We start from the raw sequence: 70401 nt of genomic DNA, 5'->3' as shown, positions 1-70401 counted from the left end.
TAACAAATCCACCCTAAAAAACTTTTTTGGTCTAAAAAAAATCCCAAACTTAGGTTGAGTCCAAATTTGTCTCGGACTTTTCTTTGTCTAAAAAAAGCCCCATTACTTTGCTGAGTGTGGATTTGTTATCAACATGGAAATGCCACGTCAAGTTGGGACTGGATCACGAGGGTGGATTTTTTTAAAATAGATTGAAATTTGGTGATTTTTTTACACAAAATAAAATTTGGGGCAGATTTGGGATTGGACTTAAAGTTAAAATTGGGATAGATTTTGGACTGGCCCTAAAGTTTGAGATTTTTTCTAAGACAAAAAAAAGTTTGAAGGAGATTTGGGACTTGACCTAAAGTTGGGAATTTTTTAGGGAATTAACTCTCCAAGGAAACTTTACGTGGTATATCATCGGAGATCCTGAGTTCAAATATTTTTAAGCCCCTCTTAAGGGTATGTTTGTTTGGAGGAAAACTTCATTTTCAAGAAAAAATATTCTCTCCTTTTTCAAATTAGGGAATTCATTATCCTTATTTTAAGCATGGATTTTTCCTTTGATCGCAAATGATTTTGCATTGACTAATCATTTTCAACAAATCAGACACGTGAAAAATCGGGAAAACTAATTCACGAAAAATTCTTTCACTGAAGCAAACATGCCCTTGGTTGCCTCCCCAATTATAAGTTCGGTTATCGTTTTTCCCAAAAGTTTAAATAGGTAAGAATTGTGTCAACAATACAATCATGACATTTTTGTTAACACTCTCGTCGCATGTAACTTGATTTTTTTACACGAGCAAGACTCGACTCTGTATGTTAACGGGCACTACTCTCGTATCGTGTGAGCAAGTTGTGAATCCAATGTCACGAGCAATGCATTTGAGAGGGCGTGATCGGATTTAAATCCTTGACCTTTGCTTGATACCGAGTTAAAAAATAAATATGAAAAGTAATGGTTAATCATATTGAGTTGCTTGACTTCAGTTGTTACAAAGGATGGTCTATTTATAGGTCCAAACTATATTAAGACAAGATCCTATAAAAATATAGAATGTCATGACTCTAGAAAATAGCCAGACTTTGTACAAGGTGAATGTAACATCCTAAATATTTGAATGATATTGTAGAATATAGGATGTAACGATGAAATCTCTATAATTTGAGTTTGGAAATATGACTAGGAATCACTCCAAATGTATAGGAATTTTTGGTAGACAGTGCCGCGAGCCCGTTTGAAAGTTAGTGCGGTCAAAATTAGCTTTTTCAATAAACAATGTCAATTTGACTAAAAAAAAATAAATGATGTCAAGATGTAATAACAAAATGGTGAACACAAGCACGGTTCGATCAACCTTTGCCACACAATTGTGGAGAAAAGTGTAAGACAAATCTTAAACGTATTACATTTGTGCCAATTTAGTTTTACATATTTTTTTGTATCAATTTAGTCCAAAATATTTTGATATATTGCCAATTTACTTTCAGCTAATTTTGACCCGATATTGCTGACATGAACGCTGGCTGGCCTATGTGGCTCAGTTAGCGCTGATATGGACAACTTTAAATAATATTTTAATATTTTTCAAATTTATTTTAATATTTTCCTTTTTTATATTTTTTCTTTTCTTTCTTTTTCTTTTTTTTTTCTCCCCTCCCTTCTTCCTCCAGCCGGTGGTCAGACCTCGGTAACTGGCCAGAGGCCAGGGATGATGAGGGACCTCACCGGATGGCTGCAATGGCAACCTTGCGATGGGCTGGGCAAGGCTCGCCCTCGCTAGCCACGGGCGAGGTCGAGCCTCACCTAGCCGTTGGCAAGTGCTCGAGCCTCGCGGCCTAGGCCTTTGGCCAATCGCCGAGGTTCGGCTACCTCGACGACCGGCTGGAGGAAGAAGGGAGGGGAGGAAAAGAAAAGAAAATAAATAAATAAAAATTCAAAAAATATTAAAATATTATTAAAAATACGTTAGACAAAACGTTGGCGACATCCACGCGCATCCGTTCAAAATTAATCGGAATGACTGAATTGGCACTATATCAAAATGTTTATGATTAAATTGGCACAAAAAAAATTATAATTAACCCACCTGCGCATGGCCGAGTTCATCCATCCAAAATTAATCGGAATGACTGAATTGGCAATATATCAAAATATTTATGATTAAATTGGCACAAAAAAAATTATAACTAAATTGATATCAATGCAATAGATTTAGGACTCTCCTAACACTGTTCCTCAAAATTGTGAAAAGAACGTTGAGAAGCATGCAATAAATTGCGCCTTTGTGGCCAAACTTGCATGATACAGATTCATGATTAGTTGTATTATGGTTAACATCAAGCTAGACAAAACTGTTTTTCTCAAAAGGTTAAACTCTTAAGAAAAATGTCAACAATGTGTTTATAGAATATTCATTAACAGCGGGAATAGTTTTGGGATATGAAATTACCATGTACAACTAACAACTCGAATATTTAATTAGCATGACCTCCGCTAGTAAAATATTCGTACTTTTATATAAAAACACGTACATACGTAATTTTCTCTAAAACTTTCGTTTCCCAAACGTTAGCTGAACTTACGGAAACGTACTCTTTATTTTGAAGTAAACCGAATAATGCACGTATAAAAAAACACGTCGCATTGTACCAAGTAAAAGTACTTCAATGCTAAACTTATTTCATGTCTTTTCTTTAGTCATTTAATTATATAACATATCAATATTCATTTGTATAATCAAAACACGATTATTTTGTTTCTTGTTCACAAAATATAAAAGAAATTACATTCTTGTAATTTCTCATGAGATAGCACGAATCATAACAAGATTTAATTATTAGATACGATATTTTTAAGGAGAAGAATTGGAATGGTCATGACACGACAACATCTATATTGAAATTTGATTTGCCTTTTTGTACTATTATTTGACTATTATCTTGACTATTTGAACTTGAAGTATGATAAGTTCCATTTACTATAACTTATCTCAATAGTAGGATGCACATCCGTATCCACTTTTTGGATGAAGTTTGAAATCGAAGAGCGTCGAGTCTGCTTTTTGAGTTTACTTTTTGATGCTGGCAAAAAATCTCGTGCACATGCATGTGAAAAGGACATCAACAAAATTCTAAAGGTTGTAAAAGGAGAAAAATTCGAATTCAATGCTGATATGTTTCGCGGAAAATAAATTAATTAAAAAATATTATGATCACTTCTATGATTTGAAATGGATAATTAATAGAAAATATTTTTATAATCGATAATAATTTATTTTTAAATATTTTAGTGGACGAAGAAAATATTTCTCATTAATTCATTTTTATAAGTTATACAAGTGATCATTTTTTGGAAAATATCATTCACTTCATTCATTTTTCGCGAAACAAACAGAGTCCAAATTCGAGATGAGAGATATTTAGGAGATTATATGACGATTATTTTCATAATTTTCAAATTTAAATTTTGTCCATTAAATTATAATATAGTGTTGTCTTTAGAATCTCCTATCATGCTTCGGGTTTCATGGAATTTTCAGGTCAGAATTTGACTTTATGAATTTAGAGACATAAGTGGTCTCTCAATTTTTGCCCAATGTGCAATGTGGTCCCTTAACTTTTTATTTATTCAATGTAGTACATAAACTTTGCTTTAATGTGCAATGTCGTCCCTGAACTTTTAATTTGTTCAATGTGGTCCCTAAACTTTTGATACATGTTCAATTTAGTCTGTGAACTATATGAAAATATTCAATATTGTCCCTAAGCTTGAACTAATGGAACAACAATATTGAACATTTTTATTCAATATTGTCCCTAAGCTTGAACTAATGGAACAACAATATTGAACATTTTTATATAGTTGAGAACTAAATTGAACATATACAAAAAGTTCAAGAACCACATTGAACAATTTAAAAGTTTAGAGAAAACATTTCATATTTGGCTAAAATTCAGGTACCATATCGATCAAGTTTAGGGATCACATTGCACATTGGGACAAATTCAAGGACCATTTATGCATTTTCTCTTCTTTTATTGCATAGAGAGAAGATACGAAAGGGAGAAATGAGTTCAAATATTCTTTGAAAAAAAATTATTATTTGACGAACTTGTCACCAATTCATTTAGGGAATAATGACACAAAAAGTTCATGAACTTTGACTCAATGTGTAATGCGGTCCATGAACTTTTAATTTGTTCAATGTAGCCCCTGAACTTTAATTTAATGTTTGAACTTTTAATTTGTTAAATATGGTCCATGGACTTTTGGTACATGCTCAGTGTAATCCCTGAACTATATGAAAATATTCAATATTTAAGGACTGAATTGAACATGTACTAAAAGTCCAAAGACCACATTGAACAAATTAAAAGTTTAATGACCACATAGAATATTAGGTTAAAGTTCATATATCACATTGAACAAATTAAAAGTTTAGGAATCACGTTATATATTAGATCAAAGTTCGCACTGTTTATGTCATTTTCCCATTTATTTACGTACGTAGGCAAAACTTTTTTTTTTGTCTGTCCTACTCTAACTCTTAATTTACTCTCAGACTTTTATCATGCCTCTTACAGAACGTGAAAATCGAAATTCATATCTGAAACTACACGTCCCTGTTCCAAACCCCTCTGAGAGATGAAAATTCGAACTCCTCACGTCTCTCTTCCCACGTAGAAAGGGTGGTCAGTGGCTTTGTCCCGGTGGCTGTAGGCAAAACTAAAGAGATAAGGAAAAAGAAAGGCGAGAGGTCCCAGAAATGGCGTCGCGAGCTTCAACGCCGCCGTACGCAAGCGCCGCGAGGATCGCCGATTCCCCTTGCTACCCTCAGTACGCCGCCTCCCTCAAGTGTAAGCTTCCTCCGCCGCCGTGAAACTCCACCCTACCCCTTCTCGTCCACCTTCCTGAACCATCGGGTCGTGCATTCTCAAGCCCGATCTCCCAATTCAAATCTGCCCGCGAGCTCCTTTTTCGTCCGCCGTCTAGAGTTCGGTTGGCGTTTCGGCGTTAGGGTTTGTCTGTATGGCTGGTTGCTCGGCGAAGCCGAAGAGGGTGGCGGCTCACCGTGTGTGTGGGTCGATTCGGGGTATTGCGAAGAAGGGCTCGGGATTTAGTTCTGGGATGGCAATGGCATGATGTTTAGGATCAATCCCGAGGGATGATGGTGGGGCGACTATTGAGTTATCGATTAGTTTTCTCTGATTGTTCCGGATTGTGGGTAGGGAGTCAATAAGAGGGTGTTGTGTGTTAGGAAATTTCCATAATGACCAGAGATTTGGGGAAAGGAATTGCTTGTTTAGATTCAGATTACTACGATGATGATCGGTGTAAATTGCTTAAGCCCTCACAATTGCTGCCCCTCCTAGGTATTTGCGGCCTTATTCGAGCAGGCTGCTGGGTAGTGACCCTTCAATGATACGGAGAGAAGAACTGATGATATATAGGAACTGCTTTTTTTTTACCCTTTTTGAGGAAGTATTGGGAGAGCTTTCGATGCTGGATGTCCTGGAATTGGTCAGGAATAGATCGTTCATGTCAGTGGAGAATGTTGATCAGAGGAGGTTTAAGTGTTTTGGTGGACTTTGATTAGGGTTTAAGCAGCTGCCCAAGTTTAGTAATAGCAGGATCGTTTTTGCGTTTCTTAGACACAAGAGACCTTTGGATAAACTGCAATCCGTTGACTAGAGGAGGGGGGAAGAAAAGCATTGGTTCCTGGTGCATTACCCAGAATGCTTTCGTGCATATCATAACGTGTACTGCCTGCAACAAATATGCTAAAAAGTTGAGGTTTATGAGGCTTGCGTGGAGTTGAGGCGAATTAATGACTGAATAGATGTACAGATGTGTGTGATCCATTACTTATGCTTGTAGATCGAAAGGGCTGACGTGATGTTTGAACTTGATTGCTTTGATTTACAAAAGTAATGTGCACCGACCATCGATCCCTAACAAAGTGTCAGGGCTCTTGTTTTGTAATTTACAGTATTTATATGACGGACTTTCATGTTATACACAAAATGACTGGCTTTTAGTTGGTTCTTTCATTGCCTTCTCCCAACCTGGAAATGTCCATATGCACATTCCTTTGACTGTCCCTTCTCAGTTGAGACCTATAACATTGCAATATAAACTGTATATGTTGATAATGCAGGTTTAGAAGAGTTCAGTCGTGACAAGAGTAAATGCCAGGAACATTTCGATGTTTACAAAGAATGCAAGAAAAAAGAGGTATTGAACCTAAGCGTTTCAGTCATATGGACTTCATGCCTATCGATTTTTTTTGTCCCTTTACCTGGATATCGATATTCTATCTGGATGTAACTAAAGAAGTTATCTGGACCAGTAGAAGTATATAAATGTAGTGTTGTTGTTCTGCTTGTGTATATATTAGTAGTCTTTGGTAACATTGTGTTGTGCCTTTGTTTGCTTCGATAGAGGGAAGCTCGACTTGAACGTAACAAGAACCGGTCCCTCTTCTCTTGAAGACTGTTTTCAAGGATTTCGGTTTTGATAGATGGAGACAAGATGGCTGTTTCAAGGTCGGAAGATTGAGTGTTGTAAATTTGGGCACAATGTTTTAATAAAATCAAGATCTTGAGTTTCTGACAGCTTGATTTGTGTGAATCAAGGTTTGCAACCTAAGGAGCAACCTTGTTGGAGAAAACTAATGGAACACAGTTTCTGATGTTGTCTCGTACATATCTTTAGCATGGCCAGTGAAGAGGTGATACATTGCGCCTAACTTTTTTGCTAAAGAATTTGGAGAATGTTGAATGCATAGACGTCTATGAACCCACCCACCGATGGGGCGACAAGAAAAGAAAAAAGGAAGAAAACAAGCGAAGCTTAGAACTTCTTGGTGGAACTGGAAATTTTGGTGCCAATTTCTTTTAATAAGTCAGTAGACTTTGAACAGAACACTGCCTTTACTGGGTGCATCTATATCATCAACCTGTTTCAAAAATTTTGCATGGAATGCTCATTTATGCAGTCACAAAGAGGGTTCACAGAATTCGTTCATAATTCGAGAATACCATCTATAGGCAGAGTCTGAGTTTTTCCAAGGAATTTGTTGGTGAATCAATGTCTTCTTTGCAGCTTTTGCCAACTGGAAAAATATATTTCATAACATTAAATTTCCAAGAGAGACCAATTCCAGGATATGTTTGCAAGTGATAAGGATACTGTTTTCGACACAAAAACCAAGCTTTGAAATCTCTCAAACTTTCCTCATATGGAGGATGACCCCATCTCCAGGTTCAACAACCAGCCTAAATGCCGGAGAATGGTGATAACTAGGTGAAAGCGAAAACGAGAACTCGGCGAGAATGAGCGACAGGATCACCTTCAATTCAGCCAGGGCGAAGTGTTGTCCTGCACAGGTCCGAGGTCCCATACCAAAGGGCATGTATGCCTGAACAGATTTACAGGCTCCAGAGATTCCTTGTGCAAATCTCTCTGGCTTAAACTCTGAAGCATCGGTCCCCCATATTTCGGGTAGCTGGTGCATAATGTGGATTGGAATTTGGATGTTCGAGCCTTGTGGAATCAGAAGTCCCTTAAACTTGATGTCCTCTAGGGCTTCTCTTATGCTGAACACCGCTGGTGGATAGAGTCGCAAAGTCTCATGAACTACCATGGTTAGCTGCCAATAGTTGATAAAGATTGTTAGGAAATTGCAAATGAATTTGAAACGCACATCAGAGGGAAAAAAGAGAAGCTTCAAATGCTTACAGGAATGCCCCCCATTCAGAAACCCATCAGGACTATGATTTCATGAAAACCTACTATCCAAATTTCAGGCTTAGATGTTTTCTGAATAATAATCAATTCAGAATAAACCCCTAGCTTAAAAGGTAATTTTGGTAGATGTTTGCATGGTGTTGTGTGTAAACGATCTCCAAAAGCACGAGCAAGTGAAATAACCAAAGACCCAGAGAATCTCCCAACACCCTGTAGTTTCGGGCAGCAAGTGTAAGATAAACAAATGTGACTCACCGTTTTCATGCCTCGGAGCTTATCAGAATCCAGAATGCCACCGCCAAAAATCTCGAGCACTTCGGCACGAACCCTTGCTTGCCAGTGAGGATGAGCAGCCAATAGCATCAGGCACCAAGATGCCGTGATAGCAGTGGTCTCGTGGCCAGCAAAGTATATGTTCTTGCAATTATCCACGATGAATTTATCGGCGGAGATATTTGATGGTAGGCCCTCATTGTTGGCACCCTTGAGTATCACTTGTAAGAGGTCCTTCTCATGTGAAGCCTGCGTTCGTGCTTTCACGACCTCTAGTATCGTCGACCGAATCTGTTTGTCCAACTGCCAAATTTGTCTGTTGATTTTGGTTGGCAGGTATCTGAGATGTTTAAAGACATAGGGGCTTAGACTGGGTTATGCTATCATATACAGAAGTTGGATGAATACAAACAGAGCCATGTAGATACAAGGTTCCAAAGATAAAACTTGAGCATATTTGAGCAAATATGCTTGTGAAGCTGATCAAGAAAGTTCCCAAACAAATAAACAAGTAGCAAAAATCATCCAATACTTTTTCTTTGAACTGTAGTTAAATCACAGATACTTCAGAATATGAAATTACACGGACCTTTTTAGATATATAAAATTCTAACTTTGATTTCTCACTGATCGAATTCATCATCACCCTTTATATGATATTTCAGTCTCTATTAGATTAGCTCTGATAGATCTCTACCTCATTCCAGCTACTCCAACGCTTCCATGTGACATGACCTGTTGAAGTTCTCTGAGCTTCAAGAAGATTTCCTTCCCTTGGGAGTAACTGCTTCCGAAGCAAGCTCTGGAGATAATGTCTGCAGACAAGCTTCTTAAGTCATCATCGATTCTTATTTCCGCCGTGCCTCCACTGCTTTCTATTCGGCTCTCCCAAGACCCTATCAGCGAGTTTGCGGAGTCGACCATGAGGCTCACCATGCCCTTGAAAAGCAATTAGAAAAAAGATTTCAAGGCAAATGAGCGACTACTGATTGATGATTCATTAATCTACAAAGTTCTGTACATTTTAGCTAGGATTTCCATAAAATTCAAAAAGCAACATTTTTGTATCAGCTTCATATATTTCTTAAGAAGTTTTTTCCTAACTATTAACTACATCCGTCTGCCATATTGCGGCACATAACTTCTCCTTCATTACCTTGAATATATTGTCACAGCGAAGCAACAACACATCTAAATAACAATCATGAGCTTTAGTAGTATAGTTAAAGATCCCACAGATCACCATTAGATGTATGCTATTCCTGTTACTGCTACTTTGAATTGCATTTGCAGAAATAATAGGCAAGTGTATGTACATCTACCAATTCACTCGATCCAAGGTTCATCTGTAAGGATCCAAAAAAAGAGAAATGTGCAGGAAGAATCACCTTAACCTTATCGAGATACAGCTCAGGGGCAATTATCTTCCTCTGGTAGGCCCAAGTAGAGCCACTCGACGAGAGAATGCCCTGTCCAAGCAAAGCTCCCCTGTCCTTCGAGAGATAGGAAGGCTTTCCAAGGCCCAGCGATGTGTACGTGGTCAGTTCCTTCACCATCTCCACATCACTTATCGACAAGAACTGTATGTGCCCGGCTGAATACATGAAGATGGGTCCTGCCAACAACACGCCAACATAAACTCTCTCGTAATGGGGAACACAGTTCAAGATTGAGTGGTGCGAGAAGGATCTATCATCGCCAATTTACAAGAAATATCTTTTCTGTATCTCATTTGCACATATCTCTATTAAGTATGCATTATGGACAACGGGAATTTTTCAATCACATGAGCAACAATGTCGTCACGTGACACTTTTCGAGATTCGGTCACTATAGCTAACTTATGCAGCAAGCATCTGGCAATCGACCACGCTTGCAGAAGAATTTCTCTAATGAGGACAGTCAGTTGGCTAAACTATAAAACCCAACTTTGCAACTGACACTGAGAAAGGGTTCTCCTTCATTTTTCACCATATTAGCTGAGGCAATGCAAGCATATTAGGATGTTCAAGTTCCCTGAATTCCTAAAGGGCCCAAAGAAACATGCATCAACTGTTGGCATTCGAGATTCATTATTTTGTTCATCCAAAATAAAAAGAAAGAAAAAGAAGAGAAAATTGTCCCACACAAATATAATCACAAAACATGTCCAGTGCTTGAACATTAATGTCTGAAAGTGTCATTGCCTCCTTACGGATCCAAGTCAACGAAATAGCAGATTGAGAAGTGTCGAGACTGTCAAACTGTCAAATGTCACGATCCTGACCGTTCGTGCTCCACAACGAACCCAAAATCCCAGAGTTCAGCTAGAAGTCCAAACGTTTTCACCAATCGAAAACAGACCCCAAGCAACAATCCTGGAGACAAGTTGATGAATAAAAGACAAACAAGACCCAGAAAAAACAAATTCCAGCAACTTGGGCTCAGGCAAATCACAGAGACGAAGCTAATTGGCCAATGAAGCATGTGAAAAATAATCACTCCCAAACTCTTTTTCTTGGAAAGATCAAGAAAGAAAACAGAGGAAAAGCAGAGTACCGTATTGGGTTCGCCATTTTTGCAAGTGTGGGAACAGAAGCGAAGGCCAGGCGTGAGAGAGGACGCCATCTTTGCGGCACTCTCGAGCTCTCTGCGCTTCTTCAGCTCGGATCTTCTTGATGTCCGGGATGTTTCCGAGAAGAAGATGACAAGGAGGTGGTCCCCCCACTCCTTGCCCCCGAAGCCTTGATCTGAGCCTCCTCGGTCCCCATACGAACACTCTGCACGCACGCATCAGGACAAGCCCGAGCATGCCCAGGATCAATGTCGAGGCCATCTTCACCATCGCCATGGAAGCAGACGATGCAGGCTCATCGACTGCCATCGTTCCTTCTCTTCTCTCGTTTCGGTTTGGCGATTCTTCTTCCTCTCGTCGCTTCACAGGGAGGACTATTGTCAGCTGATGAGTTAGTAAGTTTGTACAAGTGGGAGATTAAAATAAGTTGATTTCCAGAAGTAGTTTGTCTTTTCCACTTTTAAGAAAAGATATCTACAGAATACTGACGTCCAAAAGTAGAATTAATATTTTAATTTTAGGATTATGTTATTTAGGAGAAAATATTAGTTAGTCCAGCCCCTCCGTGTTGGGTGAATTTCCTAAAATACCTCAAACTTTAGCTCAAGTCCGAAATCTACCCCGAATTTTTTTTGTCTTAGAAAAAACCCCAAACTTTAGGTCCAGTCTCAAATTTGCCCCAAACGTTTTTTTGTCTCAGAAAAAGTCCCAAACTTTAAATCCAGTCCAAAATCTGCTCCGGATTTTGTTTTGTGTAAAAAAAAAAAATCAACAAATTTCAATTTATTTTAAAAAATATACCCCCGTGATCTAGTCCCAACTTGACGTAGCACTTCCATGTCGATAAAAAATCAGCATCAGCAAAGTAATGGGGCAATAGGTACATACCGACGTTACATTTCCACTTCGATAACAAATCAAACACATTAAAATTGTTGAAATTCTCCAAAATAAAACCATTCTATGATACGAAAGTCAGGGACGATAACAAATTCACTCCAAAAAAAATTTAATTTATAAAAACCCTAATTTTTAGGTCTAGTCTAAATTTGCTCCGAACTTTCTTTATCTAAAAAAAAACCCAATTACTTTGTTGATGTTGATTTGTTATCGACGTGGAAGTGCCACGTCAAGTTGGGACTGAATCACGTGTTATATGTTTGAAAATGAATTGAATTTTGGTGATTTTTTTACAAAATAAAATGGTGATTTTTTTGGGTTAGGCCTAGTGCGTAATCCCGCCCTACCCAATGATCAATACTTGGCCCCACGTATGCAGATGGCCCAATCGGATTTAAAGTTTGGGGGTTTTTTGAAGCCCGGTGACCGGCTATGTGTGCGCGAAATTAAACGGGACCTAGTCGGGTGCCATAACCCGTTTAGGAAAACTTGATTTAAAAGCCTATTATTATTGTTGGACGTCTCAAATTTTGGCCCCGCCTTAAAAAAAAAATCATTAAGTTTGACCTCCGGTTGAGCAAAAGCTTAACCAAAATAGAGATATAAGGACTGAATCACATTTTGCACCCAAAAAATGGGGTTCTACTCGTCAAATTGCCAGTCTTTTAGACATCCATATTGCCACTCGAATCCGACGCTCTCTTGGCCTCCTGAGTTCGGTCGCCCATTTTCCCGGTGTTAGGGAATTCGTGATCTTGCAATTTCAACCCCACGTCCCCGAAATTAAGTATCTCAAATAATCCGACGAAACAAAAATCGAGTTGAATGGATGTCGGACGAGGAAGTCAAGGGCGTTCAAACTTCGATAAAACCTTCGATTACCCGGAAAAAAAGGTCCAAGAGCCCAAGAATATGCCTAAAGATCTCAAAATCAAACGAAACTTTTCCAAAACTCCTAAGTTACGATAAAAACTGTGTCTTTTTCTATTTATTTTTCCTTTTCCCTAAAAGTTTCGTTCGAAACACTAAAGTCTCCCAAAACATCTCCCTGCAGTGCAGTCCAAAGTCTACTTTGCACTCGCTCTAGGACTGAAATGGCTCAGGATGGCGACCCCTCCCTGCTGATTCTTTGCACAATGTCAATGGCATCTTAGCTTCGATCTCGGTCGCTGGGAAGATCACCGCTCCGACCGCTCCGCAAGGATCCTCCGACAAATCTCCAACTGGGGAGCAAGGTGAAGATGGCCAAATCCTGGTTCAGATGGAGATCATCGTCGCGATTGACACCACTCCCGGATTGTCTTCGGAAGAAGAAAAGGAGAGGGAGTCGGATTAGAAGCGATCGGGTAAGATGGAGGAGAAAGTGAAAGATGTTCAAGACGCTGATGAGCTTGCCAAGATGGGTTTGCTTGAGCTAAAAGTACCTGAGAAGTTCGAGCTCCCCAAGTTCACAAAGTACGAGGGGTCTGGATGCCCCTCTCATTCACCTCAAGTTCTACGGGGGCAAAGATGGCTTATTATCGCAAAAACGAGAAGTTAATGACTCGGACGTCGCGAGAAAGTTTGTGCTTTGATTTGGTTCATCCAACTAGATCCTCGTAGCCTCAAGACATGGACCGACCTCGCCAGTGCTTTCCTCAAGTAATACTGCTTCGACATGAAGATAGCTCCGACCCGTATGAACTTGCAAAGGATGGAAAAGAAAAACCGATGAGAATTTCGGAGAGTTTGCTCAACGTTGGAGGGAGAAGTTGGCTCAAATCCATCCTCCGTTGCCTGAGAAAGAAATGGTCACCATATCTATCAATACTCTGAAGCCTCCGTGCCATTTGCATTCGCACACAAAAGACGGGCATAGTTTGTGGAGTCTTGACGGTGAATTGATGCCAAAGCTTAGGTGGATGCTGTGAGATTTTGGTGGGACTATTGTCAACTGTCCTAAAAGTTTAAGCTATAACACTCCTCTTCACGTTTAGTTTGGACCTAGAAAGATTCGAACTCAGGATCTCTTACTCTGATATCATATGAGATTTTGATAGAATCATTGCCAAGTATTATAAAAACTTAAGATGTTAAATAAATACGTGGTTGAATATTTAATTATTCTGATAAATGTCCGGCATGAAGTGGCATGTGAATCTAGTCAGATTATGTTGAGTGGGCTTCCAATTGTTTGCTTTTAAAACTGAGCTTGAGAATTATGTGGGTTAAACTCATCACCAAAGCTCATTGAGTTTGTAAAGTTCTATTGGACTCGCGAGTTCAATCAATGAGTATGATTATACGGCTTATCGGATTCGCGCTAGCTGATCTTTCAAAAAGATTAACTGATGCGAAAATGGATGAGAAATGTTCAATTTTGATGGTCCGATTTGGGTTTATGATGGTAGGATTATCAATGGCTGATGTTTAGGATGCCTGCAGTTGATGTTTAGTTGGATATTTTGGTGAGAAAAGCATGCTGCCCAGAAATTATAAGGATTGAATTGGACTTGAAGGGAGACTTTCCTTGGAACTTCGATCCATACCACTATCAAATTGGGACTTTTGTCCATTACCGCTAGTGTGCAGAAGGCATGGCTAGGCTTCAGGGTAATTTTTTTGGGATCAAAACGAACCGATTTTCACCTAACTAGCAAAGATAGAACAGCAACAATTAACATCTAAACACAAGCAAATCCCAAAGGGGTGGGGGGTCTTGTAAAGTCAATTACGAGGGAGGGACCCTAATCTATGGGCTTTTGCAATTCAATCGGCACGGAGATTAGCCTTTCTTGGATAATGGACGACCGAAGCCCTTTTCAAATTGGCCGAAAGGCCCAAGCATTCCCCTATAATCAACCGAAGAGCCCATGGGCTTTGCCTTTGGCCTGATGCATTTTTTTAAATTGGTGAACGGTGGGACTTTGGTTCCCGTGTAGGTTCTGGTCTTGGAATCAGAAACCGACCGGCTTTAGGTTCTCGGAATTTGGGAACTAAACCAATTCTCTTTAGAACGGGACCGCACCAGCTGGTCCGGTCTTGTTCCCTCGTAGAATCGGACCCGATGCTCAAGTCTAATGGATACACCTCCGATCAATAACGACGTGATATGATCGATCGATCGCCATTATGCACATACTATGAAGACGCCTTGTAGGTATGCATCTCACTATTGATCGGTCGATCGCATCACATGTCACTATCACATGGTGTATCCGTCACTTGAAAATATCTGCTCACCAAATTGGGCCTAAACGGCATGTTCTCAATCTCGGCCACAAAATTACTGCGCGCTATGCAAGCAGCATGGTCCTCATAAATAATCACTTGAATTAAAGAGGAGCAGCCCCATTTGACTTTTTGATTATTTTTAGTCATGTACGGTGTCATTGAACCGACCTTAGGACTAGTGCAAAAATTAAATTCAGACAACCCTCCAGAAATCACTCTACTGTGAGAAAAAGATGTCTCTAATTTCATTGATTACTATTCTTTTCCAAGTGTGGTCCATCATCATGTGGTTGGAATGTTTCAATGGGTGCAAGCCACACCAACTTTTCCTCCCATGCCATAATATTCAATTCACAAGCTTATACTCTTCAAAAACTTGGCACTCAAGCTTTTGCTATGTATTTAACTTCTAAATAGCTGTCGGCTATTTCTTTAATCGGGAAAATTACCAACAAAATCATAAATCTTTTGTAATTGAGCCAATTCAGTCCTAAACATTTTTTTGCCAATTAAATCATAAACATTTTATATCTGTGTCAATTCATTCCATCAGACCAATTTCGGCCGGAAATCGTTGACATAGCGTCGTCGGTACTGACGCTAACAAATTTTATAAATTTTTTATATAATTTTAATGAATTTATTATTATTATTTTATTTTATTTTTTCATTTTACTTCGCTTACTATGAAAATTATACTATTTTGGTCCTCCATCCCGATAGTTAGATGTTACAAAAAGGTTTTACTTATTAATAAATGCCATCATAAACTATGAGGTATGCAAAAGTTCCCTTATACTACGCCTTCTTTTTCAATAGGAATTATTTGTCAATATGAGCTTACTAGGAAAAGTACATACGCATACGCTTGCGTGTATGCAAAGAAAATTGATATTTAATATTTTGTAAATATGCCTTATAACAAATTGTTTGAATTATTAATCAACGGAAATAAGATTTTGACAAATTGTGAAGAACTTTCCCTATGTGTTGAAAAAGAAAAACATATTCAAAGCATTTGAAAATTTGTTTGGTAAGGTTGTCACAAAATATGTAAGATAAATTATATAAAATTTGAGTACAAGAGAATTAAAGTAAAATAAATAATTTACGAATTTATCAGTTGGTAGAATATTTATGAAATAATTAATTGAGGATATTTTGTAGGGGGAAAAAAGGATTGTGATCCTCTCTAAAAAGCCCGAGTTCCTTTTCGCTTTATATAATAAAACATATAGGATGAATCTTTAATGTATATATAAATATTTCACATTTGATGTCCAACCTCAAATGACCAAAATAACCCTATTCTCAATTGATGGTGAATGTTCGAGCAAAGAGGACTTCCTACTCTTAACGGGTCGCGATCCGTTTGTTTTTCTTCCCAAAAAATCCTCAATTAGTTGTTATATAGATATTTTATCAAAGGTTAATACCAAAAAAAAACGCCAAACCGATATATCTGTGACAAATTTACTCTAAACTAATTTTTTTACCACAAAAAATCAAAAACTGGTACACTTATGACAAATTTACCAAAAACTAAGTTTTTAACCACAAAAAACCCCAAACTTGTACACTTGCGATAAATTTACCTTCCGTTAAGTTGTATTAATACAACGAAACATCATCAATTGGTAAATATGTGACAAATAGAGGGGTAAAACCCTAAACTGGTACCCCCGTAAACCTTCCACATGTCATCCAACTCAGAAATTTGACGGTAAAATTTAACAGAAACTGATGGAGGGTAAAATTGTCATAGATGTACCAGTTTTGGATTTTTTATGATAAAAAAATTAGTTTGGAGTAAATTTGGCACATATGTACCAATTTGGGGTTTTTTTGTGGTATTAACCCTATCAATGGACAAATGTGTGAATTAATATATCTGCTTTATACTTCAATTTTAAAATTTAAATGTATATCTTACAAACAACATTATCAAAAAAAAGTTCAAATCTTGAAATACCTTTTCTCTTTTCACACTCACATATGTATATACAATTTTTTTCACATTGCATCAATAGCTTCTTTTTATTAATTGACAATTCACATATTTTGTTAAAAATTATGATACCATTTGGCAAAATCTTTCAAATGTCAATTTTTTTTTGTTTATTTTTCTCTTTTCAAATATATTTATTCAATCTCTTTGTACTACATACTTTTATTAATAATTCCTTTCCGTTATTTTACTGACCCAAATGATTATGACAAAGTGATTTTGTTAAATTTTCAAAATATCAATTTTGCACGCAACGCATGTGCGCATTCGCTAGTTTGCTAATGCGTCCCTCTGAAAGTTACAACCATGTTTTTAATTCTCGACCTTTGGTATAGTGAAATTGGCGATCGTTGGTGATGAATTATTAGCAAAAGAAACATGTGATGTCGATGCTTGTATCTTTTGAAATGCAAGTTTTCGTTTCTACAACTTCATCGTCATCTTAGACCCCGTTTATTTCGCCGAAAAATGAATAATTTGGAAAAAATAATCGCTTGTATCTTTTGGAATAACTAATCAAATAAATATTATTTTCGTTATTGATAACAATTTATATATAAATATTTTCGTGAACGATAAAAATATTTTTCGTTCGTTCATCTTTGTAAGCGGTACAAATAATCATTTTCAAGAAATTTTTCGAAATTATTTATTTTCCACGAAACTAATGAAATCTTAGTTTCTATAAAATTGATTTTAGTTTTGGAATAGCAACAACTTCAAACAATTTGATAAAATTAATAAAAAAAACTGTCACATCATGAAAATGAAATAGCAGCTGGACATAATAGTCGCCTAGACTAACGACGATTATTCCAAGGTAGATTCGAATATGGGGACCGTCGTTCTCGATTCTTACGTCAATATTATTATATTTAACTTTCTTAGATTGAAACTCTTTAGTCAAGTTTTTGGTAAAAAATTGTAAAATGTAACAGCAATTGTTTGGAAGGACGATACAAAACCCACTTATAATCTCTATTTTGTAATTTTTCCTCCAAAATTAAAAAAATTGAAAAAAAAAAGAGCATGTATTCCAAAAAGAAAAAAATTGTCGAGTTTGAGTCGGATTAAGACAATATCATTTATTATGGTTGTTGTGAATGTGATATAGCAAGCGAATGCTATTGCAAATGTTTGGACGGAGACAGGAGTCTGCCCCTCCTTAAAACTTTCCCTCGAAAATGTAAAACAAATGAAAGAAAAATATTTCGTTCTGCATTTATGAAAAGTTTATAACGATCAACTCTACGTGTTAGCGTTTGTATGTGTAAGAAAAGTAGACAATAGAAGTACTCACGCTAGTGCATGATCTCGATCAAAAGGCCATTTTCGCCTAGATCCAATCCTCTCCATGGATGGTAATTGCTTGTGATATTTTGAGTCAAATTTTTGCGCATCAGATTAACTTCATCTCCCCGATTTGATCAGAGACCGGCAAGCTATTCGCATTGAAAGTAGAGGGTTCATAAGAAATTATTTCCTTGCGACGCAGCCTCAGATGATCGAACTGGGTCGGAATAAACGATGAGATCTCGCATTTCGTTCTTAGGGCACGACATCGAGTTGTTTCAGCCACTCGACTAATTTAGGGCAGATGAGTTTGGTCCTTGACGATATTACTTGGTATACATGGGTCCCCTAATACAGCTATTGAGATCATCCCGTCCACGTAAGAATTTCGTGGAAAATGGGAACGATCCCATTTCTTTCTTTTTTTGGTCAGAAGGAAATAATCCATTTCAAGAAAGCACAAAAAAAAGAAGGGAAAATAGAAAGGATAATAACACAAACGGTCTTCAAACTTTGACCCAATGTGCAATTTGGACCCGAACTTTTAAATTATTCAATGCAATCCCTGAAATTTAACTTAATGTTCAATGTGGTCCCTGAACTTTTGATTTATTTAATGTGGTTCCCGGATTTTTGGTACATGTTTAATGAAGTCATTGAACTATATGAAAAAGTTCAATGTAGTCCCTGAACTTGAATTAATGGAAGGACTACATTAAATATTTTCATATAATTCAGAGACTGAATTGAATATGTATCAAAAGTTTAGGGACGACATCGAATAAATCAAAAGTTCATGGAGCACATTCCACATTGGGTCAAAATTCAGGGATCGCGTTGAAAATATTAAAAGTTCGGATACCGCATTATATAACGAACCAAAATTCGGAGAAAAGGGAGGGGCATTTTCGGGAATTCAGTGAGCCTCTCCCCATCAGCCGAGCCGCAGGCGCCGGCCAGTCATACGAAGCTCTTTTTTTCAAAAAATAAAAAACAATAAAAAAAAAGAAATGGTTTTTCACTCCTTCGCAAAAATAAACAAAAAAAAAAAAAAGGAGAGGGGCCATAATTAGATAAGAGATCGGGAGAGAGAAGCGGCTTGCTTCTGCACACGCCAAAACACTCCGTCCGTCCATGGCGATTTGAGTTCTAGAGAGAGATTGACGATCATCGACACGCAGAGCTAGAGAGAGAGAGAGAGAGAGAAGGAAGCATTCGTCGAAGACGACGGCGACGAGGAAGAAGACGAAGGAGGAAGGAGGAAGAAGGAAGAAGAAGGAAGGAGGAAGGAGGAATTTGGTTTCGAATGAATTGGAGTGTGTGATGCATCAATGGAGATAGAGAGAGATTGAAATCATCGACACGCAGAGAGAGAGAGAGAGAGAGAGAGAGAGAGTAGCATTCGACGAAGGAAGAAGAAGACGAAGGAGGAAGGAGGGAAGGAAGGAAGGAAGGAAAGGAGGAATTTGGTTTTTGAATGAATCCGAGTGTGTGATGTGATGCATCAGAAGAAATCAGAAGTCCAGATCGGAACAGAAAGCACCGGCGTCTCTTCCGATTTCAACCCCATCCCCTCCTCCTCCCTCCACCACTCCCACTCCCACTCCTCCGGCGGCCACCACCACCACCACCACTTCCCCCCCTTCCTCGCCTCCGCCGCCGCCGCCTTCGACCCCCTCCAGTTCGCCGCCCCGCCGCCGGGCCTCCTCCAGAATGACCCGATCGCCCCCTCCACCCCTTACAAGCGCCCGCTCCTGACTCAGCTCTCCCCTCCTCCCGCCGCTTCCCTCCCCAAGTCCCCCACCGTGTACCGCCTCTCTCCCCCGACCCCGACGGCGGCGCCGGCCGCCCAGCATTTCGCCGCCCCGCGGAGAGCCCTGGTCCCGATCGCGGTCGCCGCCAAGTCCACCGCCTCCCGCCTGCTCCGCCGGTTCAAGCACCTCCGGCGGCTCCGCGTTCACCTCCGCCTGATCCTCCTCCTGTCCCTCCCCTTCTTTTACTTCCTCGTGTCCCACCCGAGCAACTCGTTCCTGCTCGATTTCGTCTCGGCCTTCGCGTTCTCCGCCGCGCTCCTGTTTTCGCTCAATTTGGCGCTCCCCCGGCTCCCCTCGATACGGCTGTTCTTGGCCCGCTCGTTCCCGATTAAGCTGAAAGCGTCCCATTCCATATCCAGTCCTTTGCCGGTGTTCTGGTCCATCGGGTCCCGGACAAAAGCTGAGAAAAGAGTGAATTCGGGATGCTGGGTTCAGGTTTATAGCAATGGGGACGTGTATGAGGGTGAATTCCATAAGGGCAAGTGTTCGGGGAGCGGTGTGTATTATTACTACATGAGCGGGAGGTATGAGGGGGATTGGGTTGATGGGAAATATGATGGCCACGGAGTTGAGACTTGGGCAAGAGGTAGCCGATATAGAGGACAGTATAGACAGGGGCTTAGGCATGGTTTTGGGGTTTATAGATTTTATACTGGTGATGTATATGCTGGGGAGTGGTCTAGTGGGCAAAGCCATGGGTGCGGAGTACATACATGTGAGGATGCAAGCCGCTATGTTGGAGAATTCAAGTGGGGTGTTAAGCATGGGCTCGGTCACTACCATTTCAGGTAACTTACCATTGGTTGAATGCGTCGATTACTTGTGGCCTGAAAAAAAGAGCATCGATCAGTTAACTACTTAAAAACTGGACTCTGGTGATTGTATACTGTGTCAAGTTCCTGGCTTCCTGGCTTATCTGCACGTAGCTTGCAGGTGATGTTTGGGAAGTTCATCCGTGGAGCTTGTGCTATTATTGTGAGAGCTTATTGAGATACCTATTGTCTCTGCATTCTTTGGATTGTTTATCTGGAATGTTTTTCATCTGATTTGAAATCTGTGTTTATCTGTATTTTTTTCGCTTTATTATGATGAGTATATATATGTGCTTGACAGAGTCATTGAAATGCCAAGGAATTTATGTTTCCAATATTACATCATTTTACTGTGCATGGTTGAGATCTTTTTGATGTTATCATAATTTTATGACATAAGGTCCTTTTTTTGCCTGTCCTAGCATAAGAAAGACAAGCCAAAGCTTCTCTTCATGTGCTTTTTCAGGAGTTTCATAATGCATAGCATCCTTAAATGCTGTCATAATGCCTTTTCAGCCTTGTGGCAATTGTTAGGTTTCCGAGCAAAATAGTTTTCGTACTTTGTTTTGCAACAGTAGATGTTTTCTATCTCTACAGCATTCCGTGTTAAGCTTATTCGTCTTCCTTTTGTAGAAATGGTGACACGTATTCTGGAGAATACTTTGCAGACAAGATGCATGGTTTCGGCATCTATTCTTTTGCCAATGGTCATCGCTATGAGGGTGCTTGGCATGAGGGTAGGCGGCAAGGGCTTGGCATGTACACTTTTAGAAATGGGGAAACTCAATCTGGACATTGGCAGAATGGGATTCTTGATATACCGAGTACACAGAGCACCATGTACCCTGATTCTCCAGTCGCAGTCAATCACTCTAAAGTGCTCAACGCCGTGCAGGTAATTACTCATTAGAATCTGTTGTAAGCTTTTCTAGTCCATGGGATGTGAGACTGATGTCAATAATGGGTTTAGGAAAATATATTGCTTATGATCTTTGTCGTTAGCATAAGAATTGCCATTATGGTTGGAGTTTCAAATTGGCCTGGCGTGATGGAATTACTTACTAGGGCTGGCTCAGGCCAGGTGTTAGCATTATATTAGGGACTGTTCCTCTTGTTGATGCATGGCCCTGAAGCCTTGGTCTCTGTAACAGGCCTATTAGTACCAGGCTGCATTTATCCCAGGATCCAGATAAATTGTCTCTTCTGGGTTTGACTAAAGGTTTATTTCCCTTTTTAACTTTTTATTCAATGCCCGCATATTGTATTTCCGTTTACGGCGTGGTCACTGAGGGAATGGTCGTTGGCTCAGTCGTTCAGTTAGGTTATTAGCCTGTTGCCTTGATAGCAACACTGCGTGATTATAATGCATGGGCAACAAAATGTCAAAGAATTTTACATGACAAAGGAAATGACTTCTGTGAGATTTTTAGACACAGTAAGGCTGAAATATAAACTCCCCTGAAGAAAGAAGAAACGAAACTTGCCTGCAATAAAAAATATGATTTATTGAAACTGATCTTCCTTTTGAATAGGTTTAGCTCCACCTTTAAGCATTCAAGCTCTGACTTTAAATGTTGTGGTAATCAAGATAATTTGTTAAACTTCAATGACAGAATAGACTGTCCCTGAAAGTTTTGTGGACTGCTACATCTCCTCCGAGTTAGAATGGGTCTTAGTCAATTAGTCTTCAGTTCAAAGTTCATCTTACCAACTTTTTCAAAGCAAAACTGTTTTGAGTTTGATGCAAAATCCTCTAAAGGTTGGACTTAGAGTAGGAAGGGATCTGGTGGGGGTTGTTGAAAGCTAGGAGGAATTGCAATATGGATGATGTGTTTTTGCTGCTACACCTTGTTTTGACAATTTTTGTCAGAGAACATGATTGCCACAATATTTGCAGTACAAAGTTAACAGACATAGAAGGGAGAGGGGCTTTGAAGTTTTCCCAATTGTATTGACATTATTTTTGGGAATTACTAAATAGAAATAACAAATCATGTGATGAGAATATCTGAAACAGATTATTCTTAAATTCATAAGGAAATAGCCAATAATATCCACAAATATAACTTACCTCGATAAAGCAATTATAATTAATTTTCTAAGTATTGGAAAGGAAAGGCCATTTCATAGATTGGCTATGGAATTGGTCATTCCATTAGTAGAAGGAATGCCCATTCCATTTGAAATGGGCATTACTTTTTCTCTTCTTGCGCCAGACATAGGAACTGGAATCAGACTTGCAATGGGCATTCCATTCCATACTGATTCCATCATACTAAACATGCCATAACTGAGAACAGTTTAACTAGCAGGAAATACTTCTAAGAAAGCAGTTAAACTGCTACTGGTGAGGAAGGACTTTTGTTTCTATGAGAGTTTGGTTCAAAGTTCCTTAATCATTTTCTGCATTTTGTTTGTGTGTTGTCAAGGTCTGCGAATTTTGATAAGTTTTATTATTTCATCTGGTTCTCGAGAGTTTGATTTCTAGCATATCTCAGTTTTGGATCAATTGCACAGACACACTTCCATATCAAAATAATGCTTGTGGCAATGCTCGTAAAATTTTGAAAATCTATGACCTTTTGTTAGACGGTGTTGGGCACTGGCCACAAGGCTTTGATGCCAAATTCCTTTGCTTGATCTACTTTGATATTTTGGCATTTTATTACCAAAATAATCCAGTTCGTGTGCAATTTTTTGATCTGGTCTAGTTAGGAGTGTTGGACTGTTTGCAATCCATTTAGCAATGCTCCATCTATATAAGATAATGAGTGGCTTATCAGTTATGATGTAATCTGAACCTAAAAAACACCATTTAAGCATATATCAAGTGTTTGAAGTTCAATAGGATCTCTCAAGGGCATCAATTCTACATGATACCAGGGATTTTCGATTTTGTTAAATGTGTGGGGTGTCATTACGATTTAGGCATGCCTAAAGGGGTCTGAGAAAAATTGAACTAATTTACGAACTTTATTAGAGATGGTTATGCTGATAATAGAGCCCCTAATTCTTGAAAAAAAAATAAGAAGGAAAGGGGACAGTTAAAAGTTTGAGTTTCAGCAGCTAAGCAGCTGTTCCATGATGCATTGCCTGTTAGACATAAAGAGATTGCATTATGTCCCATTGAAAAAAGATTATATCAAGTGCAAACAATTAAGTTGTTGGGCTGATGCTTGAATTGTGTCATTTATTCTTTATCAGATGATAGATGACTGTTTGATGTTTAGGTGGAATCGTGCTTATAGTTTGAGCATATCATCAATGAGGAACTAACGGCTTTACTGCTTTCATGATCGCTCCAAATTTTGAATTCGTTACGGGAAGTAATAACGTATACTTACTACCTGGTGGGAAGTTTAATCCTTTGTGCTTTATGTTTACAATAATTTTGGGGAAATATAAATACTTCAAAAGGAAAGTGGATACTGAAAATTGGAAATATGAAATAATCCTGTGCAAGCCTATTTTTGGAGGTTGGTATCATTCTTCGGCAGGGATGTATGTTCAGGTGTTGAATGGAAAGCTCTGAACATTTTTTGAAAGTTCATTGTCATAACCTTGGGTCTTTGATGGCCATTCTGTTAATATAACTTACTTGCATTAGCTGGTCCTCTTGAATATAATTGTGATCACAGAGAAAAAAATTACAGAAGTAAAAAAGATATCCCGATTTACTTGCATGAGTCTTACATAGCTGACATAAGGAGATGAGTTGCGGATGTCCAGGAGATGACTCCACCTGATTTCTGTTTTCTAGCTGCAGAGCAGTTGTAAAGTAGTTTTATTATCGACAGTTTATTTCTCTCAAGTCTGCTAAACTGGCCAAAACGATGTAATTGTTGATTTATTTGTCGATTTCTCGTGATCAGGAAGCACGAAGAGCAGCGGAGAGAGCTTATGACGTGGCCAAGGTTGACGAAAGGGTTAATAGGGCTGTCGCAGCGGCTAATAGGGCAGCAAATGCAGCTCGAGTTGCAGCGGTGAAGGCTGTCCAGAAACAGATGTACCCCCGTAGTAGCAACGACAACATTCCACTGCCAATTGTGTGAAACTTCAATACGCAGCTATTTATAGTTGCAGAGGTCGTTTTTCATTCTCCAGGGCATGCAAGGTGATACTTGTTCCCCTGTTTCTCTAGAGTGTCTACTAGAGAAAAGCTGGGTGGGAGGTTTTTGACATGTTATGGGAGAAACAAAATGGCTGTCTTTTTTTTTTCAAATCCTGTATAGTTGGAGAGAGAGAGAGAGAGAGAGAGAGAGAGAGAGAGAGAGAGAGAGAGAGAGGGGCTGAAAGAGCTGGTATTTACGGCGAAACCTTAGTCCAGCTGCTGGTTGTACATGCAAGCAACACTAAGAAGATTCACATCTACCCGTTTAATTTTCCCATCTTTTGCCTAACTGGCCAAGCTTGACTAATTTGAAAATCAGGCAATTAGATCATACCTGTGTTTCTCCACCAACGTTTGGATGCTGCTGCTGCTTAGTTGTGGAAGGCTGGAGAGGACCAGTTGAGTTTCAAGATAATGTTCACGCTAATTGCGATTCTTAGATTCAAGGGCCTTCTCAAACTTCTTTACAAATAATTTTCGTGGCTGTCTGTCCATTCTCTGTACTGAAATTTGAAGGGCCATATCTTTTTCAGGAGCTTGTTGTTCTAGACGCGTCAGGGAGTGTTATTGAACCAAAATCAAACTAAACGCCCGCTGCCCAGCAAGCACAAATGTGCTACAGCGGGTGTTAACTGTTTGTTTTAGACTCGAAAATCGCTTTAAAATCACTCAAGGGCGTGCCGACACATACCTGAACCATGGCAACCTGTGAGGGCCGACTCGGAGTGTGTCAAAGTGGACAAAAATCAAGCTAAACGGCCACCATCCAGCCATGGATGGTGGCGGCCAGCCCAAACATGGAATGGGAACATCATCCATAACACGTCGAAAGGACGACAATCCTACGAGAAAACAACATTGGCTATTCATATCACAACAAAACGGATTGCATGAAAATTACAAGATATACAAAATGAACTAAATGCCCAGACAGAAGTAAACAAGCGGACACTCAACCGAGAGGACATCACCAACTACTAATCTTTGACATTAACTAGTATCAAAATAAACATGAACAACGGACAAGAAAATGAGCCTAGCCTAGAGTACTAAAGCCAACTTGAACCACCACTCGGATTTAGAGAGTTGTTGCGCCATTTTGACCCTAACATTTCCATGATGAACATAAACTTAAGCATCAAGAAAAATGACAAGAAAAACAACTAAGGCGACTGATGGCCAAACGAGGGAAACTCGGTTTCAAGGTATGAGTACCAGTCTTGAGAAACAAGACGCATAGCTTAAAGGTTAAACTCACACACATTCAAACACCATGACAGAGCTAGATGAACCGGTAGACTGCAGGAATGGGTTTGTGACGCCCTAGATGGCGACGCAAGCTAGCATACTTTCGCTTTAAACTCTGATCCCGTGTTCAGGAACACGGCGACTGAATCAGAACCAAAATAAAATAAGATCAAGACATACAAGAAAGACAAGCTCCAACCTTGAATGATGAAGAGAAACAAATGAACAAACTCCATCACTCAACCGACTTGCCACTTTGCTAATTTCCCGACCAAAGAAGATTTCTCAAGTAAGTATTTGATTGGGTTATTTTCGGTCACCAACAAGATTTGATGATGGAGGGTGTATTGCCTTAGTCTATGCAACACCCAGATTAATGCAACGCATGTCTTCTCAATGCATGTCGAATTTGGAAACTATTTGTAAATTAGGCAATGATCTCATCCAATATCAATTTGAATAGTTCTTTTTTTTTTTGCTATAATCAATTTGAATAGTTCATTACTTAATATGATCGATATTGTTATCTACTGTGGATTTTCGCTATCTTTGGGTGTATGTGTGATATCCACAAAATAAAAAGAAAATCACCCTAAGTTATGAAACTTTCCTAACTTAACAACGTGTTTTGATGACAATCCGATCTCTAACTATGGGATATGATATTCGGCATAACGAAAAATCTTCCATCCTATCCATAACCTCTTGGATATGATCATTGATTTATCATGTTTCAAAATTTAAGCGAGAAACCTTCTATTAATATCCATAACCAATTGGATATTGGATATGATGCTAGTTTATTTCATTTTCAAATTTAAACAGATAAGCCAAATCTTGTAGATTGCGTGAATGTGATTTGACGATAATGTTTATCTCTTATTTGATTTGTTTTTGCTAAAAGAAAGGCTAAAAAGATTATGTAGAATTTGAATTGATTTTTAGAGATAATTTGCATGCTTAGAGTTTATCTAGTTTGCTTTCTTTAGATTGAATATGATAGATTTCATCCACTCTTGAATTCATTCTAGGAGAATAGGATAATTTTCAACTTAAATTAGATTTTAGATTAATTTATTGCTTAATTTAACTTAGATATTATCCTAATCTCGATTGTTTATTTAGGGTAATTTTTAATTCCGAATTTCCATGAAAATTACCCAAAAAAAAAATCATTTTAGAACAAGTTAATTTTTTTTGTAGGATAGATTGCATGTTTAATTTAGGTTATTTATTTATTCCGAATTTTAATAAGAAAATACAAAAACAATGCTCTATAATAGGTTAATTTTCTTTCCTTAATTTAAAATTGCATGTTTAGATACTAGGCATTTTTAATTTCGAATTTTAATAAAAAATAGAAAAAATATATCATATGTATGTCATATAGTCTTAGGATCATGAAATTGCACGTCATTCAAAAATTGCATATTAGGGTATTTAATTAGGAATTGCACGTTTTTTTTTGTACGTCATTGCATATATGTTAGTTTTCATATAATCAAGAGAAAACCAAAGAATAAATTGACTAGAATTGCGTGTTAATTAGAAATCATATTAGGATTAATGATGTGATTTTTTAACTAACATTGCAAATGTTTACGTTGCTTCAAAGTAAGTATGTTCTCCCTATCTTGCAATTTATTTATCACTTTGATAATTGGATGTTAATTTGGTGCATGATCATCTCATATGTTAGTAAGCAATAAAATTAATCCAAACTGCCTACTCAAACATTTTCATGAAAAGAAATGGTATTGAAAGGGCATTAGAGTAATCTAGTGTAACCAAGTCAATATACTCATAATCTCCCGATACTTTACTTGGGTTTCTAATTGACCAACTGTAAATAGATTAGTGGTGATTTCTAATGGAAAATCATTTGCATATTAAAAACTTGAATCATAATTCACGATTTGGTATGAACTAAGGAGAGCCCGAGTTAAGTCTAAGCTTAATGATCCATTAGCCCAAGCTGCCGCGACCTTACCTTGAGGAGCACCACCTAAGGGTTTGGCTAATGGATCATTAAGCCTAGACTTAACTCAGCATCTCCCAAGCCTATGCCAATTCGCAACTTATGAATTAAGTTCTCAACATGAAAATGATTTTTAATTATGAGTCGTCACTAATCTATTTACAGTGAGTCGATTAGAAACCCAAGTAAAATTTGAACTAGAGATTATGAGTATAGGGACTTGATTACATTAGATTACTCTAACGCTCTTCGGTATATTTTTTTTTCATAAAGATATTTGAGAAGATAGCCTGGATTAATTTTATTACCACCTAACATGTGAAATGATCATGCGGTATCGTAAACCACCAAAGTAATACTCAATAATCAAAGTAATAAATAAATTTCAAGATAAGGAGAATGTACTTACTCAAAACAATGTGAATGTTAGTTTGAAAATTACATCATCAACCCTAATATAATTTCTAATTAATAAGCAATTCCACTCTATATATTTTTTGGTTTATTCTTGATTATATGAAAACCAACCTATATGCAATGATGTACAAAACGTGACATATAATTTCTAATTAAATGCCTTAACATGCAATTTTTAAATGACATGCAATTTATGTAAGACTATATGACCGGCAAACGATGTATTCTTTTATTTATCAAAATTCGTAATTAATAAAAACATATTATCTAAACATGCGATTTTAAACTAAGGAAATAAAATTAACTTATTAAAATTTGGGATAAATAAATAACCTAAATTAAACATGCAATCTTGTTCTAGAAATGTAATTAACTTATCTTACAATGATTTCTTTTTTAGGTATTTTTCATGGAAATTCATAATAAAAAATTACCCTAAAAAAACTACCAAGATTAATATAACATCTAAGTTAAACTAGGAAATTAATTATTCTAAATCCTAATTTAAATTGGAAGTTATCTTATCTTTTTTGAATATATTCAAAAGTGAACCTAATCTATCCTATTCTATCTAAAAAACCAATCTAAATAAACTCTAAGAATGCAAATTATCTATAACAATCAAATTAAATTCTACCTAATCTTTTTTATTTATTTATATTTTCTTTAGCAAAAAGAATTAAACATTGATAAACACCCATTAGATAACATCAACACAATTCAAAAAATTTATATTATCTATTTAAATTTGGAAATAGAATAATCCAATGATTATATCCAAGTGGTTATGGATATTGATGGAAGGTTTTCCATTTAAATTTGGAAACAAGATAAGTCAACGATCGTATCCAAGTGTTATGGATATGATGGAAAATTTTCCATGTTGAGTATCGCATCTAGTGTTTAGAGGTCAGCTTGTTAATTTACGAAATCTTAACTTGGGGTGATTCTTAAATTTTTATGGATATTACGTACTCACTCAAAGATAGCAGAAATCTACAAAATAGGCAACAAGTTTAAAAGATCAAACTAGAAGATAATCTTACCTAATTTGTGGATAACTTTCCAAATTCGAACGATAGGGATCAGGATTGCGGATCACGAGACTTGACGGGACGGTGGCTCGTGGTGATTCTCAGCCGGCAAGGCTCAGCTGACGCTGGAGCAGCGACTCGATGATGTCAGGCTAGGTGGCAGCAAAGACGACGGGACAGAAAAACAGAAGCTTGGCGAGTCCCGGCTCTTAATGGGACTCGGTGGCAGGTCGACACGGCGGTGCAGGGAGACGACGGCTCGACGGCTTGGCCACACGGGGAGGGGACAGCAGCTCATCTCGGCATCGGTTGTAACAGATCATGGCTCGTCGCGGGGCTCTAGCGTTGCGGCGAGTCTCGGCTGCAACGGGCGTGGCGGACTGGGCTCGTCGGGACGAAGGGCAGCAGCTCGGTAGCTTGTCGGTCGTTGGGGGTGTGTCACGGGTATCGACGGTGAGGAGGAGCTAAGCTAGTCGCGGCTCCTTTTCAAGATCCTCCTCATTGTCGTGTGTCACAAATGTTTTGCCTCCCTCTTTATTGTCTCTTTATGCTGCTTATATGGTGGCCTTATCGGGGAACTCTATATTAGCAGAAGATGTCCCTTTCTCTCTTGGAAATTCTTGTGCCCGGATCGCTGAAATTGTGGGGCCTTTTCAAGGAAAGAATATCACAGTTTCCCTCTTCTTTATTGACCAGAATCGCTTGTGTAATAAAAGAAAAGGAAAGATATTCATTCTTTTTCTAACATTGGCGAGTCGCTCCCTCTATATCTTCTCTTGATTTTCACGCCTCGTGCACATCAGAATTTCCCCAACGATGCCAATCTCTCCCCTTTTTCTTGTGACCGAAGATATAACCTTTTGATTTCCAAATTTGTTGAGAGGATTAAATCTTCCCAACATTTAATAATCCACATGCTAATTTCGTCCATCATAGGTCTTTAATGGGAGCTTTAGTCTAGATAATTCAATTGAGCATGGAACCATCTACCACTGGTCCGACAAATACGTAAATGCTTTTAATATCTATATGCTGTGCAATTTAACTCTAATATTTTTGTTTATCACTAGCAAGCATAGTTGGGATTCCAAGCTTGTATCCCAAAGTTGGCTACCAAAACTTTGTATATATAATTCAATTGAGCATGGAACCATCTACCGGGTCCGACAAATACGTAAATGCTTCTAATATCTATATGCTATGCAATTTAACTCTAATATTTTTGTTTATCACTAGCAAGCATAGCTGGGATTCCAAGCTTGTATCCCAAAGTTGGCTACCAAAACTTTGTATATGGAATGCGACCATCAAACTCAATTACTGTTCTTTTGCAGATAATCAATTGGTTTTTGCCAATATCGAGTTGTGAGAGGCTCGTTTTGCCTCCAAAATAGGCATAACATCCCTTTAATGTGATGAATTATTTAACCTTCTAGACTCTTTATTCCATCTTCAGCAACCCGTAAAAAATTTTGAATCCTAGCTAGATGCTTGTTGAAGTATTAACTATTTGGATCAACCACCCAACAAGCAATCATACATAATGGCCGTTAACTAGAGCATACATGTTTCCATTAAGTTGTGGTTATGATACGATCATCTAAAATCTATCTTCTCTTTATCTTTCCCAGACATCGGGTAAGTACAGAGCAAGTGCTATAACTTTTGTACGGAGGACACTTAAGTGCCATAACTTTTTTTTGGATCACTTGAGTGCCATAACTTTATGTGCTTTTTGTGGGGCTACTCCGGACTCAATCAATCACCTATTCTTTCAGTGCTCCTCTACAAGAAGTCTGGCGTTTTTTTGGGCAACTAAATGCTATATTCCATGGCGAAACCGTCCGTGGCATGAGCATATAACATGGGCAATGAAGGTTTTGTGGAGGATCATCTTTTGCTCATCGTCTCACCAGGTTCTCATTTGGTGCTCTTTGTCATATAATATGGATGAAAGAAACAACTCTATCTTCCGCAACAAGAGTATTTTCATTCCTGGAATGCGCAATCATATGATCAAAGTGGTGAAGGATAAAGCTTCAACCCTTGGAAGAGTTGCAGACACGCCAATGAATAGGAGATTACAAAGGAGTTGGGGGCTATCATCTTCCATTTTTACTTAGTTGGTCTGTCTTAGCCTTCCTTTGTATAGCTTTCCTGGCCTCCTTTGTTTTTGAGGTTTAGGTTGCCGTGTTCCACTGGGTTTGTATAGTCCCTTTGGAACTTGGTCTTTGTTTAGCCTTGTAAGTGACCCTTTTGTTCATTCGGGGCCCTGGGTTGTCTCTTGTGATTTGTATAGTCCTTGCTGGACCGCTCTTGAACCTATATGGACAGTTATGTCTTAATAGGGTCAGGTTTTGGTTTGAGCTTTAGCTTGTATTTGGTGTTTGAGATAGTTATATATACACTTACCTTTACCAAAAAAAAAAAAAAAAAATAACTTTCAAAAAAATGATCACTCAAGTGCCACTTACGAGCTGATCGTGAGGGCCCGAAACCACGGCTTTTCCGGTCGAACGGTGACCTTCCTGGCGAGGCGAGCACCACCAGCTTGAAGAGGGGTGTCGGTGAATCATTCCATGGCCTCCGTTCGTCTCGAAATTTCCGTTTTAGCCTCCGTTGAAAGGTAAAAATGCTTCGTAGTCAAACAATTTATCGAGCCGATTTGTGTGACTACGAAGCATTTTACCTTCGTCAACGGAGGTTAAAACGGAAATTTCGAGATGAACGGAGGCCATGGAATGATTCACCAACATCCCCTCTTCAAGCTGGTGGTGCTCGCCTCGCGGGAAGTCACCGTTCGATCGGAAACCGCGTTTCGGCCCTCACGACCAGCTTGTCGAGGGTTGGTCGTGAGGGCCTGAAACGCGGCTTTTCCAGCCAAACGGTGAGCTTCCCGGCAAGGCGAGCACCACCAGATTAAAGAGGGTGTCGGTGAATCATTCTATGGCCTCCGTTCATCTCGAAATTTCCGTTTTAGCCTCCGTTGACGAAGGTAAAAATGCTTCGTAGTCACACATTTATCGAGCCGATTTGTGTGACTACGAAACATTTTTACCTTCGTCAACGGAGGCTAAAACAGAAATTTCGAGATGAACGGAGGTCATGGAATGATTCACCGACACCCCCCCTTCAAGCTGGTGGTGCTCGCCTCGCCGGGAATGTCACCGTTCGACCGGAAAAGCCGCGGTTTCGGGCCCTCACGATCACCTCGTAAGTGGCACTTGAGTGATCATTTTTTTGAAAGTTATGTCACTCAAGTGAGCCAAAAAAAAGTTATGACACTTAAGTGTCCTCCGTACAAAAGTTATGGCACTTGCGCTGTACTTATCCCCCAGACATCACATAATGATGTATCGGCTGTTCTCATCTTCATAATGAATGTGTTTCATTTTCGTTTTAAGAGCCTTTTCTCTCAATCTATTTAGAGGCAACGATTCTCAACACGAACCATTTGCACGTAATTAAATTGGTTTGTTTAGCATAAATGGGTCAACGTCATTAATAGTGTAACACAAAAAAGATAATCTATATGTGTACAAATAAACTTTTAGTTGAAATCAAACATGATATCAATATATGTGCTCTCACAAGCATTTGTGGATATTACTCATGCATCGAGTGTCATATGGCTTGACCACCTACAAATTTGTTTTAATGTTCTCTTGAACATATTTATGTAACAAATTTGTCGGGGTGTATCATGAATTTCACACCTTCAATTTTAACTATTTCACCAATTGATATTCCCAAAGACTATGACCATTTAAAGGTATTATGGATGAATTAAAGTAGTTTCATGTGGATGACATAAGATTAATTTTTTGAAGTAACTTCGAGAATTCCGTTCCTAAGGAGAAGAACATCATTTTGATTGACTCATACCATGCGGTTCAAAACAATTTCACTACCAACAACCAATCTCAATCTTAAGTCCTTAACTCACTAAAGAAAATGACAAAAGGTCTAACTTTGTCCCCTTAGGTAAAGGCGACAAATTTTTTGTCGACGGGTTGGTGCATTTGCTCCATTGTCTTTACCCAAGGCCACAAAATCCTTTTTCTATTGTCGCCTTTGATACCTATTCGTTGCTTAGATACCAAAGGCGACGGACAATAATTCATTGCCTTTGGTAGAGAAAGGAAGCGACGAACAATAAAATTTGTTGCCTTTGGAAACCAAAGGGGGAACAATAAGGTTGTACACCAGCCAAAGTCATTTTTGAAGCCGTACACCAGCCAAAGTCGATGAAAATTCGTTGCGTTTATCGGGTCTATGGCGATAAAAATTCGGTTGCTTTAGGTCAATTTTCAGGCCAAATTGGTACCAAAATGCAATGAAAAATTTGTCGCCCTCGTTAATTTTTTGTCACGTTAGGTTTAATTTTCAGGTTAGGCAAGGTGATGACATCCCATTAAGGCGGCATTCTCTCTAGCTAAAACCAAAGCAGTGCCAGGAGATTGAAGTGGAGATGCAAGGATGTGGCGGGCTTGTATGACAGATTCGTCACATCCTCGAAAGCTTAGCAACCAGAAAACTCGGGTCGTTCTCAAAGACATCCGGGAATTCGCAGGGATTTCCGCTCTCTCGAGTGCAACCCGATAAGTAGGAATGCAAAGTTATTGTGCTAATCGGGTGGCTGTCGATAGAAGGAGGAGAATGTGCAGCTTTGATCGGGTTTTACTACCCTCATCCTCCCTCCTGATCTCTCATTTTATAGTGGGCTGATGTTATTTTGTTGCTTTTGACGAGTGAAAGTTCGAATGGCCAGAAAAAGAAGAGACAGGCTGGATGTCGTTTAAAAGTTTTGGTTCAGAACTACGGACAACCTCAATCTTATTTCAGTTCAATCTCACACAAAGTTCTTAAATGATACATTTTTCAATGAAGGACGGTCTCCCACATGCCTTCTTTTATCAAGGTGAAACCAAAGCACATGGTGAAGCAATTACATACAAATCATCCTTTCTCCCAGCTGTAGCACGGAAAACTTCAGTCATGTCGAGTTGTTCCGGGGCTTGCCCATTTGCTAGCTTCCAATCATAATGATACAACAGTGATGCAAGTATAAGTTCGATGCTGGCTGCCGCGAATGCAATGCCTGGACAGATCCTCCGACCAGATCCAAATGGAAGGAATTGATAGTGCATCCCCTTATAATCCGCCGAAGATTCGACAAACCTCTCCGGCTCGAATGTCTCCGGATTTGTCCAGTATCTTGGATCTCTTCCTATAGCATATGCATTAATAATGACCCTCGAGTTCATAGGAATATCGTATCCGTTGACCTTGCATCCTTCCGTCGGTGCTCTGGGGATCAATGGTGCTGGTGGGTGCATTCTGAGAGTTTCTTTGATAATACACTTCAGGTAATGGAGTTCTTCGGTATTTGATTCTTGAACACGGTCCTTTCCCTTTAAAACCCGCCGTATCTCGTCTTGCGCCTTGGCCATCACCTTTGGGTTCTTGAGCATTTCCGACATCGCCCATATGAGCATTGTCGATGATGTCTCGCTTCCCGCGGCAATTATATCCTGCGAGAGTCATGCAAATATACCCCACTATATATAATATTTTGCGAGCATCTCGGAAATGATTTTGACGATAGTAAAACTTATTTGAGTATTTAATCGATTTGATCAAGTATGAAGCTATATTATATGAATATCGATCTAAAATGAACGCGAGGCTATTCTAATAGAGACTTCGTTAACAATCAAGGTAGAGACAATCTTATAGGAAGAAAAATGTTTTAAGTACTGGAGAACGTAGAAGCAAGTGTGGAAGCATTGCAACGACGAATGATGTCAATCCAAACTTTCCATCTATAGAGATTGATGAATTGATGTGCTCAGAACCTGCCATATAGAGAGGATTTGTTTGACTGGCCAGATTGATTGAAGGTTCTACACTTTATTTTATTGAGGAATTTTCTCTTAGCTCTGTTACCTGTAGACAGATGGACACTAATGGCTACTAGATCCATGCTTAACGTTCAAATTTGGATGCCTATAAGAAGACCAAACGATGAGCCAAACTGAGTCCATCTATAAGTGCTTGAATTCGAGAAATCGAAGCATTTTTAGAGAGTTCTCGAGTCTGTCTCTCCATTGTTGCATTGCAGTCGATTAAGTGTTGATCCAAAGAGCTAGCAAGAGTGTCAACCCCCTTTGTAAACATACGAGATAAGTGGTAATACTTAGAGTGAAGACATTTGCCTAAGTGAGAGAAAAAGTGTGTGGGAAGATCTTCGTATGCTCTTCGGAGACGTAGTTTATGGTCTTGGGAGTGAGTCTACGACGTCGTGTGGACAAGATGTGAGAACAACCGTTGGAAGAGTCCGTTAGTGACGCAATCTATAATGAGGTAGTTGCAGAAGGAGGCGATTTCCACGCAAGGCGGTATTTGCACTACACTAGCGGATTTAACCTATTTGGGCTACAATAGCCAGATCGTGATTCCAGGATAGAACTTGAAATCTGAGAACCTAACCTGTGGAAACTTATAGGTTCCAGGTTCCAAGGTATACATGATAGGTTCTAGGTTCCAAAAATTGAGGAGCCTTTTTTGACGGGTAGATTCTAGGTCCTAGAACTTGGAACCTGAAACCTAAATAAGTTTTTTGTATTTTAACTTGGTCTATGTCTTCGCGTGATCCCGCAGTGTTTCATGGCGTTAGATGATGAGTGTATAATCTGGAATCACTAGTCTGAGCTTTCATTTTATAACTTGTTAATATTTCATATTCTTCACGTGTCTAAATATAAGTTGTGGTTAGTGGATTATAGCAGCAAGTGGTGGTCATTAAAGGTGATGATTCACTGTAATTGTTTAATTAATAATACAGGTGGAATCTGGGTAAACCTTGGAACCGACCCTCGAACTTGTAATAGGGTAGGTTCCAAGTTCCAAAAAATGAGGAACCTATTATCATGGGTGGAACCTATACGGAACATGAAACCGCTCACCCGTAGTATCGATTCACACAATGACTTCTCATCTTAATTATAGTTGTTTGAATCGTAATGCCAGGAAAACTAATCTTTTGTATTCTCTTTGACGAATGATAAGCTCATTCAGTATTGTTGCGTTCATTTTCGTTTTGTTTAACTAAAAATTAAATTAATAAAAAAAGAATCTGTTAGACCCTGGAACCTACCCTGGAACCTGTTCCAGGGTAGGTTCCAGGTTTTAAGTTCCGACGGGTAGGTTCCGGGTTCCAAAAAATGAGAAACCTATGCCCAAGGACAGGTTTCAGGTTCTACATGGAACCTGTAGGGAACCTGAAACCGCTCACCCTTAGTAGGCATTGCTGGAGAGAGCACCGCCCCCTCTCTCTCCTCCACTAGATTTTCTTGAAGCTTCGATCTCTAGATATTTCCAAAGTAAATTCAGGTAACAAGTTGAGCTACTTGTCAACTTGCGCCACCTCTAGATTTCTCTGGAAAGAAATCTGCCAGAGCAAGTGGGCAAGCAATAATGCTTGCATGACTCCACCGACATTAGCTCCCTATAAATAGGAGTGCTCCATGTGATGCGTCCAGTGAGAGAGTGTGTAGAGTAATGTTATGTTGGTGAAGTGGGTGGTGTAAGAGTGTGTTGTTGTGGTGTTGTGAGCGACGCGAACAGGAGTGAGGCCGAGTATGAGAAGTGAATCTATTAAAGTGAGGAGTGTGTGAGTGAAGTGAGAGACTTGTGGGCGAGTGAGGGGTCACATAAGTGTGTGCATTTGTAATTGTTAGGTTTTGACTTTCAAATTGATGACAAGGGTATTTCGGACCATGCACATTTATTTTAGGGGTTTTTTGAAGGGGAACTATAAAAGAGATGTCTTGCGCAACGCATCTCTAACCCTAGCCTCCACATTCTCTCCTTTCTTTATTCTTTCTATCTTCTTGTTTGATCATTAGATCTTGTGGCTCACCAAGTGATTTTTTGAGCTTTTCGATTGCGATGAAGAAACGGCTTCAGGATTGTGGAATAAGCTGGAGAGCCTCTACATGAAGAAATCTCTTACAACAAGATTATTCTTGAAGCAGCGTCTTGACACGCTAAAGTTGCAATAAGGTACTCCTATCTAAGAACATCTAGATGAATTTAATAAGATTGTGATGGATATGAAAAATCTAGATTTGAAGTTAGATGATGAAGACCAAGCCCTAATTGTGTTATGCTCATTACCGAGCTCGTATGAGAATTTTGTGAATTCTATGCTATATGGGAGGGAATCCATAACTCTTGAGGATGTGAAGGCCATGTTGAATTCTGCGGAGATGCATACAAAGTTGAATGTGAGTGGTAGTAGTGATAAAGGGCAAAAGGACACCAGAAGTGCCACAACTTGTGTACGGCGATCACTTTGGTGCTATAACTTTTTTTTGGATCACTTTGGTGTCAAGTCGGAGGAAAATAGATCACTTTAGTGACTCCGGCCAAAAAGCTAACCTGGCATTTATATTTAAAAAAAATGGCCTGACTTGTACACGTGAAAATTATGTGGCTTTTTTTCGAATTTTTAGAAAAATATAATAAAAAAAAAAGTTGCAGCAGCGGCGAGGGAGGCTTCGCCGCTACTGCCGCCAACCCACCACCGCCAGGAAGGGCCGGCAGTGGTCGGCGAGGGCCGGATCCGGCGAGGCTAGACCTCACCGTCGCCTGGGTCGCAACGGTGAGGTCTCGCCTCGCCTGGGTCGCGACGGCGAGGTCTCGCCTCGCCCAGCAAAGGCGAGGCCGACCTCGCCGTCGCGACCAAGCGACGGCGAGGTCTCGCCTCGCCCAACAAAGGCGGGCGAGATCTCGCCGTCGCTTGGGTCGCGACGGCGAGGTCTCGCCTCACCCAAATGAAGGTGAGGCCGACCTCGCCGTCGCGACCCGGTGACGGCGAGGTCGGCCTCGCCTTTGTTGGGCGAGGCTAGACCTCGCCATCGCACAGGTCGCGACGGCGAGGTCTCGGCTCGCCCGGCAAAGCGAGGCCGACCTCGCCGTCGCGACCCGGGACGGCGAGGTCGGCCTCGCCTTGCTGGGCGAGCCGAGACCTCGCCGTCTGGAGAGCGAGAGTCGCCGCCGGGCAAGGCGACTCGCCGGATTTGGCCTCGGGGCGAGGCGTGGTGCCGGGCCACGACTAGGGCGCGACCCTCGCCGACCATTGTGCCCACCACCGCCGGCCCTTCCTGGCGGTGGTGGGTTGGCGGCAGTAGCGGCGAGGCCTCCCTCGCCGTTGCTGCAACCATTTTTTTTTTTTAATATAATATAATTTTTTTATAAAAAAAGTACACGTCAGATGGCTAAACGGCGTCGTTTTTGGTTTTTAATGCTGACTGGACCTCTCCGGCAAGCCGTGTCATTCCGACCCTCGGCATGGCACTAAAATGATCGTTTTTCAAAAAGTTGGCATTGATCCGCCTCGGCGAGCCGAACCACGTGCGTTAATTCAAGCGTGATCGTGGTGGTGGTCACTAAAATGATCGTTTTTCAAAAAAGTTGGCACCAAAGTGATCCGAAAAAAAGTTATGGCACCAAAGTGATCGCCGTACACAAGTTGTGGCACTTCTGATGTACTTTTGCCGGTGATAAAGTAGAAGGCTTAGTTGTTAGGAGAAGGTCGAATCATCCTGATAAGCGCATTAGTAGTAAAGGACATTCGAAGTTTAGATCAGACCGAGACAAGAGTAAGGTGGAGTGTTACTATTGTCATAAATTTGGACACTACAAAAATGAGTGTCCTTTGCTCAAGGCTAAGGGGAAGAAATCGATGGAAAGTTCCGATTCGGCTTGTCTAGTGAAAGATAACGAGTCAGCTGATGCAGACAATGTTCTTACTGTTTCATCTTCGAATTGTCGTGTTGATGATGAATGGATTTTAAATTCAGCATGTTCATACCACATGTGTCCAAATAGAGATTGGTTCTACACATATGAGAAAGTAAGTGGTGGTTCAGTTTTGATGGGCATCAATGCAGTTTACATGATTGTGGGTATTGGTACGGTGAGGATCAAATGTCATGACAATATAGTAAGAACTTTGACAGGAGTTAGGCTCATATCAGATTTGAAGAAGAACCTTATTTCGTTGAGTAGTTTGGATTCCACTAGATGCATGTACGCAGGTGGAGGTGGAGTTTTGAAAATTTCAAAGGGCTCCTTGATTGTGATGAGAGGTAACAAGAAAAATGGTCTTTATGTCTTGCAGGGAAGTACCATTGTGGATTTTTTAAATATATCATCCTCTTCAGAATCTGAGAAATCAATGTTGTGGTATATGCGGTTGGGCCACATGAGTGAAAGAGGAATGTGTATCTTGAGTAAATGTGGTTCACTTTATGGGGATCATATGGTCTCACTTGACTTTTGCGAATATTGTGTTTTCAGGAAGTAGCGCAGAGTTAATTTCAATACCGGAGTACACTCGACGAAGGGCACGGTTGACTATATTCACTCCAATTTGTGGGGACCTGCACAAGTTACATCTAAAGGTGGTGCAATTTATCTTCTGACATTTATTGATGACTTTTCTAAGAAAGTCTGGGTTTATTTCTTGAAGCGTAAGAATGATGTTTTTGATACGTTCAAGAAGTGGAAGATGTTGATTGAAAATCAAACTGGAAAGAAGATAAAGCGTCTTAGAACAGATAATGGTCTTGAGTTTTGCGGAGGTGATTTCAACAAGTACTATGAAGATTCAGGGATAGTCCGACACCGAACAGTTAGGCACACACCTCAACAAAATGGGGTGGCAAAGTGCATGAACATGACACTTTTAGAGAGAGCTAGGTGTATGCTCTCTAATGCTGGACTAAGGAAAGATTTCTGGGCCAAAGTCGTGAACACAACGTGTTATTTGGTGAATTGTTCTCCTTCAACCGCAATTGAATGTAAGACTCCAAATGAAGTATGATTAGGTAAACCTTCCGATTATTCTAATTTGAAAGTTTTTGGATGTCCCGCTTATTATCATATAAAAGATGGTAAGCTTGAACCTAGAGCCAAGAAATGTATTTTCGTTGGTTATGCAGACGGGGTTAAGGGATATAGGTTGTGGTGTTCTGATCCTCAATCACCAAAGTTTATAATCAGTAGGGATGTTACTTTTGATGAAAATTCCATGCTTGATCAGAGAAAGGTTGTTATTGAGTATACAGGTATTCAGGAGGAAAATGTTGGGAAGGAGGTGGAGTTTATCGTGGAGCATCCACAGAGAACATTTGAAGATGTTCCTATTCAGCCGGAAAGTGATAGTGAGCAACAAGACTTATATTCAGTCAAAGATGATGTTGAAGAAGTTGAGCAACCTCAGACCTTGGCTGTAAGGAGAGCTAAATGACAAATTAAGCCTCCCCAAAGATATGGCTTTGCTGATTTGGTAGCCTATACTCTTACAGTAGCTGAAGAGCTTAGTATTGAAGAACCTTCTACATTCCGTGAAGCTATCATTTGTTCTAAATTTGAGAAGTGGCTTGTTGCGATGAATGAAGAAATTGAGTCTCTTCATAAGAACCAAACCTGGGATCTTGTGAAATTGCTTAAGGGCAAAAGAGCTGTTGGATGGAAGTGGATCTTCAAAAGAAAGGACAGAATTCCAGGGGTTGAAGATGAAAGATTCAAGGCACGCTTGGTAGCGAAGAGTTTTAGTTAAAAGGAGGGGATCGATTTCAATAAAGTGTTCTCCCCAGTTGTGAAACATAGTTCCATCCGTGTGTTGCTTGCGTTGGTGGCTTTTTATGATCTAGAACTTTAGCAACTTGATGTCAAGACCACTTTTCTACATGGCGAGCTTGAGGAGACAATATATATGTCTCAACCCGAGGGTTTTGTTGTTGAGGATAAAGAAGATCACATTTACAGGTTGAAATGCTCTTTGTATGGTCTCAAGCAATCTCCACGGCAATGGTACAAGAGGTTTGATAGCTTTATGTTAAGTCATGGCCACTCACGCAGTGCGCATGACAGATTGTGTGTACTATAGGAGATTACATGATGGTTCTTTTATTTATTTGCTGCTGTATGTGGATGACATGCTTATTGCAAAGCAAAGAACATGTTAGAGATACAACGGTTGAAGAGGCAACTGAGCAAGGAGTTTGAGATGAAGAATCTTGGAGCTGCAAAGAAGATTCTAGTTATGGAGATTCGCAGAGACAGACAGGTTGGGAAGTTATACCTTTCGCAGAAGAGGTATATTGAGAAAGTGCTTGAGCGCTTTGGCATGAAGAATGCCAAACCGGTAAGTACTCCTTTGGCATCCCATTTTAGGCTTTCGGCTTCTTTATCGCCTAAAACCAATGAAGAGGAAGATGAGATGTCTCGAGTTCCATATTCTAGTGCTGTGGGTAGTCTTATGTATGCTATGATTTGCACTCGTCTAGATATTTCCCAAGCTATTAGTATTGTGAGCAGGTATATGGCACATTCAGGGAAAGCTCACTGGCAAGCCGTGAAATGGATACTTCGGTACATCCGAGGCACATCGGATGTAGGTTTGGTCTTTGATAGAAGTTGTGATATAAGACATTCGGTTGTTAATTTCGTTGATTCTAACTATGCAGGCGATCTCGACAAAAGGAGATCTTTGACAGGTTATGTTTATATGCTTGGTGGTTCCGCGGTTAGTTGGAGAGCAACCTTGCAAGACACGGTTGCCTTGTCTACCACTGAAGCAGAGTATATTGTAGCAACGGAAGCGGCAAAGGAAGCTCTTTAGTTGAAGCGTTTGGTTACAGAACTTGGAGTGAAGCAGGAGGGGGCCTCCGTTATCTTTTGTGATAACCAAAGTGCGATCTAGTTGATCAAGAATGCGATGTATCATGAGAGAACGAAAAATGTTGACATCCGGTATCACTTTGTGCGTGATGAGGTTGCTAAGGGTACGATTACGGTGAAGAAAGTACCCACGGCAGATAACCTGGCAGACATGTTGACCAAACTAGTTCCTTTGACAAAGTTCAAGCATTGCTTAGACTTGATTGGCGTTTTCACCATTTGAGTTGGCTAAGCGGAGTTGGTGGTGTTTCATCCCTTGTTTCCTACACTGAGTATGCTCACGTAGGCTTAGGGGTGTACGTCGTCAATTCCGCTATTTTGGGGTGGCCTTGTGTGGTCACTTTTGGTGGTGAGGGAGAGAGGTTTTGTGGCATTTGATATATTGCTCTTCCGGAGATTTGAAGTCAAGGTGGAGATTTGTTGGGTTTTGACTTTCAAATTGATGACAAGGGTATTTTGGATCATGCACATTTATTTTAGGGGTTTTTTGAAGGGGGACTATAAAAGAGATGTCTTGCGCAACGCATCTCTAACCCTAGCCTCCACATTCTCTCATTTATTTGTTCTTTCTATCTTCTTATTTGATCATTAGATCTTGTGGCTCACCAAGTAGTTTTTTGAGCTTTTCGATTGTATTCGTTGTTGAAGATAGTGAAACCCCTCTCTCTCCCCGTGGTTTTTCCCGTTTTGGGTTTTCACATATATTTTGTGTCTCGTGTAATTCGATTTTGCTTTCATCCCTGCTATGTGAGCTTTTCGATTTGTTCATCTCTTGGTGTTGTTCCGCAACAGTGATAAATATTTTGTGCAGTGAAGTTCAACAGGCACACTCAATCTGAACCAATATTAACTCTCGCTTGCAATTTCTCTTTCCCTTTTCCTACTAACATCGCTACTTGTGCTCAAAAACAAACTTTTTCTAAACGGGTTGCATCTATATGTTCAGTTTTTACTTATTCAAAAAATCATTTCATCCCCTGCTTGGTTGCTTATTTGGACGAAACATAAAATGAAGGGATGTTTTCAAGTGGAGGCGTGTTTCCAAATTTTCTTCATTACCCAAAATATCCCTCTGCTTGAACCAATCACATAGCCTTCTCTAGAATACCTCTCATATTTGTTTCGCAAATAGGCTTCTCTCTTAAAGTTGATTGCTATATAATAAAATACCACAATCAAGGATCGCCATCTAATTTTTTAATATAAAAATAGTATAGATAACTGAATGACTTATTGATAAAGAGATTAAATTGACATATATTATTTAAAATAAAAATTAATGTTTATACCCCTTTTTTTTCTCAACTCCATCCTATTGCTATTTGTGTTTCATTTTTCTCGAAAAAATAATATTCAATATGAGGTATCAATAAGATAAAAAAAATTGTTAAAAGAGTGATTAATTCCACATAATCATAAATTCATAGGTCTCATGCAACATGCTAGTATAAGTTTTTAGTATTTGAACTTTTTAATCTCATAAAAGTTACATGGGAATATTGTATGGAAGCTATTATTTCAAAAGATACATATTAAAATATATTTTCTCTCGAGCATCATATAACATTGGTTATCCTGTACATGTGCTTCTAACATCAAATAACATGGTACAAATAATGCTTTGTGTGTGTGTATATATATACATACATGAATGCATATATTTTTAACATTATGATTTACATATTTAAGGAAATCTGTATGTCATGCATTAACGACTTTGACTTTCATGTTTCTTCACAGAATGGTTTTTTTATGGGTGTACAAGAACATTATTCGTCCTTGTAATAAGATTTGACAAAAAAGTTAATAATGGTAGTTGCGAGACATGACTAATATTATGTTATACGTCAGTTACATTGTAGGTTATGTAGGTTAATCCTTTTGATTATATCCTTTTTTTTCCTTATTGTAAATGCATTTCTTCATATTTTTCCATAAGAATTGTGCATTGGCAAATGAATATATAGAAAGAAAATAACGATTCACAACTTGATGTCAATGATTTCTTCATATAATAATGATTTTTGCTAAGAGCCAGGGATGTGATCATAAGATATATTAAGATAACGTACCAAGATGACGCCTTTGATGTTGTCCGTGGTAAGATGAAACCCGATCTCGTCAGACTCCTGGAGACGCTGTAGCACATCGACCAGATCTTCTTTATCCGACGCAACTTCTGGCCTACCAGAGCATTGTTCTCGTTGCATTTTGTGGTCAGCAAGAATAGTATTGAAGATTTCGTCGTACTTCCGCTTTATCTTGTCCAACTTGAATTTAATCCCGTTAATGTAGATCAGAAACCATAGGGAAGGGAAAAGCTCGCCTAGGCCGAACCCGCTTGCCAACCTCATAGCGTCCTCAAACGTCGAGATCAACTCGTCCTGCTGCTTGCACCTCTGGCCAAAAGCCGCCTTGCAAATGATGGAATTCGTGCAAGCAGAGATATTCTTGCTGAGATTGAGAGGGAGACCCGACGACGATCCGATGTACTCAACGAGACTGTTCACCTCCTCTTCTCGCGCCCATGTGATTGACCGCACGCGCTTAACACTCAGAAGTTCCAAAACGCAGATCTTGCGGACTTGTCTCCAATATTCTCCGTACCGAGCGAAGAACACGCTCGAGTTGTCGTAGCTCGACAATTGTGGGAACGGTGGCCTGTCGGCAAAAGTGTGCTCGTGGGTCTTGAGGACCTCCTTGGCTGCTTCAGGAGTGGAAATTGTTACGACGGGAAGCTCGCCGAGTTGAAGATAGAAAACCGGTCCATATGTTTTGGCTAACTTGTTTAGGCGATGGTGAGGGAGTTCGCCGAACATCTGGTGCAGATTTCCAATCAGTGGCAACTTCTTAGGGCCTGGAGGCAACCTCAGATTGAACCCTTTTGTTCCATGTCTGCTAGAGATCACTTTGATTAGAATGAACAAAAAGAGAGACAGTGAAAGGATGAAGGAAAAGGCAGAGAGCTGAAGCATCCTGAAAGCTAACAATGGGTGGTGCTCGTGTTTTGGTCAAGCATCTTGAGCTATCTTTATTGTGTTTTGTTATCCACTGGTTGGCATTTGATCTTTCTAGTTGTTCGAACGTCGTTTTCTCAGACAGTTGGAGTCTTGTTTTAAATAAGCATCTCAAAGTTGCCGACATCACTTAAGTTTTCAAGGTAAATCACATCTCTTACCAATCCTATCCGATGCAACCGAAATATCAACATAGTGCTAAGGTTTCTGGACTTGGATCCATGGTGATACTGACCTCAATTCCTTTGAGCCACCCAATGCCTGATGCAGCGAAACCACTGTCAAATCGAGGATAGATGGGTAATAGACACTTCGACAAATTTCAGAGGACCAGATCCTCGAAAGTCGGTGACCGTTAGATTACAAAAGAACAAATCTTGATCGTTCATCAAAACTTTCTAAAATATTTGTGAAATACCACTTTTTGAGTATAAGGTACCATAAAATGGACTTGGATACGATGTTTAGAGACCGTTGAACTAGTGATCCAAGGGTCCCTTTACCTGAGGGGTGATTTTAAAGCAAATATCGATGGATCTCATGTCACGTGAGCATTAATAGTTTAATCCAACTGCGGAGATTTTTTAAATTCGATTTTGTGCTATGAGGAAACAAAATCCTATTTGGCTTGGATTTTGAAGAATTAATTCAGAGGACCGGATCGTCGAAAGTTGGTGACCGATAGATTACAAAAGAACAAATCTTGATCGTTCATCAAAGCCTTCTAAAATGCTTGTGAAATACCACATTTTGAGTACAAGGTACCCAAAAAGTGTACTTGGATATGATGTTTGGGGACGGCACAACCGGTGATCCAAGGGTCCCTCCACCTAAGGGGTGATTTTAAGGAGAAAATATTCACTAGTATCATACTGCCACGTCATTGTCCTACGTGGCGTATCTGTTCCATTAAAAAAGTGACACGTGTCAAGTGACATGGAAAAAAAAAAGAAGAAGAAAAATTGGAAGTTTTCAAGTGCGCGTTCTCTTTCTCTTTTCCTTTCCAGCGTCTTCTCCCCCACCCTCTCTCTTTCTTTATTTCAAAATTTCAAGCCTCACGCTTCACACCTCCCTCTCTCCGTCTCGCAAAATCTGAGGATCATCTCTGGACGACCATCGCCGCGCTGCTGGAAAACGACGGAGGCTTGGTGGAGTGGAGTCGGGGTCGGAGGGTTGATGGCACGAGCTTTCCTCTAAAGAAAAGGTCGTCGGAGAGAGAGACTGACGCGAGTCGTGATTTTAGCCAGACGACCCAATGGAGAGGCGAAGTCGAACTCCCTGTCGACGACGTCGCCGTCCTCGACGTCTCGGCTGGTCCTTGCCAAGACCCGGACCCGACCTACTTTACACCTCCGGGGCTGGCTACTCGCCCCTGTAGGACCCGTCGCCCAAGTGGAGCAAGTAGCCAGCCGAGCTTCCAAAATGAGCTTCGAAAATAGTTGCGCTGTCACCAACTCATTTCTCACTTTGAAGCAAGAGATTTGATCAGCTTCGCTAGAGAGAGAGAGAGAGAAAGCTGGGGTCTTTCGCACCTCCTCCTCCTCCGCCAGCCCAGACGCAAGTCCCTCTGCCGCCGGACCCCGGTAAGCCCGCCTTCCGATCATCCTCCGAATTCTGCCGTTCTCGCGAAAGTGTCTATTTGGCTGAACACTCCGTGTCGATTTCGGGAGTCGATTGTTCTCTCGAGTCGAGCCCTTCGTTTGTAGGGTGGTGAGGTTGATGTTTCTTCGTCTTCCTCGCCTGTGTTGATTCCGGTGAAATGCCGGAAAGAAGGAAAATGTGATGCGATGTGACGTGACGTGATGTGACGTAATAGTGTTAGATCACGAGAAAATTTGCTCGCGACGGAGCTCTTGAGTGTGTGAAAAACCTAATTTGTTCAGCGTTGAAGCTGCTTGCTTTTAATCCGATTGGCTAATTCTCGCTGCCTTTTGGCTTGGTGGTTTTGTGTTGAATCTTGTGAAACTGTGCTTGTGGATGGGGGATGGGAAAAGTTATTCGAGAAGCCGGCTAAGGCGGCGGTGCATTGGGATTTGCCATTATTCTGACTATGTATTGTTCTGTCAATGCATCGCGAAAGGATTTTAACCAAATTTACACTACCTTGAAGGCTGCTTGATGTAAAAGAAAAAAATAAATAAATTATGTGAATATACATATTGTAGATTGTCTTGAAGTGAGGTATTTGTAATAGAAAGTAAATCTTCATCTTGTTTCGGTTATCTTATAAGCAAGCAAGTGGGATTTACTTCATTTTCACTTGTCTGTGTCAAAGCAACTCGTTCCATAATTAGAAAATGTTTGCTCATTGTAGTTATATCAATTGTATTACCTAATTAGAATACGTTGTCATATGTCATTTGTACGCTAAGATCTATTTCATGGAGCTCGAAACTCTCTTCTTTTTTGTTTTCAAATTTGTTCACATACTGTAGGTGAAAAACCTGTAGAAGACGGAGCTCAACTTTCATCGGTTCCCATTCACATCGTTAGTTGTGCAACTCAACTTCCAGCTGAATTTCTGGAACCCTCTTCTGATAGGCAATTAGTGATTGGTTTTGATTGTGAGGGTGTTGACCTATGTTGCTATGGCAGGCTTTGTATCATGCAGGTATGTAGTCCTTTTCAACGATGTTGACATTTCATTGAGACATCCAGCATCATTTATCATATATAGAGTGATGATTAACATCAAACATGAACCACATGATTTGCATTTTCACCTTTTTGATAAGATGTAAATATGACATCACTAACACTTTCGCTTTCCTACAGACGCCCTATCACCCATATTGAAGAATAGATAAGCATAATATACAGACAGATGGTTTGCAAATGGGGGTAGAGTCACATAATTAAACTAAAATGTAACAATTGGGCTCACGTAATGTTAATGTTCAGCTAATAGGTTATGTAATTTCAATATTCAATGGCAGAGCCAGAGAATTATATGCGTGTGTACATACACAGATCATCTGATTTTATCCTAAGTGAATGTATGAAGTAATGTGGTAGGTCTTGTCCATTGTAGGAATAATTTTATGTGTCCAGTTCATATATGCTGTTTAGAAGCAATTGGATCCTATTTTCCATGCTGTGTTGCTTCCTTAGTCTCTTTCTGTTCATTGAATGTTGAATGTCCTTTAGGTTTTCGTGCTTGTAATCAAGTAGAGTTTCCAATAGTTCCACCTAAGAACTCATTTTTTTTGGAAAATTAGAGTTCTTTTCTGATGATTCAAGCATTGTGTAATCTGCAGCTAGCTTTTCCAGATGCTATATATTTGGTTGATGCCATTCAGGGAGGTGAGATGCTCATGAAAGCTTGCAAGCCTGCACTCGAGTCTATGTACGTCACCAAAGTTATTCATGACTGCAAACGAGATAGTGAGGTCTCTAACTGGTTTTATTTGCTTTTGCATCTCAACCACTCTCACATACATTATGACACACGGTTCTTGTGCTTGGACATTTGATTTTGTAGGCTTTACTTCCAATTTGGCATCAAATTGAATAATGTTGTGGATACTCAGGTGAGCATTTCGTATGAAATTTCAGTCTTATGGTAGGCTTTGTCTTTCGTTTTTGCAACTTGATGCAACAATTGATTGAGGAGGCTTACTTAAGTTTATAAAATTATTGGGAATAACAAATTGTTGTGATTTAAGCAGATTGCTTACCACCTTATAGAGGAGCAAGAAGAAAGGAAGCGATTGCCCGATGATTACATATCTTTTGTCAGCCTTCTTGCAGATCCACGTTGTGGTGGTATAGTGCATCTTCTGTTATTGCTCGGGCTCTTACTTTTGGTCGGGGGGCATACTTTTTTGCATGTTCTAGGATCAAGAAAAGTACTCTGGAACAGAACTTTATGTTTCCTCTTATCTGCCTTCAACTCTTGTGTGGTTCTCACACGTCAATGTCTATGGGAACTACAATATGAAATGACATCCAAATTGCACATCATGTGGGGTGTTTTAATTTCTTCTTCTCTGGTTTTGATGCAGGCATATCTTATCTCGAGAAGGAAGAAGTTCGTATCCTCCTTAGGCAGGTGAGTTGAAGTATTTGATTAGTTGTGGTCATCGTGTGGAAGCCAGTTGTTTTTTGCCTTTGCACTCACTCCCCCAGGATTGATATCTGGTTCAGTTTTCCAAACTATGAGCTGTGATGCATCAATACTTGACACAAAAATGCTAAATACGCTACAACAAATATCTCTGTTGTTGGAGATTGCTTTGAGCTTTTGCTGCTACCAGTGCATTGCTTTTAGATCAGACCATGCTCAGGAATTATAGTTCTGATATTAAGGCTATTCAACAACAGTGAGTTCAACAGAGAGCTTGTTTTATTTTACCTACAAATGTTGTGGCAATCACAATTTTCACTCTGCAAAAGCGAATTATTAGTTGTTAATTAACTCAGAAGCAGTGTCTACCCTTCCCAAATTCTGCCGAATAGAATTTTGAATGCTAACTATTATCTCACTAGTGATCTGATCCACTAGACTCACATACTATCAGCTGAGTTACATTATGGAGTTCTTAAGCAGAAGCCAATCAAGAGATGATAATTTTTTTAGTATGGTTCATTAGTTCGGAGTAAATGGCCAGTTAAAAAATAACTCCAGTTTGAACAAATATATTAGTTTACATGTTGGTGATTGTTTCATTTATATGATAGCTCCAGTTGCTCTAACTATGCTCGTGACTACTAATGTGCACCTTTTACATAGCCGCACGATGTGCCCAGTGCAAAATATTCTTTTGCCTTTCACTAATATGCGTGTTTCATTTACAGGACCCTAAGTTCTGGACATACAGACCATTTTCTGAAATGATGATACGTGCAGCTGCAGATGATGTTCGATTTCTTGTTTACATCTATCGCAAGATGATGGAGAAACTGAATCCACGATCCTTGTAGTATCTGGCAGTTGGCAGTGCTCTTTATTGTCGGTGTTTTTGTATCAATGACAATAATTATGCTGATTGGCCATCTTTGCCTCCGATGCCAGGTTTAAAAATTACAGATAAAAATTTTTGGACTAGCTTTTGTTTATTCTGTATTTTTTGGTAACTGCTAGATGCATCGTGTGGGGAACTAGTGCTTGCACTTGTTGACTTTGTCACCCCATCCTTCTAAGTCATTCTAGGGTTTCTGCTGGTATTTAATATGCTCTGAATTAGGATTGAGATGTGGAATTGTTCAAAAGATAGAAGGTTGGTGCAACTTTTTTTCCTGTCTTCAAATTGGAGCAGACATCAATGACAATTTAGATCGTACAGATGGGTGGAGATTTCCAGTGAATGACTTCCTGAGGTGCTTTTTCAGAGCTCAGCGAAGTTAACTTGGATAGTATAATGGTTGCTTAACGTGGCTGGCATAAATCAAAACCACTATTTTCAGGGCCATTAATGTCTTCTTCAAGTGATGTTGCTTTCTACATTGCATGGTCGCATCAAATTTAAGTTCCAATTTTTTTAAAGTCCTAAATGTGCAATATAGAGATGTTACTTTAGCTTAGTACCATGTCTTTGTTGAGATAAGGTGCCACCTTTTAACTAGGCTTGTAGAAATTGCTTTGCTTGTGGATATGTCATCTTATGATTCAGTTTTTAATGCTAATATTTTATTTTTCAACATGAAAATAATCATCAGATTTTGTTGTTAATGACTCGGGATGCATCACTTGCAGGTGGCATAGTATTATAAAAACGAGTTAATATGAGAATGTCAAAAGAGTTTTGTACTTTGAATGCTAAAACAAGAGCCTTGACTCGAGGACTAATTTCAGAGTACTTCACGTGTAGATGACATGTCAGCAGCGGAAAATGCTCCAGAGGACGAAATCCTCTCTGTTCTTGATGTTCCACCCGGAAAGATGGGACGTGTTATTGGAAGGAGTGGAGCTTCAATAATGTCTGTTAAGGAATCTTGCAAGTAGATCTCTCTCTCTCTCTGCACCTGTGTGCTGTCATGACTATCTGTCCTGTTGAAAATACATGTCTGTTAAAATACGGACACTTTCAGCTGTTTAAATGATGAAGGGCTGTTTTCGACCCGACGCCCGATACATCTAGACTGCCATCACTTGTTTCTTCTTGCTCGGTTGTCTTCTTGCTGTTGGCCAGCCCGTATGGCTCGGCCGAGCGCCCTAGGATCACCATAGCGAGATATTAACGGTACGGTAAAAAGATGGATAGAATTTGTGCACCTGATTTGGATTCCATCGGCCTGGATGCGGAAATGACGATGAACCGGTGCCGTAGGTCTTCTCCCCTGTCACCCCCGAAGTCCCGGCGCTATGAGACCGCCTCAGCCAACTCACGGAAGCCTTAGGTGAGTTTGAGAGCGTTTGAGAGAGATTGGAGAGAGTTAGGTGCAGAGGAGGAACCTGCAGCTCTATTTATAGAGTTTCCAACCAAGCCCTCTCATAACGGGCCGGGCCGAACTCGGCCCACACAAACCGGGCCCATATCCGACCAATTAAGAAACCTTATATCCAAACTTATTAGACCAAACCCGTAAGCGGGTAATAACAATCTCAATTAATGTAACCCACATCAGGAAAACGTTACATTCTCCCACTTGGGCTATATTAATTGAAATCGTACCTTATGTGCACCTTTATTTGGTCTATGGATAATTCTTAATAGTCAATCCGATCCCATAAAGTTTCAAACACCGAATCATGGCGGTAACTGCATGTAATCACGCAGAGCCTTCCATGGTCACAAGTGCCTTAGACTTTACTGATATGGATTCGATATGGTTGTGTGGCAAACGGATGACACCTCATAAAAAGTGATATCTCATGCGTCATCCCCTTTGTCAGTCCTCATTCTCTTTCCTTAAGTGTCACAAAAACCTGATGTGTCACTAGAGAATATCTTTATGGTTCCAATGAACCTACATATGTCTTATCCTTATTGTTAACATTACTTTATGTGTCATAAGACATATCCTTAAGGCCAATTGTAATAGCCTGAATTTCGATGTAATTCCGGGATCAATAAATTGACCATATTTCGCATTTCATTTTAGTAAGTCTCGCCCAGAGCTGATCACTCTCGGGACACTAACCAATAGGGTATGGCTAACTAGAAAAATGGTACGTGGACCAGGGACCCGATCGTGAATTGGGCACCGATCTCGAGAAATGACGAGAGAATATTATGAACCAGTATGGACTGATCTTAGGAAAGGTAACGGATTTGGTTTGGCCAAGGCCAACGATGTACCATCGGATCGCAGGTGATTCTGCAAGACCGAAAGTACACGTGGCCAACTAGTCTTGAACTTGAACCGAGCAATCGTGACCTTTGGAACTAATGATAATTTCTCATTCTCTCAATGATCGAGACCATTACGATATGGATAGCCCTAGGTCGATACGCGTAACTCCTAAACACCGCCGTTAGTGAGAGACCCGAAATTGAAAGTTTAGCGAGTTTTGTTCACGGAATTGAGCCCGGATTTCGAGGTCGATTTTCGAAGGCTTAAGAGACTATTTTTGGGAATCTGACGTCATATTACGCTGGCCACACACGTTTGGGGTTAGTACGAGTGAAAATTGGAATTTCGGTCCGGGGGTGAGAAATTACGGTTTTGCCCCTGTGGGCACCAAGGCCAGATTCGGAGGCCGTTTGAGGTTATTTTTCGCGGCCAATGTCATTTTGGGGTGGCCACGCACATTTAGAGTGGTTTTGGCCAAAAAGTGGAATATCGACAAAAATTGGAAAAATAATATTATTTTATTCCCGAAACTTTGCAGTCAGTTTTCGAGGACTTAAAAAGCGAATTTTGCGATTCCGACGCCATATTATGTTGGCCACGCACATATGGAACGCGTGTGTGCGAAAATTGGAATTTTGACCCGGGACCGAAAAATTACCAAAATGCCCTTGGACCCATTTTTGGTAATTTCGAATTTTGGATTTAATTAGGGGACTAACCAAGGTGAGTTAGGGATAAACCAGGTCTGGTCAGCTTGGGTTAAGGACCAATGACCATTTTACCCCTAAATAATTGGATAAGAAGGAATTATAGCCATTGGATCAAGGGCAAAATTGTCCAATAGCCCTAGATCTTGACACTTGGAATCCACTCACCCATTGTTGACTCACTTGGACCAGACCATTTCTCTCTCTCGTGAGATTCATTCGGTCATTTCCCCAGAAAATCTTCTTCTTCTCTTCCGTTTCCGGTTCTCAGCTTCACGTTCGCATTTTCCTCGGTACTCGTTCACGCCGGAACAAGCACTAAATGGAGCCGCTGAGGCCACCTACCACCGCACGCCACAGCACCCTTGGACCTTCCTCTCACCTGTTCGGCCATCCACAGTCCCATTTCCAGCCCAAACAGAACAAAACCAGCAGCAAATCGCCTCCGCCGGTGTCGCCGCGGACCGCCGGCTTGCACCCGAACGCCGCCGTCGATCCTTACCGCGGTCGGTGATCGACCGCCCGTTCCCGTCGTCCCGAGTCGTTAATAGGCGAGTATAAACCCCTAAACCCTTAATTAGTTTAATTGTGCATTTTTAGGGGTTAATTAGGCCTAATTGAGGGTTAATTAGGTTTAATTGTGCGTGTGATGTTTTGTATGGGTCATTAGGATCTAATGAGATGTTTTAATGGTGGATTAAGGCCCAAAACAGCCCATGTTCTGGTACTGTTCACTGAGTACCGAAATTGTGTATTTTTGTCTAAGTTTTGTACTAATTGAGTTCAATGGTTAATGACTTAGAATTGGACATTTTAGGGGCTAATTAAGCTTATTTGAAGCTTAAGTAAGTGTATTTGGTAGTCGGGTGATTAGGGTATGTGATTAGGCCTTAATGTGATTGTTTAAGTGTGAACTAGTGACTAGGGCTTAATCGCCCGGTACTGTTTATTAGTACCGAAATTGCACAAATTTGTCTAAGTGTGGCACTAATTGAGTTCAATGATTCAAGACTTGAAATTAGGCAATTCAAGTGTTATTTGGACTTAATTGAGGCCTAATTAAGTGTATTTGGTTGTTGGGTGATTGGAGTTTGAGATTAGAGCCTAATGAGGGTGTTTAATTGTGGTTTAGTAGACAAAATGTGTCCTCCCCTGGTACTGTTCATTGAGTACCGAATTTGTGCAATTTGTCCAAGTTGAGTACTTAGTTGAGTCATTGGTTGATGGCAAGGAATTAGGCATTTTTAGGAGTTATTTAGGACTTATATAAATCCTATCTATTGACCCCGTACCATTGAGAATGAGGACTAAGTCTAATTTGCCAAGGCGGGCCTTAGGCGCATTACATTGAATTGTAATAAATGTGCGGAATCAATGTTGAATGGGTTGGGTGAGAACGGAAATAAATTGATTGTATTGAGGATGAGTTGAATGCGTCTAAATCGAGCATGAGTATGTTTGGTATATTAGTGTCGGAGATCGACCTTGAGTGCCTTGGCTTGTATTCATCTCTCGTGACATTGTGTGGCTGATTTTGTGGAGTGCGATTGGCCAATGATTGGTTTGAAATATGTGTTTGAATTGTGAATCGCACGTTGGGCCACACGGTATTAATTGGGTCAATTGAGCACGTGCTGTGATATTGAGTGATTGGATTTCATTGGCGCTCGTGGTGCATTGCATTGCATAACATGGACACGCATTGTGTATGCCAAGAGTGTGGCATGTGGTGAAATTGTGCGAGAATGCATGTCTGCCATGAGCATGTGATCACCTAAAATACCCTGAAACGTTATACGCTGGGTTCAGATAATAATAAGTTATGTGATCACCTAAGGACCTTCGGGTCGATACCGTCCTCATGCACTTTGAAGCAGGACGATGCCCGGTACGTCCGGAAGGCGACCATCCTCATGCACTTTGAAGCAGGCTCTGGTTCGCAAGGAGAACAGTGTTGCGCCTCATGCACTTTGAAGCAGGCTAGAGACACTGGGCCAGATCGGTTGCTGCGCCTCATGCACTTTGAAGCAGGCTAGACGCACCGGGCCGTGAAAAATTAATGACTCGAGTCGTAATAATAATGAATTGGGCAAGTGTGCCAGTGTGGGCCAGTGGGCCGGAGAAATGCGCATGACATGTCGACGACATTTGCATGCATGAACATGCACAGACTGGCATACGAAGGTGTGAGAATCAGTGCATGAGCATGTGATTGGCATACGGGTGATCATGCGTGCCACGTATGTGCCGTGATTATTATATGTTGATCCGTCTAACCTGCAGGGTCTAAGAATGGTTTGATTATTGTCGTGTTGTGATTATAAATATTTGTTTCCGGTCAGGAGATTGCATGTTAGCCTAGCCTAGGTTTAGGGGGTCATACTCGCTGAGATTCGTCTCACGGTTGTGTAAACCGAAACATTTTCAGACCCCCAACCGTAGGATGCCGAGGACACCACCACTTTTTGGGATGCTACATTGCATCCAGCGGTCGTTGAGCGTGCACCCCTGTGGAGACGGAGCAGATCGGAGAAGTGGCTGTTTGGTTATTCCTAGGAGTTGGTGTTTTATTTGAGTTGTTGGGAGCACTGTAAAAGAGTTTTAAAATAGTGATATAAGTATGTACATATTTTCTGCGTTGATCGTTGTTTATTGCTTGGCTATCCTTAGTCACATGCGATTTATTGTATGGGTGTATATATTTATTTATATACGTGGCTTCCGTATGTGTTTGATCTCTGATTGGGCGTTGGGTCGGCAATGCTTCCTGGGAGCGTTGCACCATAATCGACCGTCGACGGGATGTTGCGTTCCGGTAGAGTACGGGGCGTGACACCAATAACTGAATGCCCATAGCCTTTACTCAAGGTTTACACAGTACCTTAAGATTTTCACCTTATATGTGTATTTAACATGACAACAATGCATTCAGAAACACCTTATTGAATGCAAATGAGTTGATACACATCCAAAATGTTACAAAGAGTAACAGAACACAGATGTAAACTTTATTAGAGCATAAATTAAAAAAAACAGCTCCCACTAAACAACAATATCCCATGATACTCCTAAGCCCATGCTAACGACATGTCGTTCAAAAATACAAGGGCGAAGGCCTTTAGTTAGTGGATCTGCTACCATATCATCTGTGGAAATGTGCTCTACTGTGATGTCACCATCCCTGACTTTTTCCTTTATGGTCAAGTACTTGACCTCCATATGCTTAGACCCCTTGAGACCTCTGTTGTTGTTAACAAACAACACTGCAGAGTTATTGTCACAATACAACTGTATGGGCCGATCCACAAAATCAAATACGGTCAACTCCCTAATGAGGTTCCGGAGCCAAATTGCCTGAGTAGCGGCCGAAAAGCATGCTACAAACTCCGCTTGCATGGTAGAGGATGTCATTGATTTCTGTTTTTCACTTTTCCATGATACTGCACCTCCTGCTAACTTAAAGATGTAACCCGTTGTCGACTTCCTTTCATCCTAACAGCCAGTAAAGTCTGAATCCGAATACCCTACCAACTGTAGGTCTTGAACATGTCTGTAGATCAGCATATAGTCTTTTGTCCTCTTTAAATACCTCAAAACCTTCTTGGCAGCAACCCAGTGATTGTGTCCTGGATTTGACTGATATCTGCCTAGAAGTCCTGTTGCAAAAGCAATGTCTGGCCTAGTGCAAACTTGAGCATACATGATACTTCCAAGTGCACTAGCATAAGGTACATCCTTCATTTGGGTTTTCTCAACATCCGTATGAGAACACTGTGACAGACTCAGTTTATCACCCTTTATGACAGGAGCAATTCCTGGCTTGCAGTCCTGCATACTGAATCTTTCCAGAATACGATTAACATATGTTCTCTGAGACAAACCCAATACTCGGCGAGAACGATCCCTATGGATCTCAATGCCTAGGACAAACGACGCCTTATAAAGGTCCTTCATGTCAAAATCCTTCGACAACATTTGCTTTGTCTCATGTAGTAATCCAATATCACTACTCGCAAGTAAGATGTCATCTACATAGAGTATGAGAAAAATAAATTTCCTCCCACTGACCTTGCTGTATATACACTGATCCAACTTGTTCTCAACAAAACCTAATGAAGTGACAACACTGTGAAACTTCAAATACCATTGTCTAGAAGCTTGCTTGAGGCCATAAATAGACTTCTTCAATCTACACACAAGCTCACCCGAATCATCAGCTGCAAAACCTTCGGGTTGCACCATATAGACTTCCTCATCAAGGTCTCCATTTAAAAAGGCAGTCTTAACATCCATCTGGTGTAACTCCATATCAAAATGAGCTACCAATGCCATGATCACTGTGAAAGAATCCTTAGAAGATACTGGTGAAAATGTCGCCTCATAGTCTACTCCTTCTCTTTGAGTGAAACCCTTGGCTACCAGTCTGGCTTTGAATTTCTCAATCTTTCCTTTGGAGTCTCTTTTAGTCTTGTATACCCATTTGCAACCAATGGGCTTGAAACCTTTAGGTAATTCAACAAGCTCCCAAACACCATTATATTTCATAGACTGTATCTCGTCTTTCATTGCATCCACCCACATATCTGATTGAGGACAAGAAATTACATCTGAATGAGTTACTGGATCAACCACGCAGCCTATATCGTAGTCATGCTCTCCCAGATAGACCATATAATCCGGTGGTATAGCCGATCGTCTCTGCCTGATAGATCTCCTGAGTGGAGCTACTACTTCCTCATCCTGCACCTGAGGGGCTTGAAGTACTTCATCAGGAGCTGCTTAAATAACAGGATCCTGAGCCACAATAGGCTCAGTCTGTGGTGTAGGGGTCTCCATTATCATATGTACAGGTAGAGAAATCGACACTGTAGTACCTACCATATTATTATCCTCAATGGTCTGTGAGCAACTACCCTTCTCGGCTACATCAAATTCCAGAAATTTCGCTGTCTGTGATTCGACAATTCTTGTGCCTCCATGGGGACTGTAAAACCGATACCCCTTCGAATGATCTGGGTAAGATACGAAGAAACATCGAGTGGTTCTGGATTCCAACTTGCTCAATGTTGGATTGTATAACTTTACTTCTGCAGGACACCCCCAAACTTTAAGATGATTTAGGCTAGGTTTACGTCCAGTCCATAATTCAAAAGGAGTCTGTGGAACAACCTTGGTAGGAACACGATTTCGAATGTAGAGAGCTGTTCTCAAGGCTTCACCCCATAGAAAATCAGGTAAGTTCGTCCTGCTAATCATACTCCTCATCATGTCCATAAGGGTGCGATTCCGTCTTTTGACCACACCATTTTGTTCAGGACTGCCGGGCATAGTAAATTGAGCCACTATTCCAGAACCTTCCAAGTATTTGGCAAATGGCCCTTTCAGCTGTCCAGCATCGCCATGCCTGCCATAATACTCACCACCTCGGTCAGACCTGACAACCTTTATGACTTTTCCCAGCTGTTTCTCGACTTCAGTCCGAAAAATCTTGAACTTGTCAAGAGACTCAGACTTCTCATTAATCAAGAACAGATAACCATATCGGGAATAGTCGTCTGTAAATGTGATGAAATAGAAATTTCTACACAACGTTGCAGTATAGGGTCCACTGATGTCAGTGTGAATGACTTCCAACAAGTCAGAACTACGGACTGCGGTTTTTTTCTTTATCTTGGTCATCTTACCCCTACAACAGTCTACGCAAGTATCTAGGTCACTTTCAAGAGTAGGCAGGATGTTTGTCTTTATCAGTCTTTCCACTCTTTTCTTAGAAATGTAACCAAGTCGTTTATGCCACAATGCATAAGACTGTTCCTTAGGTAGAGGTCTTTTGGAAACAACCCTTTCAGCTGTATAAGCGACGTATATATCATTGGGAGATAAACACAATCTATACAATCCATTCGATATGTTGCAGCACCCAACCTTATTTGAATCAAAGAACATAGAAACCATATTGTTCTTTATTTCAAAAGAGTAGCCACAAACATCCAAACTTGATACGAAAACTAAGTTCCGTCTGAAGGAAGGCACATAAAAGGTGTTTCTTAACATCATATTAAAACCAGAATCCAAAATTAATATGACATCTCCCACGAACTCCACGTTGACTCTCTTGTTGTTTCCTATAGTGAGCTTTAATTCATCTTGATTTGGCTTCCTTCTGTTTGTGAATCCCTGTATGGTATACGCAACATGATTAGTTGCACCGCTATCTAGCCACCAAGAACTGGATGGAGCTTCTAATAGGTTGGATTCACAAACAAGTGCCAAAGAATTAATACCTGACTGCTCACGCTTGGACAATCAAGCTTTATATCTATTGCAGTCTTTCTTCATGTGACCCTTCCTCCTACAAAAGTAACAGTGAACACCATTCTTCTTCAAGGGTGTTATCTCAGGACCCAGATGGTCCAAATGACCGGTGGTTTCAGGAGTTCCTTTCTGAGTACGATTCTTGAACTTACTACTCTTCCTGCTACTGGAACTAGAGGCATAGAAAGCATGATTCCCTTTATCTTTCTTCAGTTTCTCTTCCTCTGCCACTACCCTAACTATCAGGTCATTGATCAACCACTTTTCATCTTGGGAATTATAGTTGGTCTTTATAATTCCAAACTCAGTAGGAAGGGTGTTCAAGGCTTGATGCACAATGAAGGCATCAGAAAGGATAATCTCATGAACCTTTAGTTTTGTCTGGAGGTCTACCATCCTAAGGACGTAATCCCTAACCCCACTTGAACCATCATACCTCATATTATTGAGTAACTGCATGTATGTCCCAGCCTCAGCATTAGACAAGTCACGGTTCCTTGCTTGCAAGGTTTCCATCATTTCTTTAGCAGTGCAGTCAGCTGACAAACTACTTTTCAAATGGTCCTTAATGGATCACTTCATCAGTAACAAGCAAATCCTATTGCTCTTTGCCCAGGCGGCACTCAGTGTCTTTTCCATATCCGTACTTTCAGCAGTGACATCTGCTGGCTTATCCTCAGTAAGAGTAATATGAATATCTGCCAGCTCCATACCAAACAGAAAATCCTCTTTCCATTTCTTAAAGTTTGAACCAGTAAGAACCTAAATACTTATGGAGTTGCCGTTCAGGGAGAAGGTGACTGTTAAAAACAAGCAATATCTATAATCAGCATCATATGAGTACTTTCCTGAGAGTTACACATATCATCATATAATCACCTTTGGACAGAATACATGATATGCAATTGTATACCCTCTACATTACAACGGCCATGAGAATATATTCCAATCTTTTATGAATTCACCACCTTTGGGTGTATGAACCACTAGGATCAGTCATTCCTCACGCATGCTGTATATGCATCCCTCCATGAACCAATACATAATCACCTCCTTTGGGAGTATAATAACACATTAGAACAGGAGACATCCTAACAATACGAGACTGATATTTCTCAAACTCAATCAAGTGTGCCACTTTGGCGGTCACTACCAAATTGAATTATTGAAACTCTCTCATACTAAGGATATAAGTTTTATGTCTCACATATACTATATAGATGTAATTCTAGACCGGAAGACATGGGCAATGTCTCTAAAATTACATACCATGCTAATTACATTGCTCTATACATTGATATATGTCGAACCTTATACATACTATCAATGAAACATGATCTATACGTCCTTATGACATCATATACATGTAAGATTTAATTTGTATCTCTTAAACCATAGAGAAATACAGGAAAATACGAAAATATACCCTAAAAATACGCGTATATAAGGTTCCATATGTATTTTCACATCCTTAAAAGTATCAAACATGCAAAATAAATATATCACAGTGTAGAGAATCTTTATACGAGCACGCCGGTACCTTGCATGCTCCAATCGGAGCTCGGACGCGCCCTCACGCGCCTCCTGAAGGTGCGGCGCGTGGGCCTCACGCGCCGGCGCCTAAACCGGCCAAAAAGCCGGTCCGACCGGTCTGACCGCTTACCGGTCCGACCGGTTGACCGTTTCGATCAACTGGTCGGGTCCGGGTCGGGTCAACGGGTCGGACCCTGGGTCGGGTCAACGGGTCAGATCTGGGTCGGGTCTGGGTCGGGTCCGGAGTCGGGTCGGGTCAGCCGGATCGACCCGACTCGCAGAAAACCTAGAGCGTGCGTTGCATGCGCATGGGAACACCCGCGCGTGGCCGCGCGTGTGCCGCCGGGGCTCTACGACGCCCCGGCACGTGGCGGCGCGTGCGGTCACTCCCGGCTACCCCTGGTGGCCGGCGACCACTCATTTTTCTCGTCTCGCGATGATCTATCCATCTATGTGATTTATTCTAACATTCAACGGATGAAAAAATCAAAACCACATACGAATAGTACCGAACCGTTTCTCGACTATGGCGGCTTTGATACCACATGTTGGCCAGCTCGTATGGCTTGGCCAAGCGCCCTAGGATCACCATAGCGAGATATTAACGGTACGGTAAAAAGATGGATAGAATTTGTGCACCTGATTTGGATTCCATCAGCCTGGATGCGGAAATGACGATGAACCGGTGCCGTTTCTCCCCTGTCACCCCCGAAGTCCCAGCGCTATGAGACCGCCTCAGCCAACTCACGCAAGCCTTAGGTGAGTTTGAGAGCGTTTGAGAGAGATTGGAGAGAGTTAGGTGCAGAGGAGGGACCTGTAGCTCTATTTATAGAGTTTCCAGCCAGGCCCTCTCATAACGGGCGGGCCGAACTCGGCCCACACAAGCCGGGCCCATATCCGACCAATTAAGAAACCTTATATCCAAACTTATTAAACCAAACCCGTAAGCGGGTAATAACAATCTCAATTAATGTAACCCATATCAGGAAAACGTTACACTTGCATCTCTTGTTACGATTACAAAAACCTGATGGACTCAACAATTGTCCATGGGATTACTACCTTGTCGATCAATGACACTCTGCGACAGAGTATGGATATGTTCATAGATTGCGATAGTGGCACTTGCGATTTTCCAAACTAAATATACTGAGAAAGAGAGAGAATTCTAACTCCGATATGAAATGTCCAGGCTTATATTCTCGTTTTATTGCAAACCTCTAATTCGCTATCACATTCCTCTACTGGGTCGAAACTGAGCAGAGCACCATTAAACTCGGACACTAGCTGATTCATAAAACTAATGGCCCACAGAACTTAACAACCATCCAATTCACACAAGTTACCTTTCCACGGCATTCATCGACTCTTAATACTTACAACATCATACCAGAAATGCTGTTCAGTGTCCGCACAGAAGAAACCCCAAACCGTTTCTCTTGAGACAATATACTTTTGGTGAATACTCTCAAGACAAAAAAATGAGAAGTCAAACAAGAAAAGGGAAAGAATGGACGAATTATTTCTTGAAGCTACCATACTGAGATTGGCTAGCAAAGCTTGAGAAGAAGTCGTCTCCACCGGTCGCTTGTGATGATGTAAAACCAGACGTACCAAGACCAGTCCCTATACCTGTTGGAGTTGGCGAATACTTCAAGGACCCTTGTTTCTCATACCGGGCACGCCCACATAAGCTTAGGGAAATCGAAGTATGATCCGACGACATATGACCCCTGTGCACGGAATGTAGGAGTTCGGGGGCAGCGCCCCCGACACGGGGGTCCCACTGACCGGACAGCGGGCGAGGGTTCCGTTCCCTAGTGAGCGGACGGCGACCCTGCTCGATGGTGAGCCAGCAGGGGCTCGGGGGCAGCGCCCCCGAAACAACATCGGGTTTGCTGGCCCGTTTGTTATGGGATCAAAGGGATTTTGATAGGCTCGGGCTTTGGGCCCATTTAAGTCCTATATATATTGTACTCGTATGAGAGATCATTATAACGAGTGGTTGTGGTTGTAAACCCTAAAAATCATAGTGAAATCCCTTTGCAGGACGTAGCCCTATTCGGGAGTGAACCTGGGTAAACTCGTGCATCATTTAATTTTCTTCTATTCTCTACGTGATCATTCTGATTCGGTTAGCGATACACCCCCATCAGTACCCATGGCTCTTCCCATGTAAAATGAAGTTGGGGGACCCTTATCCCTTTTCATCCGAATCATCACTTAGCCCACCAACTACACCCATATCTGCAAGTGAAACCTTCTTGGCTGCAAGTTTTTATGAGCAAACAAAACATAGCCACATTAGTAGGCTTACAGACACTTCCCAACCACAGTGTGAGTTTGTGTTATAGTACAATAGGCATAAGTTGCAATGTGTCGTGGGTGCACAAGTGTACTGAGCACAAGGGAGGGGAAACATCCATTCTACATTCCAAAAAACCAAGTACATCATCATTTTGCTAAGCCAAGAAGGTACAGCAGCAGATATATTTAAAGGAAAAAACGTGTCAGGCTGACCCAAATAATCACAATATGAGAATGAGCCAGATGACTGATTTTGCTAGAAACAACTTCAAGGTGTTCTTGCTCCCCCAATAGGACACAATGACTTGAAAGAATTCACAGAACTTCAGCATTTGCACAATTTGTATTCCATGACATATAAATTGCTTCTATAAACGACCCCTGATAATTCGAAGAGATTGCTAATTAAACCAGATACATCTATACCACCCATTTATTTTTGTATTTAAGTTGAATGTGTAAGAGTTATAAGATATGAGGCCAGGGAACAACTGCAATGCCACAAGACGAGCTTAGATATACTTACGAGCATATATATTAAGATCAATCAGTCCACGGCTGAGGGAATCTGCCCAAATTCCAGACTTGACATGGAATGCGTCCTTCTTTGGTTGTGGATTCAAGATAGCTGAAGCTTTCTTACTTGAGTCACTCATGTTGGAATCATCGACGGGGTTTTGGGAAGGTCCTGCTGATGTTGAATCAGAACTGAAAGTGAATGAGCCAAAAGGATTAGAGCTGTCAAAATTGTTCGTGGAACAAAGAAGAAATGGATCCACTATAGGGTTAGTGGGAACAGATTGTATGGGCTTGGTTTCAGGTTGAGTAACCGGAGCTGGCGCAGCAAAGAGGTCAACCTGTGCAGAAACTGCAGAAGAGACAGCATGTGCAGAAGCAAATAGATCTACCTCAGTCCGCAAAAGAATTCATATAATCAACACATGCGCAAAATCATCGACGTTAGCTTGTGACTGAAAATAGAGTAGTTGCCCCTAAGAGATCAAATTCTTCCTTGCAGTGAAAGGATAGCAAGAGTGAGTTACAGAGCCAGTAGTAAGCAGCATCAGATAGTCCACAATTTAAAAACTTAAGAGTATCTCACCTTCTTCTCAGATGATTCTACCGAAGGAGGTGCCGAAACAAAACTTGCATCAGCAAAAAGGTCAAGCTCAGATGAATTTTCATTGAAGGAAGAAGCATTAGTCAGAACAGATATTAGTGCATCCAACAGATCTCCAATCAAGTCCTGCCCAAAAAGATCCACTTGTTTTGCATTTCCAGCACTGGACTCTGCAAAAATTTAAGCTAACTGTCAGGAGATAGCAAATAGCCTCCAGTAATTTAGTATAATGTTTCATTCTTTGATGCCATATGCAAAAGATGTCTTACCTTCACAATATTGTCTGCGTACTTCATCACTGAGAAAGAGAGAGAGAGAGGGAAAAGTGTGTTTTGTATTCACCGATAGTGTCCAATACATATACCAAAAATAAGTCATAAAGGCCCTAATGACCACTTTACCCTTTTTCTACTCTTAACACTCCCCCTCAAGCTGGAGCATATATATTAATCATGCCCAGCTTGTTACAAATATATTCTATCCTCCCATTACCCAAATGTTTAGTAAAAATGTCTGCAAGTTGTTCACCGGTTCGAATATGATTGGGAATGATCATTCCACTCTGCAACTTTTTCTGAATAAAGTGACAATCAACCTCAATGTGTTTTGTTCTCTCATGAAACACAAGGTTAGAAGCTATATGCACTGCAGCTTTATTGTCACACCATAGAGTCATGGGTACTAAAAGCTTTGAAGCCTATCTCAGTTAATAACTACTGAATCCACACTAATTCACATGTCACTTGTGCCATGGCTCTATATTCTGACTCAGCGCTTGAGCGGGCAACAACATTTTGTTTCTTACTTTTCCATGATACTAGATTTCCTCCAACCAAGGTACAATAGCCAGTAGTTGATCTCTTATCATCTGGAGACCCTGCCCAATCAACATCGGAGAATCCTTCGACTCTACTATGACCATGATTTTGGTAAACAATTCCTTTCCCTGGAGTCTTTTTCAAGTACCTCAATATCCGAATAACTGCATCCCAATGAGATGTACGAGGAGAAGACAGAAACTGGCTTACCACACTAACTGGAAAGGTAATGTCTGATCGAGTGACTGTGAGATAATTCAGCTTACCTACCAGTCTCCTGTATCTCTCAGGGTTATCAAGAATTTCTCCTCCCTCAGCAACTAGTTTGACCCTTTGTTCTATGGGTGAATCAAGAAGCTTTGACCCCAACATACTTGTTTCATTGAGCAAATCCATCATATATTTTCTTTGTGATAGAACAATACCTTTCTGTGACTGAGCAACTTCAATTCCTAGGAAATACTTCAATCTTCCTAAATCCTTAGTCTGAAACTGTTGCTGAAGATAGATCTTTAGTTCAGCTATACCAATCAAATCATCTCCTGTGATGATAATATCATCAACATACACAATCAAGAACAATTTGCCTCCCCGTGACTATTTATAAAAGAAAGAATGATCATTTCCACATCTAGATAGTCCAAAAGAAAGTACAGCCTCAAAAAATCTTCCAAACCATGCCCGTGGGGATTGCTTCAAACCATATAAAGACTTTCTTAATTTGCAAACCATAACCCCAGACTCCCCTTGAGCAACAAACCGCGGAGGTTGCTCCATATAAACTTCCTCATGGAGAGTACCATGCAAGAAGGCATTCTTAACATCAAGCTGAAATAAGGGCCAATTATATGTGGCAGCAAGGGATATCAAAATACGAACTGAAGTAAGTTTGGCAACAGGAGAAAAAGTATCTAGATAGTCAACCCCATACACCTGAGCATACCCTTTTGCAACAAGTCGTGCTTTTAAACGAGCCAGAGAACCATCGGGATTGACTTTCACAGCAAATACCCAACGACAACCAATAATAGTGTTGGTTGAAGGAAGAGGTACCAAGTCCCAAGTTTGATTAAATTGGAGAGCCTTTAATTCTTCTTCCATTGCTGTCCTCCGGCCAGAATTTTGTAATGCCTCAGATACAGACTTGGGGATTGGATATTGGTCCATAGTAGATAAAAAGGATCGAAAAAGAAGAGACACAGAAGAATATGAGATGAAGTTTGCAATAGAGTGTTGAGTACGAGTACGTGTACCTTTGCGATAAGCAATAGGGAGATCAAGATCAGATACAAGAGGAGGGTCAGCTAATGGCGGATCTGGAGCAAAAGATGACGTAGTGGTGTCTGGAGGAACGGGGGAAATAATAGCTACTCGAGGACATCGAGTATAAACCTGGAGAGGAGGAGGTTCCTGTGTAGAGACTGGTGAAGTGGTTGGAGCGGTTGACCGAAGGGTAGTCACATAGACGTCTTCATCCAACTCAATAACAGAAATTGGAACATCATGATAAGGAGTGGATTCAAAAAATGAAACATCAGCAGTTATAAAGTATTAGTAATGGAGAATAACAACGATATCCCTTTTGAGTACGAGAATAACCCAAAAACATACACTTGATTGCCTTGGGATCAAGTTTCGATACTCCAGGTCGATGATCACGAATAAAACAGACAACCAAAAATACGGGGTGGTAAGACAAAAAGTGACTCATTAGAAAACAAAAGAGGGCATGCGATTAATGAGATGTCATGCAGTTAGAACAACATTAGACCAAAAGGTTTTAGGAACCTTCATTTCAAACAACATGGATCTAGTAACATCCAATAAGTGTCTATTCTTTCTTTCAGCAACACCATTCTACTGTGGTGTATCAGGACAGGAAGATTCATGGATCATACCATATTGAGTCATAAAATCAGAAAATGGTGCAGAAAAGTACTCTTTAGCGTTATCAGAACGCAAAACTTTAACCTGCACACCAAATTGTGTATGAATTTCATATACAAATGCACGAAATATAGAAAACAATTATGAACGATTTTTCATTAGATATAACCAAGTGACCTTGGAATATTCATCAACAAAAGTAACAAAATATTTGAAACCCAAATTGGAAGCCACATGACAAGGACCCCAAATATCTGAATGAACTAACAAAAAAGGGGACGCTACTCGTTTAATGACTCGTGGCGGGTAACTAATACGATGTAATTTGCCAAGTTGGCATGACTCACACTCTAAACTAGAAATGGATCTAAAACTAGAATCTAACTTCTGAAGGCTATGTAGAGAAGGATGACCAAGGCGACAATGGATCTGATGTAAGGATGCAACACTAGGACATGCAATGGAAGGAGCGTCTTCAAGTACATACAACCCCTTTGCCTCACGTCCTCTACCAATCGTCCTCTTCGTAGCCAGATCCTGAAAAATACAAGAGTCAGGGTAGAATGTTACTGAACACCGAAAGTTTTTGGTTAATTTACTGACAGACATGAGGTTAAATGGATATTGAGGAAGGTAAAGCACCGAGGACAATGGCAAGGAAGGAGTTGGATAAACTGTGCCAACCCCCTTAACATATGTAGATGATCCATTGGCTATAGTTACCATGGATGAAGATGAAGTAAAAGAGGAAAATATACCTGAAAGACCTGACATGTGGTCAGAAACCCTTGAATCAATGATCCAAGGACGAGAAGCAGTTGAAGGGCATGCGGTAGCTTTACCTGTCTGTACCAAAGTAGCAGTGGAAGAAGCGGGCTATGAAATCTGTGACTGGGTATACCGTGCAAACTCCTCATCAGACATAACAACTACCTTGCCTTCAAAAGACTATGGAGAAGAATCAGTACCAGAAGCAGTATGTGCAAACTGTTGTTACTGCCTTGATCTTCCATGTAGCTTGTAACAAAATTTTTGAATATGGCTAGAGTTGCCACAATAATGACAAATCCGTATGACCCCTGAGTTGTTGGTAGACACATTCTGTTGGCCTTGGCCTCTCCCTGTTCCTTCACCTCGGCCTCCCCCTCGACCACCACGTCCACTACTATATCCTTCACGATTTCCTTCATCACTCCTACTACCACTACCCGATCGAGATTAAAACACAAGAGCTGAATTATCTGCCATAGATGTAATATCCTGAGGAGACTCATGAGATACCCGAAGTACTGAGCAAACGTATCGGTGAGTGATGCGATAGCCTCTCCTCCAAGAATCTGAGACCTAACAGTTTCATATTCAGGACCAATGCCTGCTAGAAATGCCATTACAGCCAATTGTTCTCTTTGAAGTTTCATTTGCTGAACATTGGCTGAAATGGGAAGAACAACATTCAACTCCTCATACATTCTCTTAAACTCAGCAAAGTATTGCGTAATAGGACGTCCCTTCCTTTCATATCGGTAAAACTCCCGCGATAACTCATAAACTCGTGACAAGTTATTTTGGCCAGAATATAATACATCCAAATACTCCCACATTTCTTTGACCATGTCAATATGGGTTACTAGATCAACTATATTATTTTCCATAGCGTTTAAGATCTGACCAAGGATGCATGCATCAACAATATCCCAATTTGCATCATTTTCGGGTTTTGGCTCAGTTATGTGTCTAAGCTGATTCCTACCTGTCAAAGTGAGCTTTACAATTTTCTTCCACTGATGAAAGTTAGAACTACCCACAAGCTTCTTATCAGTAACTCGATTAGACGAAGAGGACATCACCTCAGTCATCACAGGATTATTCTTCTCAGAATCACCCATTTTTCAGCAACAATAAGAGGATTCTCACTCCAAGCACCTCAATCTTAACCACAACAATTCAGCAATCCAACAGACCGTATATTGGCACAACAATTCAACACACTAGCTCCCAAGGCTTGTCAACGTTATTAGCATTCCCCTACAACTCCACCAATCAATAAACCATAAGCCGATTGATCAAACACCCATAATCTAAGGTCTAACAACCAAGTAATCTAACCTGGCCAGACCTCGAAACTTCAATAGAGTCAATCACATCAATGGCGAGCCACCAGAGGAGTCACCAAGCCACAATCTACCACATCACTTCACGACCGCAAGAGCCGGGAGTCACCGAGCCACAAGAAGACCTTCAATCACATCAATGGTGAGGAAACCTCCGGTCACCGAGCTTGCGTGACTCGGACGACCTGAATCACGCGAGCTGGACCCCCGTGCGAGCTTAGGTTGCGTGGCTGGAGCCCCGCGCGAGCTAGATTGTGCGAGCTGGAGCCCCGCGCGAGTTGGGGTTGCTGGCGACGGGTTGTTCCGGCGAGCTGGGTTGCGCGGCTAGAGCCTCGCGCAAGCTGAGGTCGCCGGCAACGGGTTGTTCCTACGAGCTTGGTCGCGAGTATGGGGGAGAGGTTTAGGTACCAGACTCTGATACCATGAGAAAGAGAGAGAGAGGGAAAAGTGTGTTTTGTATTCACCGATAGTGTCCAATACATATACCAAAAATAAGTCATAAAGGTCCTAAAAATCATTTTACCCTTTTTCTACTCCTAACAATCACCATAGACACAACGATGTCACTGTTTACACCCAAAAGCAGATTGTTCTATTGATCAACAATTCAACATCAAAATATGGCATTGTTGATTCTAGAAGGAGCAGTGAACTGTACAAGTCCCAAAAACAATTTGCAAATCGATCCTACCCTACGTAGAAGTGCATGCTCATAGCAAAAAGACCCAAAAGCTGCACTAATAACTACAAATTTTGTCAAAGGTCAATCCTGCAAAAAAATGAGAGTTTAGAATTACTTCATGCAAAAATGAGCTAAAATAATTGATGGAATCATTTTGTCACATTAAACAAGCATCATACCTTGTGCAAGGTGCCTCCTATGAATGAAGACGCTTTTCTCTTTCTCTTTTCCACAGCGCCCTTGATCCGAGTATTTAGTACACCTTTTGGCCTTCTCCGATGTGGATCACGTACTTGAATTCCACGATTTTCTGCATATTCAGCTTCATCACCTTCCACCAAGAAATGAACATGATCTTTACCCGTTAAAGATTGCATTTTATTTGTAATTTCAGAGTGAAGACGCAACAAGGTTGTAGTTGCAAGCTCCTCTGTAACATCATGATTGGCACCATCATTCATAACACTGAAAGCTAACCGCATCAACCTCTTCAAACGCAATGTCTTTGATTAAACTGCA

The 70401-nt window shown here is 40.4% G+C and overlaps 6 protein-coding genes and 1 pseudogene across 7 annotated transcripts in view; 3 read left to right on the top strand and 4 right to left on the bottom strand.

Moving 5' to 3' along the window:
* Positions 1-4700: 4700 nt before the first annotated feature.
* LOC115687587 (cytochrome c oxidase-assembly factor COX23, mitochondrial) lies at positions 4701-6692 on the top strand. Its single transcript, XM_056305830.1, has 3 exons — positions 4701-4845; positions 6147-6223; positions 6431-6692. The coding sequence occupies exons 1-3, from the start codon at positions 4755-4757 to the stop codon at positions 6476-6478; spliced, it is 216 nt and encodes a 71-aa protein (XP_056161805.1). The 5' UTR covers positions 4701-4754; the 3' UTR covers positions 6479-6692.
* A 402-nt stretch (positions 6693-7094) lies between these two features.
* On the bottom strand, positions 7095-10986 carry LOC115687584 (cytochrome P450 714C2-like). Its single transcript, XM_030613213.2, has 5 exons — positions 10550-10986; positions 9400-9626; positions 8709-8950; positions 7994-8351; positions 7095-7640 (listed from the first exon to the last, which is right to left on the bottom strand). The coding sequence occupies exons 1-5, from the start codon at positions 10872-10874 to the stop codon at positions 7215-7217; spliced, it is 1578 nt and encodes a 525-aa protein (XP_030469073.1). The 5' UTR covers positions 10875-10986; the 3' UTR covers positions 7095-7214.
* An 8237-nt stretch (positions 10987-19223) lies between these two features.
* On the top strand, positions 19224-25063 carry LOC115687595 (uncharacterized). Of its 2 annotated transcripts, XR_008815068.1 has the most exons (4): positions 19224-20581; positions 21239-21500; positions 24478-24831; positions 24862-25063. XR_008815068.1 is itself a non-coding variant. In XM_030613226.2 (3 exons), exons 1-3 carry the CDS (start codon positions 19479-19481, stop codon positions 24655-24657), a joined length of 1545 nt encoding a protein of 514 aa, XP_030469086.1. In that variant the 5' UTR covers positions 19224-19478; the 3' UTR covers positions 24658-25063. The 2 variants fall into 2 exon arrangements, 1 of the variants encoding a protein (XP_030469086.1); XM_030613226.2 differs by having other exon boundaries at positions 24478-25063.
* A 9124-nt stretch (positions 25064-34187) lies between these two features.
* On the bottom strand, positions 34188-45246 carry LOC115668675 (premnaspirodiene oxygenase-like). Its single transcript, XM_056305751.1, has 2 exons — positions 44222-45246; positions 34188-34927 (listed from the first exon to the last, which is right to left on the bottom strand). The coding sequence occupies exons 1-2, from the start codon at positions 45122-45124 to the stop codon at positions 34310-34312; spliced, it is 1521 nt and encodes a 506-aa protein (XP_056161726.1). The 5' UTR covers positions 45125-45246; the 3' UTR covers positions 34188-34309.
* Positions 45247-46599: 1353 nt separating this feature from the next.
* LOC115662176 (uncharacterized) lies at positions 46600-51110 on the top strand (annotated as a pseudogene).
* Positions 51111-62278: 11168 nt separating this feature from the next.
* On the bottom strand, positions 62279-64744 carry LOC130135918 (clathrin interactor EPSIN 1-like). Its single transcript, XM_056305784.1, has 5 exons — positions 64654-64744; positions 64367-64554; positions 63791-64172; positions 63117-63225; positions 62279-62589 (listed from the first exon to the last, which is right to left on the bottom strand). The coding sequence occupies exons 1-4, from the start codon at positions 64742-64744 to the stop codon at positions 63155-63157; spliced, it is 732 nt and encodes a 243-aa protein (XP_056161759.1). The 3' UTR covers positions 62279-62589; positions 63117-63154.
* A 5004-nt stretch (positions 64745-69748) lies between these two features.
* LOC130135899 (uncharacterized) overlaps positions 69749-70401 on the bottom strand; it is an 823-nt gene continuing 170 nt past the window's right edge. Inside the window, exons 1-2 of the mRNA XM_056305747.1 lie at positions 70062-70401; positions 69749-69932 (exon numbers count right to left, since the gene is read on the bottom strand). The exon at positions 70062-70401 is cut by the window's right edge and continues 170 nt beyond it. Of these exons, the coding sequence (XP_056161722.1) occupies positions 69888-69932; positions 70062-70364 (348 nt within the window). The 5' untranslated portion in view covers positions 70365-70401 and the 3' untranslated portion in view covers positions 69749-69887. The remainder of the gene's footprint in view (positions 69933-70061) is intronic.

The sequence above is a fragment of the Syzygium oleosum genome, unplaced genomic scaffold, assembly GCF_021117445.2.
Source record: "Syzygium oleosum isolate NSW1041296 unplaced genomic scaffold, Sole_v2.1 Sole_v2.39, whole genome shotgun sequence".
NCBI lineage: Eukaryota > Viridiplantae > Streptophyta > Magnoliopsida > Myrtales > Myrtaceae > Syzygium > Syzygium oleosum.
This window is presented reverse-complemented; position numbering and strand designations above follow the sequence as displayed.

What these genes read in the sequence shown, in the direction of transcription:
- LOC115687587 (XM_056305830.1), top strand. Translation starts at nt 4,755, where the DNA reads ATGGCGTCGCGAGCTTCAACGCCGCCGTACGCAAGCGCCGCGAGGATC. An exon ending in GTACGCCGCCTCCCTCAAGT is followed by an intron (nt 4,846 to 6,146) that starts GTAAGCTTCCTC and finishes TTGATAATGCAG; the next exon opens with GTTTAGAAGAGTTCAGTCGT. An exon ending in AAGAATGCAAGAAAAAAGAG is followed by an intron (nt 6,224 to 6,430) that starts GTATTGAACCTA and finishes TTGCTTCGATAG; the next exon opens with AGGGAAGCTCGACTTGAACG.
- LOC130135918 (XM_056305784.1), bottom strand. Translation starts at nt 64,744, where the DNA reads ATGTATTGGACACTATCGGTGAATACAAAACACACTTTTCCCTCTCTC. An exon ending in TAGAATCATCTGAGAAGAAG is followed by an intron (nt 64,173 to 64,366) that starts GTGAGATACTCT and finishes TTGCGGACTGAG; the next exon opens with GTAGATCTATTTGCTTCTGC. An exon ending in TGATCTTAATATATATGCTC is followed by an intron (nt 63,226 to 63,790) that starts GTAAGTATATCT and finishes AAAAACTTGCAG; the next exon opens with CCAAGAAGGTTTCACTTGCA.
- LOC115687595 (XM_030613226.2), top strand. Translation starts at nt 19,479, where the DNA reads ATGCATCAGAAGAAATCAGAAGTCCAGATCGGAACAGAAAGCACCGGC. An exon ending in CTCGGTCACTACCATTTCAG is followed by an intron (nt 20,582 to 21,238) that starts GTAACTTACCAT and finishes TTCCTTTTGTAG; the next exon opens with AAATGGTGACACGTATTCTG. An exon ending in AAGTGCTCAACGCCGTGCAG is followed by an intron (nt 21,501 to 24,477) that starts GTAATTACTCAT and finishes TCTCGTGATCAG; the next exon opens with GAAGCACGAAGAGCAGCGGA.
- LOC115668675 (XM_056305751.1), bottom strand. Translation starts at nt 45,124, where the DNA reads ATGCTTCAGCTCTCTGCCTTTTCCTTCATCCTTTCACTGTCTCTCTTT. An exon ending in ACATCAAAGGCGTCATCTTG is followed by an intron (nt 34,928 to 44,221) that starts GTACGTTATCTT and finishes TGACTCTCGCAG; the next exon opens with GATATAATTGCCGCGGGAAG.
- LOC115687584 (XM_030613213.2), bottom strand. Translation starts at nt 10,874, where the DNA reads ATGGCAGTCGATGAGCCTGCATCGTCTGCTTCCATGGCGATGGTGAAG. An exon ending in AAAATGGCGAACCCAATACG is followed by an intron (nt 9,627 to 10,549) that starts GTACTCTGCTTT and finishes TGTTGTTGGCAG; the next exon opens with GACCCATCTTCATGTATTCA. An exon ending in TGTATCTCGATAAGGTTAAG is followed by an intron (nt 8,951 to 9,399) that starts GTGATTCTTCCT and finishes TTGCTTTTCAAG; the next exon opens with GGCATGGTGAGCCTCATGGT.